General features: G+C 49.0%; 1 protein-coding gene across 3 annotated transcripts; it reads left to right on the top strand.

The window, feature by feature from the left end:
* The first annotated feature begins 23,893 nt into the window (after window positions 1-23,893).
* Window positions 23,894-68,060, top strand: PMEPA1 (prostate transmembrane protein, androgen induced 1). 3 transcript variants are annotated; one of them, XM_058036293.1, is made up of 5 exons: window positions 23,894-24,248; window positions 39,578-39,616; window positions 56,667-56,821; window positions 62,578-62,631; window positions 62,727-68,060. In XM_058036293.1, the coding sequence occupies exons 1-5, from the start codon at window positions 24,146-24,148 to the stop codon at window positions 63,285-63,287; spliced, it is 912 nt and encodes a 303-aa protein (XP_057892276.1). In that variant the 5' UTR covers window positions 23,894-24,145; the 3' UTR covers window positions 63,288-68,060. The 3 variants fall into 3 exon arrangements, with proteins under 3 accessions (XP_057892276.1, XP_057892275.1, XP_057892277.1); XM_058036292.1 differs by having other exon boundaries at window positions 62,724-68,060; XM_058036294.1 differs by lacking the exon at window positions 39,578-39,616 and having other exon boundaries at window positions 62,724-68,060.
* Window positions 68,061-70,115: the final 2,055 nt, after the last annotated feature.

Here is a 70,115-nt window from a genome sequence, read left to right as displayed (position 1 = left end):
TCAGTAATGAAACAAACTCCCGTTTCCAGGAGTGGGACTGCATTTCCATTGGCCCCTTCCTATTAATTCTGTAATACCATCTTTCATTTTTATATAACACAACCAGCCTCCTGCAAGAGTTTTCTTTCCTTTTAGAAGATGAAGCTTCAAGATTGTTACAGTTGCTAGAGGCAACTATTCTGCAAAATCTTTTTATAAAATGTATTTATCTAATTAAAAATCTTTTAACAGCACCATGCCTGTAGGATCAAAAATCTCATTTATAGTGCGCAGGACTGGAGCAAGTATTTGCTGCTTCTGTAGAGCCACAGATAAACAGGGACTGGAGGGGCATAAAATGACTGCTCCAAGCCAGCTAATCCTAATGCACTTTTTCCAATAAAAAAGTGGGCTCTACGACCTCTCTGGTTTATTATTGGAAGAAAAGTAATGGGGAGGGGGGAGGAGTAAGCTTATAATGGAGTCAATTCAATGTAGTTGGCAACAAGAGTAGAACAGCCTTACATCAGTGACATTTTCCAGTGAAACAAACCTGTTGTACAGAGAACAATTTTTAATTAACTCTATATCTCATGTGTCGAGGAACGTGAGCAAACTTCTTTATGACTTTACTTTTGGCTGCAAAGTATATCCCAGTTTTTATCCTCCAAGAATAGATCCATGAGGTGAGTGGCAGGGAAGAGAGGGTTTCTAAATATGCATGTGAGACGGTACAAAGCAACTTTGTAGGCACTTTATTGATTTTTATCTCCTTCTTTTCCATGAGGCAGAGCATTTATTAAGCACTAAATGGTACTCAGAGAGTCTTTAGGAGGACAAGGCTTGTTGAAGTTAGTAAGGAGTTTGGAGAAACCAAGGATTTGTTAGTCAGCCTTGATGAGAAGAGCCCAGGCTGCCCAAGTTGGTGGCCAGGGTGGCCCTGTCATTGTGGCAGTGCCACTGGCCTGCCATGGTGGCTCTTGTGGCTCCAGGAGTGTCCCAGGAGCTGCTGGTGGCTGCTGTCCCTGCCCACTGCAGAGCCCACTCTGCACTCTGACCTCATGAAGACACAAAAAGCTTTTTCCTTTTGTGGCATCACCTTGTCCATGTCCTGGCTCTTCTCTGGTGGGGCGAGAATGATCCCTGGTCAAATGGGACAAAGCTCAGTGAGGAACCACAGGAGGTGACTCTTTTCAGGTATTGGGATGGCCTGAGGGACTTCTCAGGAAATCAGGAAGAAACTGGAAGTGTCTGTGCCATGTCTGTGCTGTGCTGCAGCCACACTGAAGCTCAGAGTAATGGCTGGAGATGTTTCTCCAGAAACCAAAGCTGTCAAATCACAAAATGAAACACTTGCTTTGTGTATTTCTTTTAACCTATCCTAGTTCAAAATAACTTCTGCTCTTAATTAACTTTCCCAATCACCACCATCAGCCAGCCCCTGGCAGCTGTTTGGCTGTGTTTCTCTGTGCTGGTGCAGATGTGCTCAGAGCAGGGCTGGGACATGCACTGGCTGCAGTCTGAACTGGTGTGAGACAAGAAAACCACAAGAGAATGAGTGTAAAAAGCACATGAGCATCTCTTTGGCTGTGCCCATGTTTTGATTCCAGGAACTTTGTTCAAAATAGATTGCTCTCAGGGCCACCCAAAGGAGCTTGATGGTTTCCAGTCAAGCTGAAGAAATGAGTATTTGCTGGGGAGTTGAAAAGGAATTTAACAGAGCTACCTACAAAGCAATTGGTTTCACTTCTGGTCCCCAGGCTCACCAGAGCTCAGGAATTTCTCCCAGTGGGGGTCCCTGCTTGGGCTGTACCCCAGCACTGCTCCTTCCACTGATGTGCAGGGATCAGAGCCGTGCTGCAGACAGAGCAGTGGGGTGCTGAACAGCACGGATCATAGGGGAGCCGAATTTGTATGCTTTGGCACAAATTAGATTGCATTTCTAAAATCCTAATAAGCATAGAGATGGATCCAGTGGGATTGTTACAAACCAAAGCAGAATAATAAGCTCATCCAGAATTTAGCTAATGGACAAAAGGAGAGACAGTTTTCAAGTAATGGGCACATCAAATGAAGCAGAGAGCATCTCTCTGAGAAGAAATACAATCCTGTTCTGGGATGCTGGGGCCTGCAGTGGGACATGGAGGGACTTTGCAAATTGCAGCCGTGCTGGGGAGAGGTGCTGATGAGTGCTCACCCTTAAATATGAGGGTCAAGGAAGTACTTCAGGTATTGATGAAAAATTGCTTTTAGGAGACCAAGTCCTCCATTGAAACCAATGGAGAATTTGTCATTGGCTGCGGTGGGATCAGCACTAGACCTGTAACAAGAAAATAATAATGGTCTTGTCTGAGAAATAAATAAATAAATAAAAGCCAGCATTCAGAGCAGCCAAGAGCATTCTATGTGGCTCCAGGAACACTGTACTTGGTGAATCATTTCTCTGTTAGATAGAGCACTTGTTCGGCTCCTGATTTATCTCCAAGCAAATTTAGACTACTCAAAATCGATTTGCTCGTTATAATTTTTCAATGCCTATGGGCAAACTCTTGGCTGGTGTTGTTCACTATTGTTGTTCCTGCTGAGCATTGGTTGCCTGGCTCACGTGGGGCTGTGCCCCCTCCCTGCTGTGTGACGAAATGTTATAAATGTTATAAATAGGCTGGGGAAAATCACAGTGCCTGTGTTCCACAGGGTGGGATTCGTGGCTCTAAGGGCTCTGTTACACCACTCTTACATGGTTAGCCCCAAAACTCTGATTCCCTTTATTTTAGAGTCAGTTCAAAGCACCTGTTCTTTAAAAGAACAGGGTGCACATGTTAACAGGCAATAAAGAAAAGCAAAGCACATCAGGCAGCAGCTAAAGAGACCTTAAAAGGCTTCCCTGAGAGCCATTGAGCCAGAACCTGCAAATATCCATTAATGAAAGTTATTTTGCTGATGCAGGTTTCTCACAATAATTTGATTGGGTTGGATTGCTGTTTGGGAGGAGGGGACCTCAGGAACATCCCTGGACAGTATCCTGGGGAGCCTTTTAAGGCAGCACCAGCCCAGTGTCAGCACATTTCATGGACACTGCTGCAGCTCCTCTAGCTACTGGCTGGATGGGATTCAAGCAGTAGCCTGGAGGGGATTTTACAGACCTCTGGCCTTTTCTGTTGAAGCTGCTGCTTACCCAGGATCCTGTCCAAATTTTATTTAGATATTCCTATTTGGCCTCCCTGTTTAGAATTTTAATTACATTTGGCTGTTCCGCATGTGGTCAACCCAGTTTTGTGCCTCAGTGGGTGCTGCTCAGCACTGAGGATTCATTACCTGTGGGGGCACTGAAGGATCCTTCAGCCCTTAGCACTTGCACTTCCTCTGAAATTCTGGGGTTTGCAGCCCTGCCTGCCCCAGAAGAGCTTTCACAGGAGCAGATCTGCTGGTAAGAAGCTCTGATCTTGTGTGTAAGAAGCTCTGCTCAGCTGCAAGAGCAGCCCAGGCTGAGCTCAGCTCTGTTATCAGGAGATTCTGTGATCCTCTGCTGTTTCTAACTCCACAAGTGACACACAGGTTTGTCTCACGTCAGACTCAGCAGCTCCTTGGATGTTGGGTTTAGCACTGAGACATCATGCTTTCATTGGGATCCTTTGTTCTTGCAGTACCTTACACCAAACACATTTTTTGGAAATGCTAAGAATTTGCATGATATTAAAATGCATGTTCCACTGGGCTTTCCAGTTAATTCTTTCTCTTTTTTTTTCTTTTTTCTTTTTTTTTTTTTTTTTTTAACAAATAGGCTCAGTTTTACCATTGTTCAATTTTTTTTCTTTTATTTAAGCAAAATCTTCAGCCATTCAGCGCCTCTGTTGAGATTTTTTCTTTCATTACTTTATGGCAGATGAAAGTTAAGAGGTCCAATTACTAACATTTTATGATAGCACAGAATATTATTAAAGCACTTAAGAGGTTATTAACACCTTTTATGTACCTCATTATTTAAAAGCCTGCCATATTTAATCATTTTAGCACCATTAAATTGGCATTAACAACAACCCTATGACTTACACTCAGAAATGTCACCATTTGACAACACTAATGCAATAAAATATCTCACAGAAACCTGGAGGTACCAGGTGAATTATAAAAATAAAAAAATAAAAAAAATATTTTTTTTTTTCATGGGGGTTTTTCATGGGTTCCAAGCACAGAGATCTGCAAGGAGAGGCAGGGGGTGCCCACCTCACAGTGCCTGCTCCAGAGGGAGCCAGGGGAATGTGTTTGGCAGGGAAAGCTGGGGTTGCTGCAGGACCCTCTGCAGTGGCTGGGGGACACCAGGGACACTGAGATCAGCAGGAGCTGATCCTTGGCCAGTCCTCTCTGCAGTCCAAGTGCACCTGAAGGTCAGGGGTCTTGCCTGGGCACTGGCAGTCCTGGGAATCCTTTTGTGTCCCCAGGGATGCTGTGGCACCTTTGCTGTGTCCATGCCATGACCCTTAATTCAGTGAGTGTCACACTCTTTGCTGTGCCTGGGGATGGACGAGCACCTCTGACAGGTGCGGGAGCAGCAAAGCCCTTCTTCATTCCCTGCTCTTCTTCACAGCAGTTTCCCATGTGCTGCTCCCTCTTAAAGGGGTGTAATTATTGCTCCTGTGACTCTCCCCTTGGACCCCCTTCCTTTCTTCTCTCCCCTCTGTCTGTGCTGGGGGCTGACACACAGGCTGGTGGTTGGTGATTGCACACTCAGCATCTGCCTCTGCCCTCTGATTATCAAGGACAAAACCCAACAGCAGACTGGAACATCATGTTAATCAAGGCAGAAATATTATTTTTACAGCCTTCTGATTATTTCTAACAACCTGCTAAAAGCCAGTGGGACTGGGTGGGTCGGAAATGCTCCGGTGACATTGGGATTGTTCCAGACCCTGGAGTTTTTCCAGCTCCTGCAATTTTCAGCTCACCAGCTGAAGGTTCAATTCATGTGGGACTTTTCCACAGCAAAATATGGGAAGAATTGTGTTTTCTCTGTAAGGTTTACAAATAAATTCCTTTCTTATAATCATTATTTTCATAGACAAGTGTTACTAATATATTTTGGCATTTTAAAGCACATCCTTGAATTTACCCTGGCAACTGCTGTACAGCTGAACACACAATCAGGGAAATCTATTCCATGACTTTAGTAGTATTTGCATTCTTTGTGATGGTCTAACAAGGAAAAAAATGGAAAAAGTCCCCAAAGCCTCAAATCTAGAGCCATAAAAGGCCTCCTGAGTTATTTTTCAGGCGTTGGCACTCAGACAAGTGACTGTGTCAAAACCCCCAACAGGTCTATGTACAAAACCAGCTGCTGGAAGGGTGCCAGCAGCACTATCAGGATATTAGTTCAGCCTTTTGGGGAGGGTAAATGTCAGTGTTTGTACTGGGAAGGGCTGGGGTGATCGGTGTTAACGAGGCTGCCTGTCCACAGCCCAATCCCCCCTTCCAGTGATCTGGGGATCTCCCCTGTTCCCATTGCCCTTGAAGGGATGGATTAACATTCCAGCCCAGCCACGCTTGGGTTCGGTTTGCTGTTTGTAATACATCGATGTCTGCAGCAGTTAAATGCTGGTAGGTCCTCAGGTCTGTTAAACAAATTATGGGAGCCTTTAAACATCTCTGCACTGGGCTCCATCCCCCTCAGCCAGCATGCAGATCACTCAGGTGTGAGTGGGGAGGAGGGAATGGGGCTCCTGCCAATCCCCCCCTCCATTATCTGGGAAGGAGGGGAGTTAATTGGCATGTCCTGTGTAGGGTTTAAAAGCAGTGCCCTGGCCCTGAGCACAGAGCTGTGTCTGGTTTTCTCCCCCAGGTCTGGGTCTGTCTCTCCAGGTGTCTCTGGTATCTCTGAAGTTCCCTGGCCCTCCTCCCTCCATCTCCCCCACTCTTCCCAGGGTGTTTTTGTGCGTTTCTCTGCTGTAGCACCCTTTGCTGGAGCTGTGCCATGGTGATGGAGCTGGGCCATGGGGACAAGGGAGGCTGTGGCTGGCTGAGGTCTCTGCCCCAGCTGGGCTGCCTGGGACAGGAGTGGCTCTGCAGGGCCAGCAGCAGCTCCCCTTGCCATGGGCAGTGAGTGAGGGTCTCGCACTCCTGTGCCAGCAAAGGAGTGATCAAACTGGGCAAGGACTGGGCTCCAAGGGGAAGAGCTGCTGTACATTTATATATGATGCTATTCTGAAAATGGCAAAGCCCAGATCCTGCCTGTAGGAGCAAGTTTCATCTGTTACATCAATACAGCTGCAGCAACAGGTAACTATTGCATTCAGTGCTGTAAAATAGCTCCCATGTGGCTTTTCTTACCAAGCCTTCACTACCAAAAGAGGTGTGACTTTCATTTTTTTTTTCTTTATGGGCAGATAGCTAATAAGTGGTAACTATTTTCCTGTAAAATCTGGGGGTGATGAGACTCCAGACCCAAAGGCAGCATTGCGGGGTGAGAGTAGCCATGGGTCACTTGGTACTGGCCAAGGGAAATGGTTCAGTCCCTGAGGTTATTTCAGACTCACCATTGCTCTTTACTTGCTGAGTAACTTAAAATCCTGTCTCAGCACTTGTTCTGCTCATGCCTAGGAACTGCCCTGGAACATTCATCCCAGCCTGTGGCCAGCAGAAGTTTCTAGTTCAGCCTGCCCTTCCTTGTTTGAGGGGACCATCTCCTCAGCAGCAGAGCTGGACAATTTGGCTGTTTTGCAGAGCATCATCAGCCCAGGCTGGTGCAAACCCAGGGTCATTTATCATCGGGGGCTGTGATGGATGAGGTGATGTGAATTGGTGGCTTTGCTCCATTAGTGTTGGATCCAACCGATCTCCTTGCTGGCAGCTGCAGCTGGAAAGACTCTTGGTGCCCTGTGGCACCTTTCCTTTTTGGAGGAGGCCTCTGTCCTTCAGAGGGGCTGTGAGCAATCAGCACAGTGACCTCGGGGATTTTGCTGCCTCTGCTCCCTGGAGCTTTCCTGCTGTGCCAGGGCTCCGTGCAGGCTCCAATTCCTGCAGTGAGGCTGACTCGGCTCCCTGGGGACAGTGCCCAGGACCCCCGGGCAGGGCAGGCAGATCCCACAGCTGCTTTGCAGCCTGGCATTTGCGTGTCTGCAGAGCGGCTGCTTCGCAGCACCGAGTTATTTGCATTTGTGTGGGGTTTTTTCTGCCCCAGATCCCACAGAGGAGCTGCTGCCTCTCACGCAGCTCAGCCCAGGCTGGCTCACTCCTGCAGCTCACCTGGTGCTTGCCACAGATTCAAGTTAAAGTTAGCCCTGGCTTTTAAGGTCTATTCCAACCCATTTAACTCCTCGGCTTTGTGTGAAAAACAAATGGGAAATATAAAAGCTTACATCAGCTCCTGCAAGTCGCAAAGTGAATGGGGAAAGCTGCAATAAATTTACAGTCAGAAAAAGAACTGTGTGTAAACTCCCACTTTGTTCAAAGACAATTTATTATCAAAGGATAATTTTAGGTGACAGTTGTTGCTGGGGTATTTTGTGCTTTTTTAAAATTATTACTGCTTTTTAGTTATACAGCGTAATTCTTGAGCAGATACTCAAACAAGCGAGATTGGCTCATCATTCCTCTTTAATTCCACATCATGTCACTTTGGAAGGGAAATGGCTTGGTAAAAGCCAGAGAGTTCAGATACGATGCTGGCAGATCGTTATGAAATATTCACAAGACATTTAGTTTAACTTGGTGCTAATTGAACACTGACAGCACAAGTTACTCCTGCCTGCAGCAATAGTCTATCACGTTTAGGCAAGTGGCATTCCTTCCCCTTTGATGCTCTCCGAGACTGGAGGCTGTCAGGGAGCACAGTTAACAACCAGTAAACACTCGGGGAGCAGGGCTGGAGAGGATCCTGCACGGAGAATCCTCCAAAAAGTGGAGAGAGTTTATTAGAACAGTGACAAACCTTCCACTTTGTCTATGAAAATACTCAGTATCAGGTGAGAGGTGACTCGAAATTATGCAGATTTTTTTTTAATATCTTCCTGAGTGAAGACACTTCAAAGCAAGACTATTTGCAGACTACCTAATTTCTGAAGCCATGGCCCAAAAGGCCTCCTTGCCCTGAGATGAGAGATTTCCAGGGCAGTCATAGCTGTACGGGTGTAACTCTATTTTCTATGGAGACATGGCCTTTTTTACTTCTTTCCTCTTAATTTCTGTAGCTCAACATGCTGTTTGCAGATATTTGTGAATTTGTTTCTTATTTGTCAGATCACCTTTTCTGTGGACATTTAATAACAGGAATTTTCCTACATTTTTAATTGTCTCTTATTCCAGAGCCAAGCAGCGTTTGAAGCAGATACTAATACCATCATTTCAGTCATCAGACATGACGTGTGGTCTAAATAGCTTGGATTAAACTCAGTGCCCAGCTTTGCCTGAAGCCCTCTGCCCATCTGTGGCTGAGATGCAGTCATCTGCCTTGGGTGCCTCAGTTTCCCAGCTATGGAGAAAGGTTAAGTTGTTACTCAAGGACTTTTCTCATCTTCCCACCTGGAGGGGTTTGCTGCAGGCTCCTCCTGTGTGCCAGCACAGGGGGTACCCAGCAGGAATGTGCAGGAGCAGCTGCCTCAGCAGGGACCCTGCTCTGCAGCCCGTGCCAAGCACATTTTGTCACTCTCACACTGTGGCTGAAGGATTGAGTGACTTCCATGGGCAGCAAAATATTAGAGAAGTAACCCAGAATATTTTTAATCTACCAGGGGAAATGTCCCTGTCTGCCTAACTCACCTGTCCCAGGGAGTTAAACTGGAGAGGAGTCACATATGAGGTGTTAATGAAACTGTCACTGAGGACTGAGGTGACAGTGGCTGCGATTTCAGGAGTCCCTCTAGCAAATGAGGTGGTGACTGAGCTCTTGGTGGCTGCAGAAGGGCAGTCAGAGATGCCTTGTGAAGGCTGGACAGACTTAAAGAATGAAATAGGGATTTATTAAAAGGATCTCCTCCATGGGTCCACCTTGGGCAGCACCAGAGCCCAGCCAGGGCTGCACCCAAGATGAACCAAAATGGCCCCAAAATGCACGGCCGGGCACGGGCTCTGTCCCTGGGATCAGTTCTGCTCCATTTGCACCTTGCAGTTCATTGTCCCATTCCAGCTTTAGCCCCTGCAGTCCCACCCTGCTTGTTTTTCTCTCTCCAGCCCACGGTGTTTGTGCTCTGGGGCTGAGATTTGGGTCATTTGTCCTTGGTGCCCAGCTGGAGCAGGAATTGTTTTGTGTCCCTGCTCTGTGCACAGGGCTCAGCATCCCCTGATGTGAAGCTCAGACCCACACACTAAAGCAGCACAGAATGTGAAAATAGAAAAGCTAAACCTGAGGCATCACAGCAGTGCAGCCACCATGTCTGACCAAAGTAGCAGCAGTACAACTGGTAGTAACCATCTAAGAGCTCCAAATTCCCAAATTCAGTGCTTGTACAAATGCAGGGGAAATGGGCATCTCCTTCCCCGTAGCCCTGATGGGAAGCTACAAATGGGTGTAAACAGCCAAGGAATATGAGTTAAAATGTGAGGAATATTGCACAGGCAGCAGTCACAGCACACACTGGTGCTGAAGCTGTGTTTTTCCCTTTTAAACAGAAATTATTGGAAATGGGGAGTGCTAAGAAAGGATTTAAAGGTGGTATCTGTGATTTCTTTGAAGCTTGGGGAAGGGTGGAAGGTGAAGGATGGTTTCTGAGCTGGACAGACTGGAACCAGCAGCTGAGGATGCTGCTGGGGTGATCCCCACTCCCCTTGCCTCCAGTGGCAGTCATGGTGAATGAAATGGGGATCACCCCAGAAGAGCTTCTGAGGTGGGGGACACCCACTGGGATTGCAGAGAGGAGGGACCAGGGAAATTTAAGCAGCTAAGGAAAACATAATTTCATTAGCAGAAGGGTTTTTCATGCCAAGCAGATTCTGGATATAAGGTCTGGCTGAGCTGAAAGCCACAGAAAGGAGCTTTCCTGCCCTGGAGTTTTACACGAGTTGGTTGATGGCTGTAGGTAATGATCTGCTGGGAAAACACACCTTGCTTTCAACAAAAACACATTTTCAAAAGCCAAGGATGCAACACTGGACTAAAAGAGCTTCCAGGCTTCCTTTCCATAGACCCCCCACCCCTGGATTGTTGAAAATCACTCTCCCAGTGATGCTGTCCTTGGGAGGGCTGAATAAACCAACAGTCCCCCTCTGCAGAGAGGCAGCAGCAGAGGGAGAGACATGAAATATCCCATCTTCCCCAGAGTCCTGCTCCAACTGGCTTCCATAAGCACTGCTCCTCAGGAGGGAAAACAAATGAGGCTTTCAAAACTGTTTTACTTAATTCATTTCATTCTGGGCCAGAGCAAGGCAAATAGACAGTGGGAGGACTTCACTGATAAAGTTTTTTTGGTTTTTTTTCAAAAGCTGAGAATACCAGAAGATAACACAACAGCAAATTAATGCATATTTTAAACCCTTGTAGCTAAACATTCCCTTTTGGGGCTGCGCCAGGTATCTCGTGGTGCCAGTGAAATTGGGATACAGATGTTCACTTGTTTGGATGGAGACACTGCAATAATTCATGCCTGCTACAAATGATCAGCTGCCTCGTGCTCACAAAAAAAAACCTCTGATCTTTTTGTCAAGAATAAGGAAATATATCCCCTGTACCTATCTTAAGGAAAATAAGGACTGCAGGAACTGTGAAATGTGTTTTTCAGTTTTCAAAATGTAATTTCTGTTGTAGCAGCACAGGCTGTGCTGGTAAAAGTGCAACCAGCCCGATTCCAGTCCAAGGATGTCCTCATCCAAGGGGAATGAGTGTCTGGGACAGGTATCTGGACCATTAAAATACCTGATGTGAAATGTGTATTCACAGAGGAGCTTTGGGATGCTGTTCCTGACACCTTTTTCTTTGTTTCCTTTTTCACAACTTCAGCTTTAAATATTTGGGTCTTTTTGTAGGATGAATTTAGGTGGTTTTAACATGTTTTACCTCTGACTTTGAACTGGCTTGTGGTGAAAGCAACCTCAGTAAGAGTGCTCAGGAATGTGGTGTGTCTGTTTTAATGGCCACGCTGGAAAAGGGAGCTGCATCCCCCAAAAGCACCCAGGGATGTGAGGAGAAAGAGCTGAGCCCATCAGGCTGCAGCACAGCAGCAGGGCTGACACTCACCTTCTGCTTTTCCATGTACAGCAGAGCCCTGCAAAGCTGGCAGCTGCCAGAAGGATTTGTTCCATCCCTGAATACCTGCACCGCTGCTTCCCCCCGTGCTGCTGTCAGGAGAGGAACAAACAGGTTCACACCTGCTGCATAGCTGGCCGTGGAGGAATGCATGTGCAAATCTGGCAGGTAGGAATTGCTCCCTTCAAATCACTGCTTGAAATAGGAGCTCTCTGCTTTTCCTGCCTGCTGTTCTATTTTTCACTTTCTTCTTGCAGTGCCCATATTAAAATGAAGATTTTTATAACTTTTTATTTATTTAATCTTTTTAATTCATTTTCATGGTGGGGCTGTAACCAAATCCAAACTGGCACTTCTGGGAATCCAGCCCCAGTGGTATATGAGGGTTTTAAAGGTGTGCACAGTTTTTTCTCTCACTCCCCCAATTTATTTTTTTCTTGGTAATTTTTGTGATGTGGATTTGGACCTGACACAACTGGCATCATTTGTGATGTAATGACTTTTTCTCCTGGTTTATTTGGGAGTTGTTTAACCTTTTGCTTACCTTTCTCAAGTTGTAGGTTGATTTCTAATTGAAAAATCCCATTTAGAATCAAAACCCACTGAACATCTTTGGATTCAGTGCACTGAAATGCAATGCTTTATTTCCCTATTTTTTCAACTGTTTTTCTTGGCTTAAATGACTCACCAGATTTTTTTTTCCAATTTAATGAAAAGTTTTGGCATTCTGAAAGGGCATTTTTTGCAGGAATAACTGTTAACTGATTGTTTTTTCCTGTTACTGCTTACTACATTGTAGTTTTTCACATCAGTGCAGACCATGGACAACCCCAGCTGGGCATATATATGTGTGTATATATATATATATATATATATATTCAGACTATTCAAAACTTTCCAAGGGAATTGTGGATCCCTGGATAGAAAATTTCTCTCTCTAACAGCTGAATACCTTTTCTCATTCCTCTGTGGACTCCTCGAAGTCCCCAGCCCCCAGAAGTTCACAGAGCACAGGTAAAAACTGTTTTCAGGTTCATTCCCACTTGCTCACAGAATGTAGTAGCTCAGCCAAGACGTGCTGCCCCACTGCTGTTGCTTCACTGGAGCAAGTCACAGCCAGAAATAAAGGCAGGGGCTATTTTTTTCTTCTCTAAGTATGTTCAAAACATGAATTTCCATGAGTTTCCAACATAAGACCTATATCTGCATGGTAAGTAGAGTCACTTTCACTTGCAAATGAGGTTGGATCTGCTAAAAAATCTGCTAATTTGCAATAAAAATAGCATCCATCTTTGCTCTGCAAATATAGTCTCTTTGAAAACTGTCCCATTTTCAGAGCTGCAGCAGCTTGTAGGATGGGAGAAAGGGGAAGGAGGAAATACCTTGCATTTGAAGTCACTTTGTGTTTCTCCAGGACTATTTCACACACCTTTAGTCATTATGCTGCTGTTTTGTGTTGTCACATTAATTTTCACAGTAACAGACTGATAGAAACAGTGTGACTGCACTGCAGAAGCAAGGGAATCTGGATTGATTGGGAGGGAGAAGGATTTGTTCAGACATAAATATCTCCTGCCATATTGAGGGGAGTTTAAAAAAAAATGGCCAGCCAAGAAATTGCTTTTTTGTAGGAACGTTCTGTTTCTCTCTTTTTCCTATTTTTTCCCCCCTTTTAATACATGCTTTAATGTGAGAGACCAAGGGGAAAGCAAGTGGCTATTTAATGAGTCTGAGGTGGTGGATCCAAGAGCTCTTTCAGAGGGTGAGGAATGGGAGACAAGGAGGGTGAAGGGCTGTGTGGAAGTTGGCATTAAATAAGGAGGCCTGGTCATGTAAGGTCTTGTTGGGGAAACTGCTGACTTTTTGCAGGTTAAATGCTTGAAGGAATTGCAGAGTCAGGTCCTGGAAAATGAGGGCACACACCAAAAAATCAGCACCTCAGCACACGAGCAGGTGAGAAGATCAGGTGCAGAGAGGTAAGCCAGTGCAAAGCCTTTTATCCCAACCTTCCTGCAGCCCAGGAAGGATGCAGAGATTGCAGAGGGGAGCAGCATTGCTGTCCCTGCACAGCAGCACCTACCTGGCCACCAATTTATCCCCTGGGATGGGTTCCCTGTGCAGCTCTGCCCAGACTTTGAGAAAGCTGTTCCAGCACTCACATCTGCTGCCTTGGCAATGCTGCTTTTGCCCTGCCAGGGCCAGTGGGATGGCTTGCAGTGCAGGCTGGAAGCATTCCCTGGGCTCCCATGGCTTTTCCTTTAAGGGAGGAGCTGAGAGATGCCTCAGCTTTGGAGCCGAGTTCTCTGCTGGCATTTGTCACTCCTTGAGTATTCTGGGCTGGAGCTTGTGGTCTGGTGTAAGAAAATAAATCCGCCTCTGAGGAGGCTTGAAGAAAAGTCCCAGTATCTGATCAGAGGTTTTGCTGTTAAGGATGGGATCAGTTGCAGCTCTAGGAATGCCTTATTCCTCACACTTCTCCTGTGCTAAGGACAGCTGGGATGGGTCACACTGTCCCTTGTGCAGCATCTGAGCCCTGAATGAGGTTTCCACTTGATATGTCCAAGTTTCTACCAAAAGCCTTGGGTGGAAACTTGCTTGTGTATGGCTGGTTGGCAGCAGGCAAAACTCTTCAAGGAAGAACAGCTAATTGCATATTCATAATCGCACATACTTGAGAAAAGCCCTTAATTTCTGCTGTGGTGGATCTGGAAATCCACCCCTGTCCACATTCAGCAACATCTACCCTCAGCCTCTAAAGAATGTGGATCAAGCAGAGCTTTTTGGCCCTTTTCCTCTGAGAAAGAACCACTAATTTCTTCAGTTGGAGCACATTATTTTTTTAACAAAAGAGCATGATACAGCTCTGTACACCAGTTGGAAGCAATGTGATTTGTGTCATGAATACTAATATGCATTTGATGGTATCCTATAAATTCAACACGTTCAGAAGAGCGTTAACAAGACTTGTAGGAACCATACTTAAATTCTTCCCCTACTTTTTTTGTCAATTAAAGGAAAAGGAAGCTAGTGAGAGTCTGCATTTGTATCCAAAACAAATATGGCTTGGGTCACGACAGGACTTCTGCACGCCCTGCTAGACCTGGGTCTACAGCACATGCATTGATTTTTGTCTTCATGAATCACCCTAAAGCTATAAGCAACAAAAGCTGAAGCTATGTAGATGTGATTTCTAGTTCATTTGTTGTTCATTAGAAAGATTTTGTCTCTCTCATTTGCAGCACCCCTGCTGCTGCGTGTTCATTAGGAGAATGGAACGTATTCCAAATATTTCCTAGCTCTGGCAGGGCAGATGGTGGAAAGTAATTTTCCAAACTCTTCTGGAAAAGGATGGGACGGGGGGAGGTGGGGGGAACACACCCAAATAACCCCAAGTCACCCCCTGCATGCCAGAAGAATTTGGTATTTCTGAGTGCAGACGTGCCGTACACTCTCTGTCTCTCTGGTTGTACAGTGCAGCATGTCGGAGTGGTGGGAAGTGTGTATGAATGGGAATGTATCACATTACATGTGGGATGTTAGCAAGGCTGGGATTTTTTTTCACAGGAAACTGCATTTGCAAAGAGCACACAGCAACACGCAGTACCCTAAAAGATGTGTGTGAAGGAGTGAGCAGGATTCATTTCCCTAAATCTTCTGGGCAACCCAGTGCCTGAGGGAATCCCAGGGAGGGAGGACAGAGCCTGGGCCCCACTCCAGTTTCCCAGTCCAGCGCTGTGCAGAGGCGTGAGGCAAACTAGAAGCTCCTCAGACACCCCATCCCCAGTGCCTGGCCTGGCAGGAGGATGTCCCAGCGCTCAGACAATGGTGGAGGAAGCGGCTCTGGCTGCATTTCCCTCCTGCTCCCTGGGGAGCCGGGGCAGCACACACAGGGCAGGGCCACATTTAGCTCTTGGATCCACATGAAACACCCCTGAGCCGACTGCTGCCTTCCTCCCTCACGGGATGGAAGTGGCGCTCACGGGGGAACAGAGGGGCCGGGCCCGAGAGCAGCAGCAGGGCCGGGAGCACAATGAGGGGGAAACAAAGAGCGGGGCTGTGTTTGCTGCCTTCCCGGGGCCATTCACTTCTCCTCTTGGAGCCTGTTTCCTCTTTTCAGGAGCCTCTTGACCTGCAGCTCCCTCTCCTCAGCTCAGAGCCCAAAGCCCCGCAGCTGGATCCTAATGCCTCTTCAGATCAAACCCGGAGCACAGAGCCCGGGCTGTGTGTTTGCAGCCAGGCTTTAAGCTCCTTGGTGCTGGCACTGGGGGCTCCTGTTTGTTTTCCAACTCCTGGGGACAGCAATGGCGCTCTCAAAGTCAATACAAACAAACCAGCAGAGGCTTCAGGCAGTGCAGCAGAGCTTATCCAAGGGCTGCCATCCCTGGGACTGGGCTGTGCTGATGGAAGGTGCCTCCAGCACTGACCTGGGCTACCAGCTCAGGCCTGCAGGCCCCAAATCTCACACAAAGAAACCTGGCAGAACACAGAACTTCCTCAGAAGAAGGGGGCCAGTGACCCATCCATGCCAAGCCACCCAGCTCGGGAGGGAGGTGCTCTAAAGCCCTGTCAGATTTTCAAAGCTCGCTGTCAGTGATGGATTTCCAAGCCCCCTCTTTCTCCAGGTGCTCTCACAGTGCAGTGAGTGGGTGCAGGTGGAGGTGTTGAGGCTCCCACTGGATTCATTCCATAGAATCACAGAATGGTTTATATTGGAAAAGCCCTCTAAGGTCACCAAGTCCAACCATTCCCCCAGTGCTGCCAAGGCCACCACTAAACCCTGTCCCCAAACACCACATTCACACATCTTTTACAGGAGACCCCTCTGAGCCTGAAAAATCAGCAGAGCTTCCTGTCCCACCAGCCGAGATTCAGGGGTTTGTGCACACCACATCCAACACCTGAACCTGACTTTTAAACTCCTCTCCATCAGCTACAGCTGGCAGCCTTCAGAGATGAGCAGGGGCTGTAATTGATTCGTCAGGGCTCCTGTTAATTGGGCTTTGCTCAATTGTTTTGATATATTTCGTTCCCGATTATTACACTCTGGAGCCAAGGTTCCTTTAGGTAATTTACACTGTTGCCTACGTATGTGTAAAAAATTTATTGCACTCATGTTTTTAATTAAAATGCATGCGATAATACTAAAAGCAGAGAGGGAGAGGGAGGGAGGAGAACGCAGATTAAGTTTTTAATTGTTTTAATAGTGAGATTTGTTTCAGAGAGAACAGGGCATATTGGTTTCCTTGGAAACATTGGCGATGTATTAGCTGTATAAAATCTAGCATAAAAGATTTGAGAAAGTGAAGCCTTTAGGTTTTAACTGATGTTATAACTCTTTTCATTTGGAAAATCAGATTCACACATGCTCCCTGGAGCCCCAAAATGGTGTCTTTTTTGTGTTTTCTCTTAAAACTTAGAATATGTAATTTCATAGATTATCAGAATCATTAGAAATCCAAAACTGCAATAACAACAAGGAAAAAAAATCCCTTCAACAATTCAATATCCCTGATTCATACAATTTAATTAGATGTGCCTGTAACTTCTCTTTGTGCCAAACAGTACCAGGCTCAGGCAAGACTCCACGTGATTTGAGAAAAAAGTGCAAAAAATTTGGCTTTTTAAAATGTTCCAGTAAAGCTAGAGATTATTGGTAATTGAGAGGGGGTGATGTTTTATATACATCCTGTGTTCAGTTGTTTTCTTGTACATCACCTGGATGCACAATATAAACTGCACAGACAGCTTCAAGCTCAGGAAATCACTGAGGCTGATGATGGTGATGATCTGCCCTCACACAAAGTCTTCAAGGCCTCTATTTTTCCTGGCTTGTATTTTAGGAACAAGAGGACCCCCAGAGATTCTCATCCCCAGAAATGTCAGCATGTCAGGTTTGGGGCTGCAACACTCCAAGGCAGTACAGGAGGTCAAATGTACGTTTTAAGGGTCTTCTCATTTGAAATTAAAACACTTTCTCTTTATTCTCTTTGAAAAGCAGCTCTCAAATTATCAGTTTTGTCTCTTTGTGAGAGGCTTCAGCTCTCTGCAGCCGACTGGGACTGAAACAACCACTTTTAATATCTGTGATTCACCCCTGAGCCCAAACTGTGATGATACAGAGCATCTGGGGATCAAATACTGCAGAAACGCTCTCTTTGGAACAAAAAGGGGGAAAATAGACTGCAGATAAAGTACCAGATGTAGGATTTTGGACCATCGGAGAAGAGAATGGATGGCTTGGTTTTAGCATGTAAGACTAATCACTCAGTTGAAATCATTTCAGCAGCTGAGTAAATAGACTTATGGAAAAGACATTTATGGGAGCATTTGTGTTCCAGGATCCTCCCTCTTTCCTAGCCCTGCCGTTTGTTTGCTTTTCTGTCTCGCTGCTGCGGAAGGCTCCGCTCTCGCTCTCTCAGGTTTGGTGTGATGGTGTCAGCTGTGACCGGTGTGAGCAGAGGGGCTGGGGCTGCGCGTCCTGCTGGGGACAGGGCCCGAAGGGACAGGGCCTGAAGGGACAGAGCCAATGGGACAGGGCCCAAGAGGACAGGGCCGACGGGACTGGGGCGATGGGACAGGGCCTGAAGGGACAGGGCCCGAAGGGACAGGGCCCTGATGGGACAGGGACCCCGATGGGACAGGGCCCGAAGGGACAGGGCCTGATGGGACAGGGCCCTGATGGGACAGGGCCCCATGGGACAGGGACCCCGACGGGACAGAGCCCGAAGGGAGAGGGCCAGCCCGGCTCGGGGCCATCGCACCCAGCTCCGGTCACCGCCAGCAGCGCCCCCGGCTCGGGCAGCCCCGGCTGTGCCACCGGAGGGTGCGAAATGAGCGGAGCCTGAAGGGAAGCGGAGCTTAAGGGCACGGAGCAGGCAGGCTCGGCCTGCACAGGGAATGGGGGACTTCATGGTCCAGCCCTGTCTGTCTGTCCGTCTGTCCTGCCAGGACTGAGCCCTGCCTGTCTGTCCAGCCCGGCCGGTGCAGGCAGAGCCCTGGCTGTCTGTCCGTCCGTCCGGCTGGGCACGGCGCCTGTGCCCAGCTCGGGGCAGGGCACGGTCACCGCTCGACGCCCCGCAGAGGCGATGCCATCTGTCCCTGCCTGCTGCGCGTACGGGCGGCTGAGCCGGTTCATGACCGGGGCAGGAAGCGCTGGCAGCGCCGCGGGTGCCGCGGCACACCCAGGGCGCGCACAGCGGCAGCGCCGGGGGTCGGGCCGGCCCCGCCCGGCCGCGGTGGCTCGGGCGGCGCGGGGCCCGCGCTGTCCCTTTAAGGCGGCGGCGCGGGAAGCGCGCGCTGCGCCTTTGTCGCGGCCCCGGGTCACGGCGCGGTCACGGCCCCGCCCCACGTGGCGCCGCCGCCCGCATGGCCGCGCGCCACGCCCCCTGCGCTGATTGGCCGCCTCGCGCCCCGCGGCCGCCGCCGTCACTTCTGATTGGCTGAGCACGCGCGGCCTTTGCCGGCGGGGGCGGGGCAGCGCCTGCCCGTGACACCGGGGCCATCTGGGGCTGCCCCGCGGCCTCCGCGCCATTTAAAGGGGCCGCGTCCCGCCCCGCCGGGCCAGGCGAGTTCGGTTCTGCGGGCACGGTCCCGCTGGGTTTCCATGCGAGACCGAGGGCGCATTCCTGGGGATACCCTTATGGTACCCCGCGAGTGATGGCGATGGCGGGAAGAGGGCTTGGGGCCGCCCTGTGCTGCCGCTGAATGGCGACTCAAGGCAGGGGCATCTTCAGAGCCTCCTCCGCCTCCTCTTCCTCCCGCAGAGTTCCCGTGGCAGGCGCGGAGCGGCTCCCGGGATGGCTCCGGAGCGGGGCAGCGAGCGGGGCCTGCCCGGGCGGCAGCTCCAGCCCAGCCCGGTGTGTCCAGGCAGGAACGCGCAGAGCAGAGCCCGGCTCTGAGCTCGCCTTTGACGCGAGAAACGAAAGCAGCAAAGCAGCAAATGTGTTGTGACAAACACGAGCTGTGCGTGTGCAGTATTTGTGCACGGAGAGCACGGGGTGGGTGTACATGGGCATCAGACAAGGACAGTTCCAGCCAAGAGCTCTCGCAGCTGTTCCGTTCCAGAGCTGCCTTCAGCATCACTCGGATCATCCCGAAGTCTTCACCTGGCTGTGGCAGAGCTCAGGGTCACCTCGGTGTGCTTTCCAGAGCGCCATTCCCCTCTCCCATATCTCTGTTGTTCCCTTAAGAAGTCGGGGATGGTTTTATGTGTGTGCAGTTAGAACTCTTCCCTCGGTGCTGTTTTATTTTACCTGTGCCATCCTGGTTTCTCCAGCACAAGGAGATGAAGTGTGCTCAGGCAGGGAGCTGTGAATTCAGAGCGTGATGTATTTCCTACCACTGCATCAGTAAAATGTAAAGGTGGGGTGCAGTATTCCCAGTGATGTCAGCTGGAGTTATATCAGGCCCCAAATAAGACAGAATGGGTTGGAAGTACATTCTGGTAATTTCAGAAGAAAATTTTCATTACAAACAAATACTCAGTGACTTTGTATCCCTCCTGGTTGGGAACAAAACCTCCTCAGTGGGACCCTTAACTAAAGCTGCTGAGCATCCACATCCCCATGGCATTGTTCTCTATGGCAGCAGAGATCCTGTTCTAATTGTTGGGGAGAAAACCTGACTGTCTGGTACCAAGCAGTTAGAAAAATAAACTTAAATTGAGAGGTTAGTCACCAGAAAGTGGAAACCATGTCTGGAATTGTTAGAAATAAGGCTTGCTTGAAAATAAATATAGAATTATTCACCATGGTAACTATTGCCCTATTGCGTTAGTGCGTATCGATTTAACATTAATCCAAAGACTAATGCTGTGAAATATTTGGACTCTTTATTGGACAACTGTTTAGTTAACAAAGCTTTGGGGAGTTGTGGAGCTTTTTTTTGTTTTGTTTTTCCTTAGGTTGTCTTGAACACCATTTCACTCTTAAGGTTACTTATTTCTCAGATGGATCTTGCTTTTCCATTACATTTTATGAATTTATCCATAGCCCTGCACTGTAATGATCTAAGTGATGCTGAAGTGTTGCAGTGAGGAATAAAAGGAGAGATTTAAAATGACTGCACAGGCAAATGCCTGACTTCTGGTCTGGCACTGGGTGAAATTACGTTACAATCCCCAACTAGCCATGGCAGACTGATGTGCCCGTGTCCTTCAGCCTGTCCAAGGATCCCAGATGATCCCAGAGCTCCTGTGGGTCCCTTTCCATGGCTGCAGAGCCCGAGGCCCAGGGAGCAGCCTTGGATTTCCCTGAAATTTGATGGCAAACCCAGGAAGCGAAGGGAGATCTCGCAGTTCCAGACTCATCCTGGAGCTGTCTGAGGTGTCTCCAGGGAAAACATAAAAAGAAGTGGAAAAAAGCTGATCAGTGACAGAGCACAGGAGCCAAAATCAACAATAATATGTTCTGGAAATGTCCCACAGATGAGCAGCACCCACTGCTGGGACAGAAGCTCTGACAAATGCATTGGGCTGGAGGCTGGATGGTGTCATTACAAAGAACAGGGTGAAGCATTTAAGTTAGATGATGTACTTTTAATTTTTACAAGCCCATCTGGGATGACTTTAATTATTTGTTCTTAAATCATGGTGGAAAAATGCTGATTATTCTTAAAGCCACATGAGTCGTTCAGATGAAATGGGGAAGGTGGTAAACAGGATTTTTAAACCAGCATCGACTTGCAAACAGTTATTTTTTCTTTATTTTTAAAGAAGGTTGGGAAGATGTGTGAACTTGCAGCAGCCTGCACCTGAAACAGGAGCCTTTATCCACCAGAGCTTTGTGAGCTCGTAAAAACTCCCCCTAGAACGAGCTGATTCATGGGGTGAGGGCAGGAGCTGCCTCTGCCACAGCTCCAGGGCAGCCTGGGCACGGGGTGCTGGCAGTGCCATGGCTCAGGGCACCCCTCTCCTGTCCCTGTGCCCAGGGTGATGCCTTCGGGATGGCAAAGCCTTTTGGAAGGCAAGGCCGTGCAGACAAGGACCCTTCACTCAAGGAGCTGACCTGCCTCAGAAGAATAATCCATTGCTTGGAGCTGCATTCACTCTCTTGAGATTGTTTAAGGGTCTCCTGACTGTGTTAACATCCAAGAATTCTGAATCAAACGTGAACTGTGGCCACATCCACAAGGCTGAAGAGCTCATGGGCTTGGCAGTGGTGGCAGGGCTGGAGCTGCCAGCTGGGACCTCACATGACACAGGGACACGTGCAGTCCTCACCTTGACTTGTTTATGGCACTGCTGTGTGTTTTCAGTGCAAAGGATGTTAGTGGCAAGCTGGTAGGCTCAGATAAGCTGCCAGCCACCTTTCCTGGCCAGTCAAGGAAGGTCCTTTGGAAAGGTGTCGCTAATGTTCAACCACCAAGTGTTTTCAATATAATATAAAGATAGATTCCCAGATAATAAAAGTAGGTTGAGTGATAAAGCATATCTGAACTGGAATTTGTCTTCAGAATTTTGACCATGTGTGTGCCTGGCTTTTACTTGATGTCCTTTCTGGGGCTGGTGGGCCAAGTGTCTTTGTAACAGGGGTAATGTTTCTTCCTTCACATTTTCACGAAGCATTTCTAAAAATCTGACTGCCACAAAATAAATTAAGCCCAAGAAATAACCTGAAGGAATCAGGATTACCCCTCCTGCATTACTGATGAGGAAACTGAGGCAGGAAACAAAATATAAAATAGAATTGGAAATGCTTTATCTCCAGCTCTAGCACAGATTTTTTTCACATAATTGTCTCTAATCTCCCAGCACACCAATTCCCACCTCTGGTGCCACCCCAGCACCTCCCCTGCCTTTGGGAATGGCACTTGTTGGATAATTCACGTGTGCTCAGTACTGGGGAGCACAAACTTCTCACAGCCCGTTTCTATCCGAGCCACATGATCCCCTTCCCTGTTTCCTTTGGGTCAGTAATTGTTGGGAGTTACCATCTGTCGAGTGGCAAAGAGTAAAATATTAAACAACCTGGCAATTCCTTGTTCCTGCTCTCCAGGCATTTTCACAGGACTGGATGGGCTGCAGGAGTAAAGCACGGGTGGGTGTTTATTTAACATTAGTTTGTAGCAGTCATGTAGAAATAAATTCCTTTTCTGGGCAGGGAAATAAAGGTTAAACCTTACCAATGAGTGCCACTGAATCTGATCCGAATTTTGAGACCATCCATCTTCTGTGATTGCTTCAGCTTTGTAGGAATAGGGTTTCTGCTCGTTGTTTGCCTGTCCCCACCTCGGTGCATCTTCCCAACAGCATCTCTGGGGAATGCAGGCCCAGCTGGGGAGGCCTCAGATACTCCCAAATCCTAAATCAGAGCTATCAACAGTTGCAGGGAAATGTGCTTTCTCAGAAGATAACTGAAGCTGCCTTTATCTCCCAGTAACAGGATTCACCGAGATTTATAGCAGCTACTTCGCACCACTGTAGTTAAGCTTGTTTCAGCATTTTCATTATAAACCTTTGTTTTCACAGGTTTATTTCCCAGAAAAAATATAAAAATCTGTCTCGACTAAAGCTTGGCACAATGAGCCCTTAGGGAAGAGATGATGTTTTTTTTCTTTATACCTGTCTTGCAGTGAACAGGGTCACTCCATTTTACAGCGTGTGGTTTGAAACAAAAGTGAGAATGTGTCAGGAACAGTTCCTGAGCTCTGAGCAGCACCACTGGCACCACCATGGGAGCTAATGAGAATTTTCACTGAGCTCAGCCATGGTCAGACTGGGTTATCCCCTGCATCTCCTTTCCCATTTTTCTGTCTGAAATGCTGCGCTGGGGACTGGCTGTGTGAAGTGACTCAGTGCTGTGGGGCTGGGCCTGAAGGGGGATGTTGTAGGGTGAGCTTGAATTTTGGGTGCTTTTCCAGCAGGATACCCAAACCCGGGTGCTTTTGGAGCTGATCTGCAAAAGGTCCTGCAAAAGGATCATCTCTGCCAGGTCCTGCTGGAGGTGGCAGCTGAGGGTGCCACTGGACCCACCTGGGTGGGCTCAGTGCAGGTGATACTTTAAAGATCCACTGAGGGTGGGTGGGTGCAGTAACGAGTGGAGCATCTCTGATGAGGAAAGGCTGAGAGAGCAGGGCCTGCTCGCACTCAAGGGATGACTGAGAGGAGACCTCATCAATACATGTAAATATCTAAAGGAAGGGTGCCAAGAACATGGACCAGGCTCTGTTCCGTGGTGCTGAGCGGTAGGACAAGAGGATACAAACCAGATGGCCAGGAATTTCCACCAGAACACGAGGAAGAACTTTGTTTCTGTGCAGGTGAACGAACACTGAACAGATTGCCCGGAGAGGGTGTGGAGTCTCCCTCGCTGGAGATATTCCAGAAGCTTGGACACAATCCTGTGCTCCGGGATGTCCCTGCCTGAGCCGGGGGGTGGGACACGGGCTGACCCACGGCGGTCCCTTCCAGCCTGGCCCGCCCTGCGGTTCCGGGGGTCCCAGCCGGGCACTGCCCGCGGCCCCGCTCCCGGCGGCAGCGCGGGGAAGGGAAGGGAAGGGAAGGGAAGGGAAGGGAAGGGAAGGGAAGGGAAGGGCAGTCCCCGTCTGGCGCTGACGTCACGGTCCCGCCCGCGGCGGCGGCGGCGCGGCCGCGTCCCCGTGGCCGTGAATGAGCGCGGGGGGCGGGAGCGGAGCGGGAGCGGGCGGGCCGCGCTCCCACCGCGCTCCCACCGCGCCGCGCCCCACAAAAGTGCGGGGCTGCCGCGGCCGGGCCCAGCGCTGCCGCTTCCCGGGCCGGAGGGGCGCGGAGCAGCCGCGGGGCCGAGCGGAGCCGCTGCCGGGGGCGCTGCGCCGCGCTGGGTTTTTTATTTCCAATTTCTGATCGCAGCTGCATTTCCCTCCCTCCGCCCCCCCGCGCCGAGGAGGAGCCCCGGCTTTATGTGGTGCTGCCCGGGGAGCGCTCGGCGGCCGGGAAGTTCTTTGTGTCGCCGTCGCCTTCCTTTTTTTTTTTTTTTTTTTTTCCTTTTTTTTTTTTTTTTTTTTTTTTGTGTGTGTGTTTAAATGTATAACTTCATGGGGCTGAACAGCACGGCCGTAGCTATTCAGCCCAATGTGTCCTGCACATGCAACTGCAAAAGGTCTTTGTTCCAGAGCATGGAGATCAGTAAGTACCAGTCCTGCTGCTCCCGGGGAGGGTGCGGGAGGTGCCCGGCTGCGGGAGTGCCCGGCGGCCCCGCCGCGGGCGGGGAACTTCCCGCGGGGGCTCCCGGGACCCTTGGCTGCGATGCGCCTTCCCGGAGTGCTTTTCCTCCCCCGCCGTGCCAGCCCCGCTCGCTCTCTCTCTCTCTCTCTCTCATCTGTTGCCGCTGGGATGTCGGTGCGGGTGTGACACGGCGCGGGCCGGGCTGCCGGAGCTGCCCGGGATCGGCCGCTCCCCGCCGGCTCCGGGCTGAGATCCCCGCTCCTCCCCATCGCGGCTCCATCACCGCCGCCTCTCGCCCTTTGCCGGTGCCCCTGCCCCGCGCCTTGCCCGCCCGCGGGGGTGATGCTGGGGCGCTCCCCGGCCTCCCCCGGCGGTCTGCGCTGCCCCCGTGTAAATCCCGCTCGCCTCGGTACCGGGGGCACCGCGGGCCGGGCACCCGAGCAGGGTTTGTATTTGGGAACCTGTTCCCCCCGTCTCCAGCCCCTCGGGGCTTTTTGCTCCGAAGGGCCGTTTGGGTTTTTTCATTAATATTTTTCAACCCTCGCAGAGTAGCAGTGAGGGCAGTGCCTGACCTAAATATTCACCACTTCTCTGTGTGCTCTTTCCCTCTTGGAAATGAAGTGCACGAATGTGGGAGAGCAGGAATATTACTGCTGAGGGGAGAGGAATGAGTTGGGCTCTTTGGCAGTTTTAAGCAAATGGTATTTTCTGTAAAGGGAAGGTTTTCAAGGCATCCCAGAGCGGGAGGGTTGTCAGGATTGTACCCTGCTAAGCACCTCGTTCAGTGCCTTGAAATCCAAACCCTGCACAGCCTAATGCAAAATGGTCCAAAAGGAAAACTTGGGAAAGAGTCTGGATTTTGCATATATGCCTGGCACTGCGACGGGGCAGGCTGGCGCTCGGTGCGTGCAGGGAGAGCCAGCTGAGCCGTGCCTGTTTCTGCTAGCACAGGATCTGCCCCGTTACCTCCAGCGGGGCTGCAGAGCATCTGTCCCTTGCTATTTTGGATGGCTTTTGTCCAGCGTCGTCTGCCTTCTCCTTCCCCAGCTTCATCCTTGTTTAATTCAGGTGTCTGAGTCCCGGAGAAGGTCTGCAGGCATTTGTATACCGGGTACTAAAATGTGTTCATTCTGAATTTTAGCATAAACCATACCCTTTGTACTGTATGCACTTTTAATCTTGATTTAATCTCATTCGTGTTCAGACAAAACTAAGCTGGATTTGCCTGATTTTATTAACACTACCGGTACTGAATAGACCATTATTCTTCCCTGACTTTAACAGGCCGGGCTAGATGTGCATACCAATAGCAGTGTATAAATAATGAAGATACAGTTCTTTTTTGTGCCAGCCAGTTGCTGAACATAAACTGTGTCCCACAGAATCCCAAGGATGAGACTTTGTGTCTGAGCAAGGCTCATGGTTGTGATAGAAGTTGTGAATTAAAATGTGTAATGTCTTTTGAAGAAAAAGCTTCTATTCCAGTCTAACTCTTGGCATGAGGTTTTGTTGGAACAACTCAGGCTTTTAATTTCACTCTTTGACTTTTTAGAAATGGCAAAGTTTCTAATTTTCCCCCCCATTTTGTCAGCATGTGAAAGGCTTGGTAAGAGGCAGGTGCTGCTTATGGATGGGAGGTGCGAGAGACAGGGAAGAGTGAATGACACCGGGGGAGACCTCGGATTGGGATGGGTGTTATTATAAATTATAAGTGGGATCCTCATGCCTGATGCTCCTGAGGTCCTTCCCTGCCTTGTGCCATGTCCTCTGTCAGCTCTGGGGTCCTGACACTCAAGTACTGAGTTCCCGTGAGCTCCCTTATTGCTGCCCTTCCTTATTTCATGTTGGGGTAGGTTTCTTATCTCCAATGTTATTATTTATTTCCTGCTGATGGCGGGCAGCATTGCTCACCTCTGTGCTACAGGAGAGCTCTGCTGGTGTTACCTGATCGCCTCCTGCACCTGGCTCCAGTGGAAAGGGCAGAGCTGAGCCTCCCTGAGATAAATTCATTCTACAGCGTTTTTCCTCCTCCAGTCGCTTGATTTTCGTGTATCTTTCTGACACGACTTTCAGGGAACCTCAGAGCAGCTACCACCAGATGCTCTTTAATTTTCCAGCCAAAATTTTCAGTTACCAGGCAGGAACGCTTCGGGAAAGTGGCACGGGGAGGAGGAACACGCAAACTCCTCTGATTTACAACCCTCTAAATAGGTTAACTGTCCAAGCGATGCCCAGACCCCTTTTCCTCGCAGGATTCATTCCGTATGGCGGCTGCGGCGCTGCGGTGGAGGCAGCAGCTGCTTTCTGTGTGTGGCGCTCCCAGATTAGGATTAGAGCAGGGTTTTTTGGGGGCGGGAGTCTCGCCCGCCGCCGGGCTGCAGTGCCGATGCGCCGGGCGGTGCTGAGCAGCCAGACGGCCGCAGCGGCGGGCTCTGATCGCCTCGGCTGCCTCAGCGGGTCAGGGGTGAGCGGCGTGCCGGAGCAGGCTGTGAATAACCAGCAGGCTCCGTGCCTGCCTCCCCACCGGTACCGGTACCGCCCGGGTACCGAGCTGCCGCGGCGGCTCTCGGCACAGCCCGTGCGGACACTTTGATGGTGCAGGATGTGATCTGAGGCGTTTGGGATTTTTGGGAGGTGTCCTTGCATCTCCCAGCATCGATGCCGATCCCCCGTGAGAGCAAGTTCCTGACCAAGCCAACGCTTCTAGGTTTTCACATTCTTCGGTTGAATAACAAACCAAATGCATATGGCTCAACCAGGGATCACATCTTCTTTCTTTCCGCTTTCACACTGCTTTACTGACAAATGCATTTCTTTCCTGACACTCTGTCATCGGCAGTTATGGCTTGTTCCAGGGCACAGTGGATATCAGCCACGTGCTCCTTTATTCCCCCCAAAGTTTTCCTCGTGGAGGGAAGCCAGAGCTGCTCCCAGCATTTCAGCAAGCCCAAAAGTGCTTGCACAGAGCATGTTCAGTTTGTGGCATCTCGGTTTGACCTCAGCCAAACCGGGGAGTTCCCTGTGTCTGGCTCTGGTTGTGTGTCTGTGGTGAGCGCTGCTTTTTGCTGAGATCAGCATCCCAAGGTGTGATCCTGGCGGAGCAGAGCATGGCTGGCTTTATTTATGGTGGCCCAGGAGCTGTGTGTGTGTGCCCTTGGCCATGCCAGGGCACCCAGGCTCTCTGCAGTCCCACCTTTCATGGCCCAGGGAAGGCCTGATTCCCTGAGCCTGGAGAGCACAGGGGTCTTTATTGAAATTGCAGTTTATTTGTGCCCTCAGGTAGTGATTTTGGTCTTAGTGTTTTATAATTGATGTCGAATGGGAGAATGGAAAGACACAGAGGGGGAAATGCATGGGAAATAGTCAAACTTTGTTTTTTTCCTGTGAGTGAGCACCTGGATTGTGCTGTGCAGCACAGCGGGACCAGCACATGGCCCCAGAGGTGATCCTGTATAATTGGAGGTGATCATTTATAGTGCCAAGTGGAGGCAAGACGTGGTTCATTCTTCTTTTCAGTCAGTGTCAGGGTGTTTGCTGCAGCAAGTCCTGTTAGTTTCTGGTGTGGAGGCATCCTCCACCCCCTGAATGTTTGCCTCCCTAGTGTGTTTTCAGATCCTGGCTGTGAGAACACCAGAACCAAAGAGTGTGTGGGGAACAGCAACCGTATTCTTTTTCTTAAAGCCAGGAATTCCCAAGGTAGGATCTGGGATTGTCTCTAAATTTTTGGGATATTGAATTAGCTGCTACCACTGCTTCCTTTGTGAATGCAGAGAAGAGCACCAACAAACACATGTCCTTACTTTTATTTGCTGTTGCTCATCGAAAAAAGAATAATTTTATATTTTCCAGCTGAAAGTTGGTGGTTTGATAAATCCAGTTCTAGAATGAATTTATAAATGTAACTTATAAGTGAAGAGACATGAGGAGACCTTTCCAAGGAAAGTACCAAACTACATGGTGTCACTAATAAAGGGTAATTACAATCCAGCTCCTTTCCTGAGTAACTCAGTGTACAGTCATGTCTGTCGATGTTGTTTCATTCAGGTAGCAGCAGCTGTCAGAATTTGCTAAGCCTAATTAGTGAAAAAAAAAAGTTAATTTATTTGCAGTGGTGTCTCATGTGAAGACTTCCAACCAGTTTGCTTCCTGGAGGGAGATCCCGTCCTGGTGTGTGGTTTGCCTTATCAGATCCCTCCAGTTCTCTGACACACGGTGTGTCTGCTCCTGGCGGGTTCCATCAAAGGGACAGAGCTGGGCTGCAGAGCTGCTGGGGACGAGGTACAAGGGCCACTTCCCTGCAGTGAATGGAGCTTGGCTCACCCAATGAGCACACTCACAGACGGCCATAAAGCACAGGAATCATTGGTGTCCCTGGGATGTTTCCAGGCAGTGTTCTTCCTGTCTGTGTGGCTGAATTGCTGGGTGGATATTTGATAACTATTTTGGGTGGCAGGAGGTAGGTCACTCGGGCAGCTCCCAGGTGAGGAAATGCATCCCAGCCCTGCTCCGTCTGCGAGCGGCGCGGCCGGGCCTGAACAGCGAGGAGCAGGGAGGAGCTGTGTGGCAGCAGGATCTGACCCCTCACTTCCATCTTCCACAGCTGGTCAGTGGCTGCTGCATTGCTGCTTCCTGCTGCAGGGAATGCAGTGGTGCTCTGGGAGCTCCTCCAGGAGCCGTGGGTGAGTGAGGAGTGAAGGGGATCCTGGCGCTGAGCATGGGAGCAGCTCCCTGAGGGCCAGCACCTGGAACCTGGACACTGTGCTGGGGGCTGCAGAGACCCTGCACACACACACAGACCCCTTCTCAGAGCTGGAGAGACCCTGCACACACACACAGACCCCTCTGGGGGCTGGAGAGACCCTGCACACACAGAGAGACCCCTCTGGGGGCTGGAGAGACCCTGCACACACAGACAGACCCCTCTGGGGGCTGGAGAGACCCTGCACACACACACAGACCCCTCTGGGAGCTGGAGGGACCCTGCACACACAGACAGACCCCTCTGGGGGCTGGAGAGACCCTGCACACACACACAGACCCCTTCTCAGAGCTGGAGAGACCCTGCACTCACACACAGACCCCTCTGGGAGCTGCAGGGACCCTGCACTCACACAGACAGACCCCTCTGGGAGCTGCAGAGACCCTGCACTCACACAGACAGACCCCTCTGGGAGCTGCAGAGACCCTGCACTCACACACAGACCCCTTCTCAGAGCTGGAGAGACCCTGCACACACACAGACCCCTCTGGGGGCTGGAGAGACCCTGCACACACACACAGACACCTTCTCAGAGCTGGAGAGACCCTGCACACACACACAGACCCCTCTGGGATCTGCAGAGACCCTGCACTCACACACAGACCCCTCTGGGAGCTGCAGGGACCCTGCACACAGGCACCACCAAGGGCTGACAAGTTTTCAGCACTTGAAGAGGTCTCAGGGTACTCTCTGTCTGTGTGCATGCAGGCATAAACACGTCCATGAAACTTAATTTAGTAATACAGGAAAGTGGCTCCAGTGAACTGGTTAATGAAGAAGGTGGTAACCAGAGAAAGGAGTTGTGGGGTTTGGTCTTTTTTGATTTTTTTTGTTGTTGTTGTTTGTTTTTTTTAAGCAGATAAATTTCGGCTGTAAGAATTTATCGTTCAAATCAGAGGATTTGGGGAGCTGTTGAGAGTAAAGAGAGCTTTGATGATTTGGCAAGGAATACAGCTTCTAAGGCAGCACTTTGATCTGCATTTTAAATGCTTCTTTGTAATGACAGTTTCACAATTTCTTTTCTCATTTTGAGTCAGTTTTGCAGAGGTATGTTTTGAGAGAAAATAGTAACAGCACACATTATTCTTGTTGGCTTTGGAGCCAGCTAGAACTTGTAGTTCATCCCAGATCTTTTGGCTACCGTGGTAAATTTATGATTGCACCAAAAAGGAAATTAGTAAAGATGTTAAATATTATCAAAGCTTTGCGAATCTTTTGAAATCTCTCCGGTGTGAAAACTAAACTTGCATTAGCATTTCTGCTGTGGTGTGTTGAACAGTGTTTATCCAAGCATCCACCTAATGCTGCAGGTTCCTGATTTAGCTTTTTTTTTCCTTCTGAAGGACACGCTACTGTTTAGCACATGCATCCTTTCAGTCTTGCATTGCAGCTGAAATCTTGGCTTTAAGGACTCGAGCTTTCTGAAGACAACCCTGCTGGGAACCTTTTTCCTTCCCTTCTATCTACAGCACCTCCTCAGATAAACTCTTGTTGGAGGGAGAAGGTTGTTGGTGCCTACATGTTCTTATACAAGAGAGCTTGTGTTGCATTAATTTATGTAGTATGGAGAGGGGTAGGAATTGGGAATGTTTATAAGGTTTTAATACAAATTTTCCGTAGCATCTTGAATGCAGTTTGGGGAGAGGTTTATACCTCTCATTGGAAATCAGCAGCCTCAAGCATGAGGACAAACAAGCAGGTTTTCCCAAATTGGTTTAGAGCTCTGTGGCAGCTCTTCCTGTGCTGGTTTTGGCCTCTCCTGGCTCTGATGAGCTGTACCAGGCTGGCAGCTCTGTGCTTGTGGGGCAGGTGTGTAAAACAGGGCACAGATTTCATTTGCAAGGTAAATGTGCCCAGGAAGTTGGGTCTTCAGTAGATGCAAAGGGGACTGGTAGGCCTTAGACAAATAGAGCTGTGTGTACATTTGGCTGGCATCCCTCCCAGGCTGTCAGTGCTGTGCTCAGCGGGGCGTGATCCCTGGTTTGGATCTCTCTGGTGCAGGATGCTGCTTTGGAGCGTGTCGCCCCGAGACGCGTCAGTCACCATCCCACTCAGAGATGCACAACCAGGGCACTGTCTGTGTTCAGGCTCAGGCTGGCATCCACTCCACCTTCACTTTTAGAGTTTTTTTTAACTAAATGCTGCTTTTTCACTCTGTACAGGGAGGCAGCAGTGCTAGAGGCTGTAACCCATCAGTGTCCCCTTTTCTCTAGGTACTCAGATTTCCCCTTTCTGCCTGGTGCAGGAGTAGCTAATGCTCCATTTAGGAGGGTGTGTTTTTCACTGTGTGTGGTGTGTGTTAGCGTGTCCCAGACTGTGGTGTTACGTAAAGACACCTTGCACATCTTTGGAAACTCGCCTCACAAGTTGTCAGTGTTGGTGGATGTCCACAGTGCTTTCAAGTGGTTCACACATTTGTGCTTGGTGTGTTCAGTCTCGCACATCTCTTTAATAAAATGCCTCAGACTGGGTAATTTTTCACTTGAAGGATGCATTTGAAATTGTGCAGTTCACAAGGAAAGTGCTTTTGCACATGGCAGTTCTCTGGACCATTCCTGAGATGCTGCTGGAGCCTGCAGAGCCCAGGGATTGTGCCTGTGATGGTTTGTGCTCTTCAGCAGGTGCAACAGGATTTCCCACATTTGCAAACTTGGCCCAAGCAGCCCAGCAAAGCAGAATTTAGCCTTGGCGGATGAAAACTGATTAACCCCCAGGCTTGGAGCGTACCAAGGATGAAAAAAGTTACTGGCACAAAAATCAAGGCTACTTTTCAAAGAATATGTGCAAGACATGGCTTGGGGATTTTTTTCCATCTCTTCATTCTGTCCAAGATGTAAAGTAGCTGGTTTGTTACTCTAACCCCCTACAAATGATTGTCAGTAATAATTCTGTAAAACTGTGAATCAACTCTGCATGACTTTGTGCAAATAGACTGAGTAATTTCTTTGTTCTTTTCTTCTTACTTTGTAATTGGAGTCTGTAAAAGCCCAAAGGTTTGGTCTTGTGGAAAGCATGATTCATTTATTGGTGTCTGTGCCGACTAGTTATCTTTCAGTAATTCCAGAGTGCTGCTACAAGCCAAGAGTGATTCATACATGGCTAAGTGCACAAACAAATGGGGTCATGGCCATCTGCAGAAACTTTTCTAATCTATTTATGGTATCGGAGAAAGAAGTGGGTGTATTAAGGATGATGGAATAGGTGTCAATTACATTAGTGACTATAACTGGTTAAGTAACGCTCACCATTACTCAAAACCACATCTGCTCCTTGCTGAAGATCACAACAGCAGGTCCTGTTTAAATGTTAACGCAGCTCCGATAGCAGAGATGGATTGAGTGTCTATCCTGCCTCCTGAGGAGCTCCCCATCCTCACAGCTCTTCTGCCTTCATTGACATTCAGACAGGGATCAGGAACTTGCACTGGGAATATTTGTAGTGGCAAAGTCTGTCTCTGCTGTTGGAGACCTTGGTCGCTGTAGGCTTCACACACAGAACTTGGCCTTAGACTTCACTTGTGTCGATGGTCAGGTAGGGTTTGGCCTTGGCAGAACATCTCAGAGTACTGCTTTGGTGGTCAGTTTTCCTTCCAAATGCATTTTCAGTAGTTTAAAATCATGAGGGAAGATGACGAGCATCTTAAATGTGGCCTTTCTCTACTTCTGTCCCTTTTCATTAATTGTGAGAATTAATTCTCCCTTTGTAACTCCGATAACAGAGCATCCCTGGCTGCAGCTGTGTGAGAAGTGCTCTGGTCAGGTTTTAGGCTTTTGCTTTTAGGCTCCTGCCCTGCTCAGGGGTGCAGGAGCTGGGCCCAGGGCTGGAGTTGGTTGTGAGGAAGAGTTTGAGATCAGCAATAAGGAACAGGAGAACAAGGCTCCAGATGCCCGTGGTTGAGGGGCTCTGGTGGGCTCCCTCTAGATCTCTGGTTGCCAGAGCCTGCCTGCTCATCAGCTTTGCACACTGCAGCTGCTTTTGTATCTGAGACAGGAGGATACAACAGGATCTTGCTGTTGCAGAGCATGGAGTGGTCTCACGGTGTGTTAGAACCATCCCATGGATGGGTGTTACTCATGATGAGGTTTGGAGGTGGCCATGGCCTTGTCTTCCTGAGCCCTGGGAGAGCTGGATGGTCCCTGCTCAGTTTGATTTCAGAGGACTTGACTAGAACACAGAGCTCACAGATTCCAATTTCTGTAAACTGAATTTAGGCATCAGCACTGGCCAAAAATATGGGAGAATTTGGCAATGCATTGTTGTTGTCCTTTCACTGATGTTTTGAGCGCTGTGTTCTGCTGCGCCCTCCCTGCACGTGCTCCCATGAAGGGAGACAAGGCCTGGCTGACACCCTGAGTTCTCTGTGGAGGGGGAAGTGACCCAGACTTTTGCCCAAAGGACTGATGAGCCTCTCCTGATGTCTGAGCAGCTTTCTTCTCCTGCCCTTGCTTTACTTAAGTCAACAGATTGTGTAAGCCACATGCGAGATTTACCTGCAGGGCAAGTGGGAGAGGAGCAGTGCCATTTGGATGGGTTCCCAAGAGACATCTAACCACCACTGAGTGCTCAGACTCACATTTCTGAGCTGAGTCCCACAACAGTCCTGAGCCTGCTCGTCGCCTCTTCCACCCTTCCACCCGTGGCTTTGGCTGGATCCCGGTACCCAGGACAGTCCCAGGGATTTGCCGGCTGTGGCCGCTGGCTGGCAGCTCCCCTGCGGGCTGGGCTCTGTGCTGAGCAAGCTTGGAAATTCTCCCCCTTAGTGGTTTCTGTTTAATGTTATGATTGATGTCGTTATTTCTTACAAAAACAAGTGATCCCCCCAAAGCAGAGCGCCTCCCACACCTCCCGCGTTTCCCACGGCGCTGAGGGTACGCGGGGCTCACCTTGGAGCCCTGCACTCTCTTTATGGGGTGAAACCCACAGCTCAGCAGGTGAAACGGCCATGGCTGGGCCTGTCCTTGGTGCCTGTTCCAGGCCTGGAACCAGGCTGGATTGCCATGTGCTCCTCACAGGTATTTGTGCAATGAGAACTCGACAGTCAGTGGTTGTCGGTGTTCCCTGTGCTGGCTTGGCTGCAAGCGCTCACTGAGGGCTGATGTCTTTCCTGGAGGGGCAAGTCCTGCTCCTTCTGTGCTGTTTCATTATTTCCACCATGATTCCACTTTCCCAAGGATGGTCTCTTGGCTTCAGTAGCTCAGAGTAGCATATACAGATTAGGCTGTTCATCACTGAGCTCTGAAAGTGCCTTGTCCTGCTAGGTGCTCTCTTTAGGACACTGAAGGAACAACATGATTGATGGGCACTTGCTTCACACAATTCAGGGAAAATTTATCTTAAATTGCAATTATTTCCCACGTAATAAGCAGGAATCTCATTTTTGTTGTTACACTTACATTGCTGTAATGGGACTTTGCTTGAATGGGAAGATGTGTTTTCAAATTCAGTGTTTCCAACTGCTGAGACACTCAAGGTGTGTAACACTTAATGGTACTGATCACTGGTGTGTAATGCAATCAGGGTTTATGTTTCTCCAGTGTGACTTATTCATAGCAGTATATACTGCTGCACCTTCCTCAGCTTTTTCTGGGAATGCAGGTGCTGGCTGTCCTGTCAGCTGATGAGCCAGAGGTGGGCTCAGAAACGAGGAGAGGGGGCAGAGGACTCTGATGGGGATCCTGTGCCAGGTGCAGAACAAACTGCAGGGTTACAGACCCATTCTGTCCTGCTGATAGCTTTTAATCCTCATCGTTCTCATGGGTTTTCTTGATAAATACACTTTTCAACCTCCACTGAGTTGCCATCCAGGCCTGAATTGTAAGGAACAATAAACATAATGGAGAGACTCAATTTAATAGATTTCGCTACGAGCTTTTTATTAGTGCAGCTTTTTTAAAAAAAAGAAGGGAAAAGAGATGACTGCATTTATTTACTTGAAGTGCAGAAAGCAGCTCTTTGAAATCCAAGGGAAGCGTGCCTGAGTGGGCTCAGTTCATCTGGTGGCTGTGGGGTGAGGGAAGGATCCATCCTGCTGTGCTGGCCGGTCTGGAATGGGTTAACAGTGCGTGCAGATGTTCAGGAATTCCTCTTTTGACTTGACCATGGGGTTTTGCTGCTCTTGAGAGCACAAGTGCACTCCAGTCACAGCAGGTTCGTGGGTTTGGAGATGCCTTTCATCTCTCCTGTTCCTGCTGCATGCCTGGGAAGGGATCACGCCGTATCTTGCTGCCATGTGTCTTCCTTGGTTGTGTTTCTAGAGATTTGCAGACCCACATAAAGCATCCATTAAATTAAGCAGAATGGCCTTTAGAAAGCTACGTTTCGAGTGGAAGAAATGCTTTATGTAACGTAGGGGTATGTGAGGGGACCTAAATACAAGCTTAAATTGGCTGTTACGAAAATAGGTATAATTGGGTTTTTGCACAGTGATTTTACAGCTCCTGAGTTTAATGTCCTGGTGAAATCCTGCATCCAGTCCACGTGCAGCTGAGATGGGGGTTGAGCAGCCTGAGGAATGGGGCTTGTTCTAGGAACAGCCTTGCCCTCGATTGCAAAACTGGACATACCTGTCGCTGGCTGGGGCTCTGCTGTGTCTGAGAGGTGTCTGCAGTGAGGTGGTTCCTCTCACCTGTGTTTGCCCTCCGGCCTCTCCCCTCAGCTGCCCTTTGTCAGGGCGAGGGGCATCTCCCGCCGTGGCTGTAACTGCTTGCAGGTGAAAGATGCAGCTGTACCCTCCTAGCTGGGCACGTGCCAGGAGCTGCAGCTTTGTTTTCCAGCCAGATCAATGCAGTTCGTTGGAGTCGTTGGGTAATTTAGTAGCTGGAGGCGCTTCTGTGGGCTTGGCGTGGGAGCCACTGCCTGGCTTCCCCCTGGGGAGGGCTGGGAAGGGTTTCCCTCTGAACCCCGGCTCCCCCAGCTGCATCCGGGCACAGGGGATGCTCTGGGGTCGTGGTGCAGCCATTCTGGGGCCAGGAGCCTCAGGAAGTGGAGGATATCACATTTTGACCTTGCATCCTCATATTAATCCTGATGGCTTTTCCTGTTTTAATATTTAAAGCCTTTCCATTCTTCTGTCTGGGGAGACAGAGTATTGGCTCTCCTGGGTAAAGATTGACACATCCTCTTTTAGAAAGCTCATTCCAAAGCAGGTTTTCTTCATAGAAATCAAGGTGCCTTCAAATCCTGTGGCAGGAATTGGAAGAATATTTTTTTTATTTGGTCTATCTCAGTTAGGCCTGAGAGCTGGTTTCCTTTCTGGCTTACTAAGGTCTTGCAGGGATGAAAAAAATCTGTTGCTTTCCTTGGAGTCTCTTAGCCAAGGCATGGAGGAAAGCCTGGAACTGCGAGACAGGGCGGAAAAAGCTGAGATGGTATTTGCTGCTTCTTTGAAACTATCCCTTTTTAATTGTCTAAACAGCATTTCAAAGAAAATCTCTGCTCTTCTCTATGTTCTTCCAGCATTATAATTCTATATAATCACTTTTCTTTCTCTAAAAGAATAGCGCGTGATTTATTTTTTTTTTTCAGAAGGGAGAAGGGATAAATTCCAGATGTTGCTGGGATACACTTTTTGCCTCTGTTTAATGTCTAGTGGCTTTCAGTAAATATGCTGCAAGAGGTGGGGCTGGTGTTTTTATTCCAGGACAAATCATCTACAACAAATCCCATCTGCTGGTGGGGGGAGAGCATCTCCTGGGTGTGACGTGGTGGGGTTGGAGCTGATTCTGCCAGAGGCTGAGGCTGGCCCAGGTGCTCCTTTGGGGTCTTTGCCCTTGGTCACTCCTGGTCTTCAGGCTGCCCTTCCCACAGCACTGCCCAGCTCCTGCTCCGTGAGCACAGGGGTGGTGACCCTGGCATGGGAATGGGCACTTCTGCTCTAAACAGGCCCAGGGCATTTTGGGGAGCAGCTCTGCTCTGCAGGCAGCCCTGGCTGGGTGAGGGCTGTCACGTCCTCTGTGCTGTCCCATGTGGGATGCTTGGTTTAGCAGGACTCTCCTGGCACGCCAGGTGCTGGTGGTTCAGCGCAGCAAAGAACATCCAGCTCCTGGATCCAGAGCTCTGCAGTGTGCAGCCCTTTTCTCTCCTTCCCTGCCCTTTCAGTGCAGGCCATGCTCGTCCCTGCTCTGCAGCCTTGCAGGCTGAGGCAGCAGTGATTTTCCAGCATGTGTTGCTCAGAGGCGTTGTGGGACCAACACGGCTGCTCCGTTCCCTGTTTCATGTTTTCACCTGTTTAGGCAAAGCACATCCCTGCTTTGTTGGCAGGCTGTCGGGTTGCACAAACAGTGTAAGACAAAACCACGAGCAGGTGTTGGTCCAGCCAGGGTAATTACTGGTTCCATGGTAGGCAGAGAGGCTGAGCCACCCTTCCCATGGAGCTGTCTGGCAGCGCTGCGGCTGCACAAGGGCTCCAGGCACGGCCCAGCCACTCCCTGCCTCTCTTCCCTGCTGCCGATTGCATAAAAAAAGTTTATGCATATAAGGAGGGAGGGAGGAGAGGCTGAGGGTGGCTCTGGTCAGGTTTAAAGCACCGACTTTATGTGCCAATTCTCATTTGCATTTAAAAAGTTGGCAAATGCATGGCTGAACCTAAAGGGCAGATGTGAGGATGGGAGAGGCAGACGTGCTGAGAGAGAGAGAGGGGAGAAGCAACATCCCAAAATCTTGCCTGACTTCAGAGGGTTCAGGCTGGCTTCTCCCACACATCCCAGACCATGGCCAAACATCTTGGATGAGACGTGATGGGGAACACATGCCCACACGTGCACAGGGTGTCATGCTGCATCACCTGGGCTGTGGAACAGGGAGGGGAGAGGCATTGCTTTCTACCCTGTTGGAAATTTGGCCAGAGAAAAGCTGATCCTGATCCAGCCAGCTGTGTGCACAAGGTCTTTTTCTCAACCTCTAAATTTCCTTTGGACTCCCACCCTTTTGGGTCTCCCAAGCCATTTTGGTATCCACTTTTTCTCAGACTCTACATTTTACTTTTGGGACTCCCACCCTTTTTGGCCTGCAGTCTTCTTTTGGCCTTTCACTCCTTTCCAGCCTCCCACCCCTTTCCAGGCTTTGTGCAGTGAGCTGGCTGAGCAGGAGCAGGAGGAGGAGGTCCAAGCTTGTTGCCACACGTTGGTGTTTGGCTCGGCAGAATTCCTTTCTTTCCTTTCCTGTCACGCTCAGTGTCAGTGCCCATTCCAGAGGGGTGGTGGTGGTGCTGCTGCCCTTGGGCCTGGAGGCTCAAGGCTGCCCATGTGCATTCAGGTGACACCTCATGTGTGCAGGCCCGCTTTGGAACACCTGCATGTGAAGCATTTAAATCAGCCTGGCTTCCCATCAGTGAGCCCAGCCTGCGACCCGTCGTTATTTAGCTGCTGCAGTAATTTACAGCAACTGTCTGATCCTTAATCTTTTCCTGGGATTAAAAAGCTGGTTTTCTCTGTCCTCCCAGCTGCATGGAAAGTAACTTTGTAAAGCTTTATGTGAGAGCAGTGATGTGCTGATGTATCCCTCGAGCCTGGAGCCTGCTGTGTTGCTGCAGAGGCAGGCGCGGTGTGAGGAGCAGGCCGTGTGTCGGTGGGCCTGTGTGACTGCCTCCCTCCTCCCTTGCTCTCAGGTTAAAGGCCACTTTTATAGGCCAGTAGGGCTCCTTACGGTCAGACTGCACTAATTAGTACCGATTAACCATTATCAGTGACAGACAGTTCTTACAGGCTTCATAAAAGAACCCTGTATGTGTTTCTCTGGCGAACCTCCTGTGGGATGCAGAGCTCCCAGCCAGCCCAGAATGTCTCAGCTTGCCAGGCACTGGGGAGGATCCATGTCCTGTAATCCCCTCAGTGTTGCAGGCAGTCACACAGTGACGGGTGAGAGAGAAGTCATGAGTGGTCTTTTGTTGCAAACTTTTTGCTGCTTTGTTCTCCTCACTTGAAATTACATCTGCTGGGCTAGAAAATACAACTCCTGGGGTGTTGTGCAAGATTTTGCTGTGGCTCTTCCTCCTTAGCACTGCACAGCCACTGCCCCTGCTGTGGGCATGGGGTGTCAGGAGACCCTGAGCTTTCAGCAGGCTCAGCTGCATGTGGGGCTCAGCTCTGTGTGTTTGCAAGGAGATAGAATGTGATAAACAGTCCAGCAATGCCTTGAAATGCAGAGTGCTGCCCTAGGCCATGGACAGGCACTGTTGGATGTGGCAGAGAGGTCTCTGGGGTGGGCTGAGTGATCCCAGAAACTTCACAAACCTCTGTGAAGCTTTGGCAATGCCATCAGGCGAGTTCAGGAGAGCGTCCTGGGGGAAGCAGGGGAGAGAGGAACGGGACCTTGTGTGGCAGTGTCTGGTGTGGGAAAAGCACGTGGGGTCAGGATCCAGGAGCGGTGGCACCTCTGGCACTGCTGGCCTGTGGAGATGGTGGGAGCAGGTGATGCTGGCCAGGGGAGCTCTGCCAGGACGAGCCCCCAGAGGGGAGCTGGGGTGTGTGTGCAGCCGCTGTGGTGGCTCCCATCACTGACGGATCCTTTCTGTTTTTCTTTCAAATGTCTCCAGGCACTGAATGTTTAGGTCGCACCTTTCCAGGTAAACTGGGTAAGTGAAGTATTTCAAGAGTTGCCAAGATCTAATTATGAAGGCTGATTGCATGATTGCAGCTGCTGTACCGTAAACACCCCGGGTCCTGCTCCACGCCACGGGTGGGACATTGCTGGCCCCCAGAGCAGCAGGTACCTGCTCCTCTGCCCCACAGGGGGATGCAGTGGTGTCTGCAGAGGCTGACTGTGCAAACCTGCTGTTCTTTGGCTGTCCATACCTGGCTGCACTTGGGTAATCCTGGATGGGATTGTTTTTTTTTCTGCTGTTCAATGTAGAAATGTGTTCAAAAGCTGAGTGTCGTTTTAAGCACCAGCACTCTTTCGTTTGCTGCTACTCTGGCAAACTGATGAGCAGTGTTACATTGAGGAAAGAGACTTTCACTCGATTTTATGGAAGTAGTTGACATCCTGCAGCTTTTTAAGTCATGGGATGTGGGACTTTAGCTGAGTGTGGCCAGAGATGCTCAAAAGCACAGACAAAACCAGGTGTTGGAAGCCCTGTTAAACCAGGCTCCTGGATTTGAGCTGAACCTGTTTGCAAAAGAGCCTTTAAAAAGACACTGCTATAGTGTTTATGGGTCTGTCTCTCAATTTAGAATTGAGTTTATGACAGTACCTCAGGACTAAGGTGTCTTTGCTCAAATGTGGTGTACCAAGCCTTCTGGGGAAGAACCAGCTAAATAAATTGTTAACAAGTGGTGAATGAATGATTTTAATAAATGGCAAATCAATTGCTATAGAGCCTAGAAAGTCAATAGAGCTTATGACCTTGGTTTATAACCACACTTGGATCTTTAACATGCCTATAATGCCTACAAATCATTCATTATGCTTTTATCAAGCATCAATTAGTAAAAGTCATAATCTAAAATAAGAGGGAAAAAAAAAATTATTTCAGTTCCTTTATTTCAAGCCTGGTGGCACAATTTGGTTGCACAGCAGGATAGCCCTTGCTTATGCAAAAAAGCTGTGAGACACCACCGGTCCCCCAGCAGCGTTATCGTTATCGTGGTGCAGACATCAGGCAGGGGAACCACGGGAGCCTGAGGCTGGGATCAGCCCCGGAGCTGGGACACTCACACCAGCCCCAGGGAAACTGTCCTGCAGCACTCAGGGGTTGATTTACATTTATTTTATATTAATGCCGTAAGATCTCAGCAGATCGGGCGGGCAGGGGTAGCTGTGGTGTCCCAGTGCTCTGAGGGGCTGCTCGGGGCGTTTTTGTTCCAGTAAAAGGTGTTTGGCTGTTGCTCCGTGGTTGTGAAACTCACACCCGTTTTCTTGTGCTGTGATTTGGGAAAGTGTGTGAGCGGGGATGTGCTCGAGCTGTGCTGCTCTTCCTGCTCTCCCTGGTCTTCCCATTTTGTGTGTGTGTGCTTGTGCCTCGGGGAGGGAGGCAGAGATGCAAGTGAAAACATGTGGTTTTCTTAGAATATAAATAACAGAAAATTAAGTATAATTTTTGTTTGTTGTAGAGTCATTCCCTGCAGTCTCCAGTTGTTTGCTCCTTTGCTGCACTCCTGTACTCTTTGGTTTTTTTTCATCTTACCAGATGGATGCTGTTTGGAGTGTGCTGCAGGACACTCCAGTGATCTTGCTGCGGGGTTAATTGTGCGCCCAGCGAAGAGCTGTGCTTGCAGACATCAGTGCATGCCCAGGCTTCTGAGAGCCCAGCCTGCCAGACGGGGCTGCCTCTATCAGACGGCTTTTTGCCTCCCTTTGTTGTCTGGGTCCTTGTCTGCAGCTCCAGCCTGGGCCGGCATTCCCAGACATCGCCACCTCCACCACCCGCGTCCTCCCAGAGTCCTGGTGCTGCCTGCAGGGCCACAACCCAGGGGGAGATGCCCCTGCCCGTCCCAGAGATGCCCCTGCCCGTCCCTGTACCACCTGGGTAAAGCCCTGCACGTGGTGGGTCAGAATACCAAACCTGGGCAGGGAGCAGCACTGCCTCCCTCAAGGGAGGTTTGCTTTTCACTGGGCTTTTTTTCCTGGGTTTTTAAGGTGTTCCACCATCTCCTTGGTAACTCCTGGGTGTCTGTGGTGTGGATGTCAGGCTTTTGGATTCCTCTGAATGACTTGTGGGTGCCTCTTGTGCCTGCTGGGAGGGAACAGTTTGGCTGAGCTGCAGCCTCTGCTCAGATCTGTGCACTGGGGCATGGTCAGGCACCGCTGTGTCCCCTCCATGGGGAGCGAAAGAAGAGGTGCTGCAGTTTCTGGTGGATTTTGTGTTAGCCCTCCTGCTTCTCACAGAGGGTGGCTTGGAAGTGATTACAGAGGGGGAAGGACAGAATGTCCTCAACAAATGGCTATTCATCTTATTTAGGAGGAGATGCATTCCTTGAACTCTGTAAAATCAAAGGGCAGGGTGGAGGGTTTACACCAAGCAAAATTCACATAGCTGAACGTGTAAGTACATGAAAATATGTGATTTCTTAAAAGTTTGGGTGAATTCTGAGAGAAGCTGGGTCATGTTCTGCATTCACTGCAATGTGAAAATGCCAATGTGCACCATTCTTTATTGTATTGCTGTGGGTTTGGGTATTTTGTTATATTAGTCTTAAATGCATTTGTTTCCATAGCTGCACACTGCTGATAAAAATCCCAGTGTGGGATCTCTCAGTCTCCCTGTGCATGTGCACCAAAAATAAATCCCAGGCAGTTGTCAGGAGAGGAGCTGCTGCCATGGCAGGTGCCAGGCTGTGAGGAGGGTCTGGCTGGACCCTGCTGAGGCTGCAGGTGTGTGGCATCTTGCCGTAGTGTCCATCCACTGACCTGCCACAGCTCCTGGCTCTGTTGGTGCCTCAGTAGTCCCTGGAGCACCTGGGGAAGGAGTTGCCAGTGATGTTTTGGAGATAGGGCAGGAAGCAACAGATGCAGGGGGAGAAGAAAGTCCTCATCCCTCTCCTTTTTGTTGTGTGAGGTGTGGAAGTGGTGAGGTGTGCTGGTGACGGATTGGCATCTGGTGGCTACCAGGATACTGAAACTCCTCTCGTGCTCTGAATTCCCTGTATTCACCATCAGCTGTTTGTAAATCACCTCTCATCAGAAGGAGGTGGGGATTTAATAGCTGCTTAAACAGTCTCAGTTGCTGGGTCTGGTTTTGCTTGGTCTCAGGCTGTAACTCCAGAGCTCCAGCCTGGAGCTGGCAGGAGGTGGTGAGGGATCCCTGCAGTGCCTGAGGCGGCTGCTGGCTGTGCCCAGGGTTGCAGGGTCCATGTGGAGGGGTGCCATGGGCCAGTGAGTGTCACAGGGTGCTGGGCTGAAGCACATCTTCCAGGTATTTACCTTTCCTCCAAGAACAGTGAAACAAAAGGGTTTTGTTTAGCCCAGAGTTCTGATCTGTGGGTTCCCAGGTTTGCCTGCAGCCCCACTCTGTGCTGGGTGTGCTCGGGGCAGCTCCTGCTCCTGTTGCCTGTGCTGGCATGGCCAGGGTGTGGAATCACCCCAGATCACCCCTGGGGGCACATGGGGGTGATTCCCCTCACTGCTCTGCCAGGGGTGTCCTTAACCCCCCCGAATGCTCTCTCTCCTTTAATGCATCTTTTTAAGTACTGGGTAATAGTGTTTTCTTTCTGGCAGAGACAAACAAGGGCTTTTAATAGGTCTTTTATTTTCTCTTCGTGCAGTTCCCTGGCAGTAACCTGCCATTAACTCCAGCATTTATTTAGAGTATTAATATTTTTATATGTGGGGACCTCAACACTGGGAAGCCAAGGGGTTTGATCAGGGTCACCCAAGAAATACGTGTTAAAGCTGGGATTTTTTTCTGAACGCTGAGCTGACCTCTAGGCTTGGCAGAGAGGGAACATCTTGTTTGTCCCCTTTTAACTGAGCCAGACAGGGAAAGCAGAAAATCAAGGCTCTGTGGAAGGAAGCATATATTTAATTTGTGCTGTTTCCTGTGGGCAATCCGCGCAGGGCTGGGATGGCAGGATCTGCGTTCAGGAGCGTGAGGATGCTGCGTGCGGAACACACGGAGGCAAAGGAAATAAAGGAAATCTGACGGGCCGCTTCACCTCCGCGGGTTCCAGCGGCGCTGGGAGGTGGAAGCTGCCCTGCAGACCGTGTGCTGGGGAGGAAGGGCAGGGCAGGGTGTGCCGTGCCGTGCCGTGCCGGGCCGGGCTGGGCCGTGCGTGCCCCCTCCCCGGCAGCGGTGCGGGCGCTGCAGCTGGGGCTGCCCCGCAGCGCCTCTGTGCCCGCCTTGTGTGAGCAGCCCCAGTGTGCCGGAGCACAATGCTCCCTTCACTCCCCGGCAGACTGGAGGTCTAGACGCTCTCCCTGCCTTTTGTTGTCAGGGTCACAGGTTAGGGAGCGTTCCCAGCTCCTTTTTCCCTGCGCCGATCGGGGATCGCTGCCCGCACGGGGAGCTGCGCCGGGGCGCCCCTCCGGAGGCAGTCACCTCGCTACCCAAACACGCTCAGACTTCAAATTATTGTGGCAGCTCCCAGAGAGAAATGTGCTTTTGAAAGGCAGCCGGGATCACCCCCACTCCAGCTCTTGCCGGCACAGATGCTCAGCTGACACCAGCTAAATAGAAACCTTTTAGCTCTTGCCAGTAAGTCTGGAGCAAACTGCCAAAAAGCATCGAGGACCAAGACACAAAACCAAGTCAGGCCCCAGCAAAGTACTTGCAAAGGAAGGATGGAACTGATGTGTTCTGTCTCTTGATCTTTGGCACATGAGGTGCTTCAGTCTCGGGGTTGTTTTTTTTTTTCTAAATACAATGGTGGCATTTTAAAGGTTTTCAGATAAAAAGTAATTCCCCTAGCAACAAAGGGAAGGTTTTTCCCTTAGTGCAGGCTTTTTTAAGCATTTCTGAAATTTTCCTTCCCCGTTAAAGACAAGTTTGGCTGAAGGAGACATTTTTAGTGGCTTTTAGACATATTTAGAGATGGAACTTGAACCTGTGATGTTTCCCCTGCCCCAGCCCACCCCTGTCAGCCTTGCCCTGGCTGCAGCCCCTTGTCTGGAGAAGGGAGGTGCACAGGAGGAAATGGTTTGATAAAGAAGTTAGGAACAACTTTTTTCTTCTTCCTGGCAAGAAGACATAACAAAAAAATTGGTAGGTTCATGCTTTTTAATATTGAATTAAAATCTATTAAATAGTCACAGGGAGCCAAAACCTGAAATTGCTGTTAGGCACTGCTGTTGGTGAAGTGAAATGCTTCTGGATCTGGCTCACTTCTGCATTTTGTGTGTGTGTTTGTATCATGTGTGAAGAATGAGTCTGTGAAGCTCAGATAGAGGTTTTAAATAGCAATAATGCTGGCAGCTCTTTCTCCCTGAATCCAGGGCTATTATGTGTCTGGCTCTTGCCAACATGAATTGCAGAGGAAGTTCATGTGAACTCCCTGGCTGATGTGACAGCTGCACAGCCGTGGTGGGTTCAAAGCCCAGGCACTGTTGAGCAGAAGTGGTGACTTTTCTGGTGTTTCTTATTTTCAGAGGGTGAGGATGGACCATGGGAGCCTGTTTCCCACCCCAGTCCTGGCACAGACAGGGATGGGCACGTTGAGCAGCGATGGCCCAGCTTCTTCCCCAAAGCTTTATCCATGGTCCACATGCACTCTCAGGGGGATGTCACTGATTTGTGCTGCCTGGGGGACATGAGGGGGACACAGACCATCCCACCAGCAGTGGTGGAGACCACAGAGCCCCCAGACCTGCCCCTGTGGGAATCCTGATGCACCTGTGTGCAATGGGAGCAGTTTGGGGCTGATTCCTCTGCAAACCCGCAGTGCAGCGAATGGTGCTGCTCGAACGGGGCGTGGGGGGAAATAATGGTAAATTCAACTCTGTAAGGGAAGAAAAGCATCCAGCCCCATTCTTTACTGCTCATTTTGGTAATTTCTTCCAGATAACCTACACATCTGTGTCAGTGCAATTAAAGCAGAAATTCTGTCTAATGAACAGTTGTAGCCCTTGGGCTATTGCGGAATGAACAATGAAGTTGGAAACAGTCTTATTAAAATAATAATTAAGAAACAAGGGTTGGGAGACAGAGGGAGGTGCAGGTGAGGCGGTGGTGGGATGTCACAGGGTGAGGGGCAGAGAGGAGCTGGATTCAGGCTGGTTCTGGTCTGCCAGGGGTGGCTCCCACCGTGACCCTGCCCTGTGGAGGGGACTGGGCAGTGAATTGGAGCCAGGGCTGGGCACAGGGCCATGCCAGGGGCACTTGGCTGTGCCATGTCCCAGCACAGCAGGCTCAGGCCAGTCTTGCCCTGGGGTGGAAGTGTTGGCCTGCAGTGGCTGTGGCCTGGTCCTGTCACGGCAGCGTTTCCCCTCCTGTTCAGCAGATCAGTGATTTTGCCTGTGTATTTTATTTTGAGGTTTTTTGGTTCTTCAACAATTGATAAAGCTCAGAGAGGAAGGAGAGTGTTTCTTGTGTTAGACAGGATTATATTTTGTTTTGTTTTTTTCCAGAAAACCATCCTTTCTCTGTAAAAAACCCAACACTCTGAACACCCACATAGTTTGCTTTAACTTTCTTTACTTTTTTGCATTCCTGAGGACTTGGACTGAGCAGGCTCAGATGTGTCAGTGATAGGGACTGGCCAGTTTTTTTCATGTGGTACAGTTAATTCTTTTGTTTTTAAGTAAATAAAAACAAAAATTTCCTTTTCAGTGTTGTTAACCCTTGGGGTTATAATACTGTTTCTCCAGGAGTCATCATTTTATGCCAGTAAATCAGTTAAAACTTGGAGCTGGCTTTTTCAAACTTAATACACTCCTATTTAGAAATGCATGTGCTGCAGAAAGCCACTGACATCTCAGATTAATAAAATAAATTAAAAAAAAAAAAAGCAAATGCCATAAAAAAGAGGCCAGACAAATCCCACTGGAATGATACATTGGAATGATTTTAGTGGGATTTATATCTATGAGCTGTGGGGGTTTTGTGGTTTTTTTCCCTTTTGAAATGGTTGTGAACCAGAGTGATTACTTATCATTTTCATTTTAACTCCATCTGACAAATCGTTTTAGATGGAGAAAGCAATACTGCGTCTTTAAATGGCCACTCTGTCAGCGCATCTTGCAGGGCTTTAAATGCCCTTTGTTATCGCAGTCTAGACAGGACGCAGGCGGAATATTTGATATGTTATAAGGCAGAGATGTGACAAGGTTGAATTAATTTACTGGCTTATTTAAAGCTGAATTTCAAAACATTTTTCCTTACAAACTTGTTTTTTTTTTCTCTCTCTCTATCCTATATTTTTTTTTTCCAAGTTCGTGCAGTATGTTTCAACTGTTTAGACTGGGAGAGGAGACATTGGCTTACTGCAGCCTGCAGTACTTTAATTGCCCTTTTTATGACTGTCTAGACATCATGCAGATGCATGTTTGTGGTGAGAAGACATTTCCCCCTCTGGTTATACGATAGTCTGAAACCTTTACATTGCCTATCTCCTTACCCCCTCTGCCTCGGAATGCGCTTTGCTCCCTCCATCCCTGAAAATCACTTTTCCCCTCAGTTTTATTTTTTTGAAGGACGCTTCGGCCCCCGTTTTCCTGCTCTTTTCCCCATGCTGGTGTGCAGACGGAGGTGCAGGAGGGGATGGCTCTGGGTGTCCGGGGGTGTCCCCGCAGCCCTGTCCCCGCACAGCGACCACATCGGCGGGGCTTTCAATGGGTGCGGAGTTTTAGTTATGCAAATCGATGCATTAATTAACCCCGTTGCTATAGCTACCGCTTTATTGTTAAACGCAGTGAAAAGGGGACAGGCTGTGTCCGTGGATAATCCTCCCGTCGGTGCTGTGCCCTCTCCCGCCCCGGTGCGGGGCAGCTGCCGCCCGCAGCCCGCAGCCCGCCGGGCAGGTGGCGGGGCTGGCCGGGGCTCCGCCGCCTCCCCGAGCCCTTTGTGGGCGCTGTCCCGCGGCTCGGCTCCCCGCAGCCCCCCTGCCCCGTGGATCTGGGCATGGGACAGGGGAGCGGGACAATGGGGCGGCAGGAGGGATGCAGATGGGCCGGGATGGGGATGGGGGTGCTCGGGGATGACAGGGAACCCCGGGATGGGGATGGGGATGCTCGGGGATGGCAGAGATCCCCGGGATAGGGATGCTCAGGGAGGGCAGGGATCCCCGGGATGGGGATGGGAATGCTCAGGGATGGCAGAGCACCCCAGGATGGGGATGGGGATGCTCAGGAAGGGCAGGGATCCCCGGGATGGGGATGCTCAGGGAGGGCAGGGATCCCCGGGATGGGGATGCTCGGGGATGGCAGAGCACCCCAGGATGGGGATGGGGATGCTCAGGAAGGGCAGGGATCCCCGGGATGGGGATGCTCAGGGAAGAGGCAAAGCACCCCAGGATGGGGGTAGGGATGCTTGGGGAAAGGGGCAGAGCACCCCGGGATAGGGATGGGGATGCTTGGGGGAAGAGGCAGAGCACCCTGGGATGGGGATGCGTGGGAAGGACAGGGATCCCTGGGTTGGGGATGCTCGGGGATGCAGAGCACCCTGGGATGGGGATTTGGTTTCTTGGGGATTGCAGGGAACTCCAGGATGAGGATGTTCAGGAAGGGCCGGTGAGCCCAGCCCTGTTCTTGGCCCCAAACCCCATCTGTGCCTGGCCTTTGTCTTTGTGTGCGCCCTAAAACCTGCACATGCAGAACCCCCCAGTGAAACAGACTTCCCAGCAGATCTGCTGTGGGAGGTAAAACCTTTCTCAGGCTGTTGCTGCAGCTGAGGTGGAAGTAAATTTATTACCTTTAATTTTGTCAGATTTGGGGCGGTTGTACTCACCTCCCCCATTCACTCTGCTGTGTGTGTGTATATATATATATATATATATATATATATAAAAATACAATTTTTTTTCACATCTCTGTGAGAGTGTGCACATGCATTCGCTCCCGTCTGGTGGTAGCGACCAGTTCAGACCAGTTCAAGAACTGAACTTGAATCCTGCAGTGACCAGACACAGTGTGCCTTGTCTGGGCATTTGCATGCATTTTGCATATTTTCTCCCTGCAATGCATAATTTTGCCTGTAACTTAAGATTGTCCTTGTTCCCTGGGAGTAACTTGCCTTGTGAAAGGTCACTCCTGTGGCGAGCGGGAGCTGCAGAGTGGCACAGATGATAACTGGGTGCTTGGGAAGAGGCAGGGCAGGGAGTGTTTCCCGTTTTTTGGCCCTGGACCGTGCTGAGGAAATCCGGTCGCAGTTGCAGCCCTGTCGTGACCCGTGTGGCTTTGGCCAGCTTGCTCAATCTGGGTTTCAACACCCGTCTGCGAGCCAGGACAGCCCCTGTGGCACTGCTGCCCGGGGCTGCGTGTCCCGGAGCCCCTGGGGGAGCTGCAGCCTCGGGACAGGGGCACGGCAGGGTCCCAAAACCATTCCCAAATGTCAGAGGGCTCCTTGGGGACGTGCTGGTTGATCAGGGAGGTGCTGTGAGGGAGCTGTGCTGGCATGGAGTAGAAATGCTGGAGGAGCACAGGTTACCCAGCTGCAATTTGGGGTGTTTTGTGGCTTTTCTGCACCTCAGTTGTGTCCCTGAGCGGGGTGCTAGGTGTGAGTTGATGGGTGTCCTGCTTGTGGCGGCGAGGCACAGGCACCTGCTGCTGTCTCTGTCTCACTCGAGGTGCCCCTGCAGGAGCACTGGTCCCACAGGACTTGCTGGGCAGTGTGACAGGGGCTGGGTGGCACTGGGGCACCTGGAGCTGCTCTGGACTCTGACAGGGTCATGGCTGAGCACGCTGGGAATTGACCAGTGGATGGTTTCCACAAGAATAAGTGAAATGGAAACTTTATAGTGGACAGCAAGGGTGGAGATATGCCTGGTGAAACGTGGTGTCTCCAGCATTTGTTCAGCAGGCAGAGGCTGTGGTTGATGGTGATGGCATCCACAAACCCCCATCTGCACACCCCCGTGCCGTCCCCGCTGTGTCACACACAGAGCAGGACAGCCTGTGCCATCTCCCTGCCCTGCTGCTCCTTTCTGTGTGCACAGCAAGTGCAGCCTGCTGGCTCCTCGTGACCTGCAGCATTCAAGGCTCCCTGTTGTGCTGGTCTGGGTGACAAATGCATCCCCCATTCCTGGGTGTCCCCGTGGCAGCAGGAGGAGGGAGCAGCTCCGTGATGCAGCGCAGGGGATGCAGCTGAGGGAGGCTGCAGGTGCCCTGTCAGCACCAGGCATCCCTTGCAGAGGGAGACAGGGCTGGGAGGAAGCTGGAATCAGAAACCCAATCCCTGTAATTGCCATTTGCTTTCTGGAGAGGGGGCAAAGCCCTCCCTGCGTGGAGCACTTGCTCTCCTTGGAGCGTCCGCGTCTGGCAATTTGTCTGTCGAAACAGATGTGGGCAGCGACAAACATCTATTTCTATAACTAGAAACAAATTTGGTAATTGCCTCTTTCAACAGGACTTGCTCAAGCAGGAAATGAAATTCCTAAATGACAGTTAGCAAAAGTATTTATAGCTAAGTTCATAAATGAGATGTGCTTTCCTTTGTCATGAGTTTCTGCTGGGTGGAAGGAAAAAAAAACCTCTACAGTAGCAAGCCACATATTGATCAGGAGTGTTTCCAGGGTATACGAAAATACTTATTTATTAATGTGTTTATTTTTACTGGCTGTTAGAAATACCCCTGACAAACAAAACCTGCTTGGTCTTTCAGGGTCAGCTGGTGGGGTTTGATCCGGATATTGTGTGCTGTGTTTTTTCACTCATTATTTAGTAGATTTTTTTTTTTTTCTGATTCAGGCTATTTATGACCGCAGATGGTAAAATCTTGTTCTTGTGTCCCTCTCTCTTGGTGCTCTTTTTCAAAGGGATGGGTGATGTTGTGCCCTCCCCTCTGCCCAAACACCATCCAGGCCTGATGCTGTTGTGCTTCCTCTTGGGAAGCAGGAGGTGTTTTGGATCTGCTCAGCTTGGTGGGGGCCATGAGCCCTGCTCAACCTTTTCTAGTGAGCAAGCAAATTTACCTGCCTTTTAAGTGCAAAATCAAAATGACTTTATTCTTTTAATCCAGTTCAGCTGTTCTCACCCTGGGACTAACTTCAAAAGCCATGTACTGCTTGCAGTCATCTCGGTAGGCTGGGATCAGCCTGACTGTGTGTGAAATACCTCATCTAAAAATCCTGGAAAAGGGGAGGGTGAGAGAAGTAGGCAGAGAAAAGAGAGAAGGGGTTGGCATATGCAAGATTTCAGAGAGCTGGTGTGTCCCAAAGAACCTTGTTAGTTCTCACTGCTCTGAGGGAGCTGTTTCATGTCTCCAGGAGTTTCTCTAAACAAGTGTCCGGCTGACAGGTCTCTGCTCAGAGCCCAGAGCGTCCTGGCTGACAGAGCTGCTGACCCCAGCTCTCACATTTGCCATTTCCCTCTAAAAGCTGAGTTCTGCCATGCTGATCCTGCCTCTGTGGCCCTTGGATGTTTGTCCCACTCCCTGCAGCTGCCACCAAGCTGGGTGAGCTTGGCAAGGTCACCTTCTGAAAACAGGCCCAGTGGTGCAGCCAGGACAGTTGCTGTGGTTTTTAAGCACCAAAAAATGTTCTGAGGCCCAAGCAGTCTGATATTTGTGTGACTATTAAGCATGAAATAAGGCTGTTTCCTTTAAAACAAACAAAAATGGGGGTGGGAGGATAAGGCCACCATTTGCCAGTGACTCAGAGGATGTGATGCTTGATTACCTGGGTGACATCTGAAAAAAAGAACTATATTAAACACAGTTACAGCCCAAAGCTTGGCACTATGAACAGGACTTCTTGAGGCTCTATCTCCTTTTTTCCAGCAATGTTTTTATTTCAACTGGCTCCTTTTCTGAGTCTCCCTTGCTCCCTGCCCTCCTGCCCCATCTCAGCCTGTCCTCACAGGCTGGCAGGGCATCATTTCTGCTCACTGCATCAGGATTGACTGTGCTGAATCAATGAAGTTTATCTGTTAACTGTACTGATGATGCATGAAACAGGCCCAAAATTATCTATTCCCTGCTGTCCTGCCTGTTGTCACAGGCCTGATCCTGCTTCCTTTGCTGTTGCTGCAGCTTCAAGGTGCTGCCAGTCAGTGCCAGCAGCAGCACTGTCAATATTGAGATCATATTCTGGATCTTCCCCTGCTCCCTCGTAAACAAACACAATTGTTGACAATCTGATGGGCCCTTCTCTCTGGTTTTATGGGGGTATTAGAAGACAAATGTAGCAGATGCTAATACAAAAATAGTGCAGTAATGACTTTGCCTGCTCTGATAGTTTCTGAGATGACCCAGCAGATGAGAGAGGGTGAGTAATCTGCCATCTGAAGTTCTTTGTTCTTTCATCTCTGCTGTCCACAGCCTCTGAAAGGGAGAACACTCTTTAATGAGTGTATATGTGTCTGTGTAAAAATGTGTAAGAGTGTGTGAGAGAGTTTGTAAGAGAGAGTGTGTAAGAAAGTGAGTGTGTTAAGAGTGTGAGGTTTTTTTCAACTTTTTTCCTTAGGAGTTACGGCTAGTGCAGCTACATTTCTTCATCTTAGCTGTTATCTCCTGAGTAATTTCACTTTTTCTTGTCACTTCTTACACGATACACAATTCCAGTACCTACAGAAATTGTAATTGAAGCTCAGGGATGACTGGTTTGACCTGCAGATGTGTGTTATACCTGGCTGAAAGCACAGGTCATCTTGGCTGGGACCTTGCCTCTAAGCTGTTCTGTCCACCTGTAAATGATAGCTGGAGTGTCTGGAATGATTGCAGCCAAATACAGGTTTTGGGGTTTTTTTTCCTCCTTTATACTTGTGGTGGTTTGGAGAGTTTGTCTTCTGCAGAGATACTCTGTGTGGAAGGAAGGGCATTAATAAAGTTTATAGGAAGCATTTTATGAACTGAAATGTAGCTGTAAAAGGCAAGGCAATGCATTTAAAGTGTAACCCAACCTCACCTCCCCTGCGGCTGTAAGGGTGCTCCCAGCATCACCATTGACTCAAATCACTCTCTGTCCTTGTAAATATATTAATTAATTTGTACCTGTGGGTGCCAGTATTTTGTGGGTGCCAGTGTTCTGTTTGTAAGGACTCGGGGAAGCTCCCAGGTGCTCCTTCCTGCAGCATCTCCTGTGGAGCTGTGAGCAGGGTCTGCAGCATGCCAGCCCTCAGTGAGGGACCCACGCATAAATCCAGAAATCTGAGACACTCCAGAGCTTCATGGTCCTGGTGACTGGGCAGCAGGGTGGGCAGTGTGACCGTGTTCACAGGGCTGTGAGGATGAGGGAAGAGATGAGGATCTGACTCTATGTTTCAGAAGGCTTGATTTATTATTTTATTATATATATTATATTAAAACAATTAAAACAAGAATAGAAGAAAGGACTTCATCAGAAGGCTGGCTAAGAATAGAAAAAGAAAGAAAGAATGAATAAGAAAGGCTTGTGTCTCGGACACTGTGATTGGCCATTAATTAGGAACAACCGCATGAGACCAATCACAGATGCACCTGTTGCATTTCACAGCAGCAGATAACCATTGTTTGCATTTTGTTCCTGAGGCCTCTCAACTTCTCTCTTTTCCTAAGGAAAGGATTTTCCATAGAAGATGTCTGTGACAGGGCAGCAAGGGCATGAGCTTCCTATAAATACAGGGGAGTGGAGTGCAGAGGCTGTGGAAGCGCAGAGTGCCCATCACTCATTCATACATCTCCACAGCCCCCTTGTCCGAGGCCGTGCGTGGCTTGAAGTGGCAAGTGAGCAGTGAAGATGAGCAATGGGAGGTGACAAGTGCTCTCCTTGGTCACGAACAGCCCGTTTTGGGGTGCTGAGGGGAAGTGCTGACTTGCAGAAGGGGGGCACGCACGGCGCCCGGCTCCCGGAGCTGCCGCGTCTAGACGGAAAACACGGAAAAGCAGGTTGTGTCACTTCAATGTGATGTCTGAACCTGTTAGTTTGAAACGTATTCTGGAATAAAAATTATGCAAAATTAAATTAGTGTGACCTTGCTTTGCATTTGGAGGCGGAATATGCCCATCTTGTAAAGCCTAGTGCATTTATAACACTTCCCTTGGGGAAAATTACAGAGAGAAATGGAATGAGGTCTCTTCTAATTGAAAAGTGACAATGATTAGGAAGCCAAATACAAAATGTGTTGAGTATTTTTTTTCTTGTTTTGTTGTGTGTGTGTTTTTAAGAATACCAGTAGAATTATAAATTATGTGCTTTGCAGTTTGGCTTGTTTTTCATTCCCCAAAGGCTTTTTATTAGCATAGCAGCTGAATTGCACTTGTATAATAGCATATTAACTCAAACTTTGGGGTTTTAATGATCTTTCTTCATTAGTTTGACTGAGCTGCTTGGATAAAATTCTTACTGAGCATATCCAGCTTTCCAGTGTGTTGGGTTTGTTTTCCCTTCTGCAGAAAAGAAGCCCATGAAGACAAGTTAAAACAGAGGGAGAGCTGGCAGAAACTTTGGTGCCTCGAGTGGATATGAGTCTCTTGAAACATGAAAAGCACAAATTGAGTGTGTGTGTGTGTGTAGGGGGGGTGGTTTGTTTGGTTTGACTTTTATTTTATTTTTTCCAAAGGCCAGATTGGGCAACCTGAGTGTTCTTGGGATTAAAGCAGGATGGGTTTGCTCCTGGGCATGGAAAGGCTGGGCTGCTGCTCAGAGCCTGGGCTTGGGGTAGGGATGGGGCAGGAGGAGCATCCCAGCTGGAAGGCAGCATCCCCTTTGTTCTGGTGATCATCCTGTGGCACCTCTGCCTGTAATCCCCAGTTACAGCAGTCCCAGGGCACTGAGCGTGGATGAGACACTGGTGTTTTGTCCCAGATGCTGATGGAATTCCCATCCTTTCTTCTGCTTCAGGCTCTGCTGGTTCTGTGTCTGTGTGTGCAGGAATTCTGGTTTAGGTCATTTGTAGGTGGCACATCTTGTGTGTTCCTTCCTGGGAAGGAATTTCCTGGGCCAAAGCTTCACCTGTGTCACTGAAGCACCAGGAGCAATTTAGCAAGGTTTGGTTCATTTAAGGCATCTCTTGTCCTAGGATAGGAACTTTCCTTTATTACTACTTTGGCCTTGTTTTTCTTTAGAAATATAACCCCTTTTAACAGAAAAGGAAGTTTTCCATCTCCAGCTTCATTTATACTTTTTCTTGTGTTTTCTTACCATGGCCAAAGCACATGCTGCATTTTGAGGCTGAAGTGACTCATCTTCTTAAAAACATTTAGGGTTTTTTTTTGTTTTTTTTTTTTTTTTGCTTACTTTTGTCTTTTCCATAATGATTTGTGCACGAGATGGGCCCTGTTCCAGCCAGTTCCTCCAGCACAGGGGCAGCTTTTGGGTCCCACAGATGAGCTGTGCTGCTTTGGGGCTGGATCAAATTTATGGGAATGTGGTTTTCTTCCATGCTGTTCCTCTCACAGTGGCACTGGGCGACTTGTTGGGGTTGATGTGAAAGACCCAGAGCTTATCTAGCATTTCTAAGGCAAAACTCCTGTACAATGTTTGGCTTTTAATCCCTCTCTTCCCACCCTGTGTGCAACCTTCCAGAGGAGAGGCAGCTGCATTTTAGGGGTGCTGGAAGGATCTGGGCTCACAGTCCCTCATCCATCCAGCTCCAAGTGCCTGATAAGGCTCCTGCTTTCAAGGCATAATTCTGCTTTCTGCAGGCAGTGGGCAGAGCTGGTGGAGCATTTTGGGCAGTGGCAGAAATAACTGCTGTTTAGCAGAAAGAGCTCCAAGGTAACTGGCAGCACTCACCACCTGGACTGTTTTCTTGACATTTATTTGCTTTTACTGGCACTCAAATGCCACCTGTCAGGAGAAAACTTTCCATTAAAACAAAAAAAAAAACCAACAAAAAACCTAATAAATTTGCCTGACTCAGCAGAAGCCACCCCAGCTGGTATGAGTGAGTGGTGCCCTTTGAGGTCTGATGGGCCTTGCTGTGTGTCTGCAGATATATATGTGTGTGTCTGTATGGATTAAATATAGATGGCAGCATCCATGATAGCTTAGGGCATGGCTTTCCCAAACTGGATTTTATAGCTGTCGCTGCTGAGAAGCAAACAAGCTGTAAATCCCCAGAATGATTGAATTTTGCTGTCTGGCCCCTCCTTTGTGCTGGGCACTGGAGTTGCTGCTGCCCAGTCCTGGGCACTGCTGGCCTGAAGGGGAATGGGGGGAGTGACTGAGCAGTTTGGGAATGGCATGTACTCTCTGGGCACCAAATTCATGGAAATAATGACCCAGCACAATGTTTGCCTCCAGTGCTCAATTTTCCTAAGCCTCAGAGAGGTGTGAGGAATTATTTCCTTAGGAAATTTTAGGAGCGACTCCTCGCTGCCTCCTGCCAAGTGTCTGCAGAGTTAACAGGATAGTCTGTTTGCTTGTTGTGTTTGTTTGGAGGGGTTTTGGCAGTTTTCCTTTCTGCCAGTTGAAGCCACTCAAGCTGCCACTGTCAGCTGGCCGAGCCCTGAGCTGTCTGGAGCTGTGGGATGTGGCCCCGTGGCAGAGCATGGCACCCATCTGGCGTCTCACCCCAAGGCAGGAGCTCTACCCCCCTGCTTCTGCTTCCCTTGGTGGGTGGGCAGCCTGGGAAATGGGGGCTGCCACTGCCTGCTGTGCTGGGCTGTCCCCTGGGCCACCCCTGTCTGACCCTGGGACAGAGGGCATGTGTGATGTGCAGGGATGGGCCAAGGAGGGCTCAGTCCTGTCCTCCCCAGAGGAAGGAGTAGTGGTGATGGGAAGAGAACTGCAGAAATTTAGCTTGCATTTAGCTGAACTGTGTCATTAGGATGAATTCTGTTGGTTCATGGCTCTGCAGCCCCAAGAGAGGCACGTGAGGCACTGGGATGCTCCTGGCTTTGTGACACCCAGGAGATCTTTGGGAGCTCCAGTCTGTGCTGCAGCCAGGACACTCTGCCGTGTAGATTGTCTGCAAAGATCTCTCCTGGAGACTCTTCTGTGACACTGAAAAAGCGAATGGATGAGGTTTTTGTGGGCTCAGGGCACGCAGAGCCCACGTGTGAAGCTGTGGCAGGAAGGGTGCAGCGCTGTCAGTGTTGTCTCAGCCACTTCAGTTGTTGTTGTGCTCATTGCCTGCTGCTGTTCCCGATGGCTCAAATCTGTCTGTCTCTCTTGCAGCGGAGCTGGAGTTTGTACAGATAATCATAATCGTGGTGGTGATGATGGTGATGGTGGTGGTGATCACGTGCCTGCTGAACCACTACAAGCTCTCTGCGCGCTCCTTCATCAGCCGGCACAGCCAGGGCAGGCGGCGCGACGAGAACCTCTCCTCAGTAAGTCACACCCTGCTCTCCAGCCACACGGGCCAGGTTGTGTTTGCCCTTGGCATCATCTGTCTCTGTTTTGGGGGTGAAGGGGCATTTTTGGGGTGCCTCTGGCTCTTTAGGGTGCTGTGTGTATGGACAGCCGTAGCCTCTGCCTTTGCCTTGAGCTTTGCAATTTGGATTTTACATTAGTGAAGTGACTGCACACTGTTCTTGGCATGTCCTGCTCCTGAAACCACCACCCCCAGCTGGTTCATCTGCCTTGGTTTAGCAGTCCCAAACTACCCAGTCCTTTGGCTCCAGTTAGTCTCAAGTGTCTGTATAAAAACTTCCTGCCTGCTCTGCAGAGAGCAGGAAATCCTGAGTATCATTAATTTGCTCCAGTTTTCACCCGTGCTGCTGGCATCACTGTGGTGGAAGGGGCAGAAATCATTTGTCAGCCAGACCAGCAGAGATCTCTCCAAGGGGATGTGCAAGAGGCTCTCTTAACCCAGGCTCCCAGCTCCATAAAAGCCTGAGGAGAAATGTGTGAATTGTACCTCTGACAGGGATTTGAGGGGAAGCCTCAGCAGCCTCAAGGCAGATGTTGGTTCATGCAGTTTCCTCAAATGTAGTGGCTCAGAGAGACTTAGAAGGATGTATAGAGAAAAGACATCACATTTTTGTGGAGGGGAGCATGTACTGTTCACTGCTGCTTCCATGGCTTTGTCTTCAGTGCAGGGATGTCTTGTACAGATATTCTCTTTCTTAGCATTCACCCTGAAGGGTCTTAGAACCCTTTAAATGGGGCTCCCTCAAGGTCGCTGCTGCCTGCCCCCTCCTCTGCAGGCTGGACACACCACTGGTGCTGTGTGCTGCTCTGTGTGGGGCTGTGCTCCCCTAATCAAATCCATACTTGCTGCAGGAAAAAGATCAAATACAGAGATTACTCGGGGGTTTTTTCTTCTATTTTTCCATTTTCTTTCCTCTATTATTTTTTTGAGAGGGGTATCTAAGATGTTTCACTAAGCCATCCTTCAGTGCAGTTGCAGGCTCCCCAGGGCTGTCCCTCGTAGCTGCTGTTTTGTCACACACCACACACAGCAGACAGGTCCCTTCTTGGTCCCTTCTTGGCTGCTTTTTGAGGGGGATGCCCCGTGGGAAGGAGAGCTGTGCCAACCCCAGCCCCATTAACCCCTTGTTGTGTGGGCTGTGAGCACTGGGCTGTGATCCCAGCTCAGGATCTGCCCCTGCTGCAGTAGGATGGAGTGCTGGGAATGCCTGATCCCACGGGATGCTGATCCCACGTTAAAGCAGCTGGTGTGAGGGTGGAGATGGCTCAGGCACCTCCTGCTTTGGGGCTCAGAGCCCAGCTCCCCACACACATCCCAGCTCCACCCGGAAATCTTGTGTTCCTCTTGCGGTCCCGTGCACCCACTGCCAGCAGCAGCAGGGTGTGGGCATCCGAGCACATGAGTTATTAAAAATAGCAGAAACATTGTTTGCCCATTTTCAGATTGCTTCATTGTATTATCATCATGTCCAGAATGTTTTACCTGCACCATGCCAAATGTGTAGTTTTACATTTTCAAAGTTCAGCTCAAGCCCTCTGTATTTTAATACAGTCATTTCTGTGTTCTTTAGTGGCCTGCAGTTTTATTTTCTTTAAAAAGAGTTCAGAAGGCTAACACAGAAAGAAAAGAGAAAATCACCAAAAATTTCAGATTGAATGAAAAGTCGACTCTTTAAAAAACAATTCCTTTTCCCCCTTTATTGTCTTTTTCTTTTAAATTTTACCAAGCCAAAATTGCCAGGCATTTTTTTGGCTCAACTCTGTTACTTATTCAGCCTTCAGACACATCAGTGATTAAATGGCTTTCCAGCAGTGTTTGACCTCTGTGCATCTGCTCAACCCCAGTGAGGATGTGAAGTCTTCCAAACCTTTTTTGGAGCTAAGGAGAGAAATAGGAATATATAATTTTGGGGTTATTTTACATTTTTCCCATCTTTGTGGTTGTTCCCCATCTCCTGCCCTGTCCATGCTGTGTGTGCAGCACTGGTGGAGTGGGAAGCTCGTTACAGGGGATCCAGCATAATAAACACCTGAAAGGCAGCACCTTTCAGTGTCTGTCAGTGGAAAACAGTCTGAAGGAGGGCTGGAGCCTGGCAGGCAGAGGCCACGCTGGGCTGGATGCTGCTTGATGCAATCCATTAAACTTGCACTGAACTTTTTAAATCCCAAACTTCATTTTGGTGTCGTGACCGCAGACGGGCACCGGAGCTGCATTCGCGCTTTTCATCTGCTGAAATATTAAAGCAGTTCATCCCATGGTCAGGGTGCTGCTGGGGCTGCTGGAGTTGTCCTTTTTTGTAGCTGCAGCTCAAAAATTACAGCTGAAGGAGAAATTAATTTCCCTAAAGGGTTTTTTAATGCGGCTCTCACTGGCAAGCAGTTTTTGTATTGCTTCATGCGTTTCTCCATCACCATTCTTGCTGTACTTAAACTCTTGTCTCCTCATGACAAGCACCTTTGATTTTCCCAAACTAAGAATATATAAGAAATGTTTCTAATAACTTTTTTCCTTTTAGAATGGCACTTTGTCTGCACCTTTGTGACAGTGGTATCCCACTCCCCCAAGAAACAGTACCTTTGTGTCCCCCAAAATAGAAAATGAGTCTTCCTGATGGCTCAGAGACTTAATCTGCACCATGCAGCTTTACAGAGAAAATTCTCTGACATCACTAAAACAAGTAGTTCTAAAAAAAGTTGAAGATTGATGTCTAAAAAGACATTTTAAAGTAATTTTAGGTTCTGCAGCAAGTCCTGCAATTCTTGTGGAGGCTTTTACAGCTGTTTTGCTCCCAAGACAGCAGAATCTCACCTTTCATTTCAGAAACCTGTGGCTTTCTAGGCTGTTCATTGTTGAGATGGATTCAAGTCCTAAATATTCTGAAAATCAGAGGTGGGTGAGGAGAGGCTGAGGATCTGCTCCTGCAGTTTTGCTTGGCTCAGTGGGGCTGTGGAGCCATCCCAGGCCAAAGTAAAGGCTGAAAGCAGGGATGTATCCTGTCCTGAAGCTTTGCCCTCCTCTGACTACTGATTTCCAGCACTTTTAATCTTGCTATGGAGTTTTTAGGGGAGCTGAGCTGCTCCCCAGATGGGTTCATGGTAGTGTGTGAGGCAGGGGTTGGTTTTGGGGAGCACTGGGTGCCTGTGGTGGATCACCCATGGGCACAGGAGTCCTGGGAGAGGTGGTTAATAATGGCTACAGAACATGGGTCTCCTGTCTGCCCCTCCTCTCTCTGCTCATCCCATTTAATGCTCTTTCTGCTACTCTTGCATCCACGTGTTGCCCAGGGCATCATTCCTGGACCTCATCTGTACAAACAGATGACTGTGTGTGAGCCAGAGCTTTGATTCCAGACACATGGGCAGGATCTTGGTGAGGCTGTGGCTGCCTGGGCACCCGGGGCAGGGCATGTTTGGGGTGGAGCAGCCCTGCCCATCCCCTGCCCCAGCTGAGCCTGGCAGGGCTGGGAAGCACCAGGAATCTCAGCAGCCACCCTCGTGGGAGCTGGCTGACATCACTCCCGGGAAAGGGGGGAGCAGATGGGATATTGCCATGGCGCTGCCCACTGCCAAGTTAAATATAAAACATCTAGCAGAAGGCAGCGGGGTACTCGCTGCTCAGGAAGTCTGCCACGGGGGCACGGCAAAGTAAACACAATTTTGGGAGTGCTTCCCGCTCCTGCCCACTGCTATGGTGTCCTTTGGGATGAGGTGACAGGCTGGCAGCGCCTGTGGTGGCTCTGGAAATCCTCCCCGGGCCCTTTGGTGTCAGTTGGAGGTGAGGATTTGTCCTGTGGCACATGCAGTTCCTCTTGGATCATTTGGCTGCTGGGGGAGATGGACTGCAGACTCTCCCTGCAGGCAAGAAATCCGTGTAAAATGGACCAGACTAAACAGCCCATGCCTGTGTAAACAATTGCATGGTGGAGTGCCGAGGTCTGCAGTGAAACAGGGTTGTCCTGCTCGGGAAGGGCCACGGGGCTGCAGCTCAGCCAGCACACTGCCCAGCTGTGGCCAGGGAGCTGCTGGCATTGTGACATTCACCTCTGCTCCTGAAGGTGCTCCTCAAAACCCCTTGGAGAAGGGGGAAGGCTCTGGGCAGACTCATTTCCATTTAAATCACTGTTTTCCTTGCACTGGCACCAGCCCTGCCTCGAGGTTTGTGTGCAGAGCTCAGCTTCAAAACCCAGAACCTGATGGATTCTCTCTGTACCTGATACCACGTCCTATGCCAAAGGAGAAAATACATTCCAGCATTGGGGAAAAATGAGAAAACGGGAGGGTGGGGGATATAATGGGTGATTTCTCTGGAGATTTTAATGTGGTGCTGGTGCTGTGTTTGGGGCAGGTGGAGAAATAGGAGCTCTCATAGGAGGAAGGTGTGTGGTTTCCTCAGACCAGCCTCTCAGTGCAACACTTAAAGGGAAAAATGGGGTTTCTTTTTCCCTTGGCATTTTTTTTTCCACTGGTGCTAAATACTTCTGCCTGTGCCTGGCTTACTAGTGCCAGAACTGGAGATTCACCTGCAAGGAGCTGGGAAGTTCCAAGTTATAATTACAAGCCTTCTGGCTGTTTTCCTCCAGCTCTGCCTGCCAGAGGGATGTTGCTATATGTGAATATTAGCAATATTTAAATATTGCAGTTCCTAAGGCAAAAAAGTCTGGGGTGAACTGTGCGTGCTCAGAGTATCACCAGCAGATGGGAGGAACCTTTGTTTGTTTGTTTTGATCATGAATTGTAAACTAGTCTCAGAGTTTGGGGGAAATTGTGGCTTCACCCTGCCTGGGGTTATTGGCACTGAGGTTTGGATCTCAGGATCAGGGCGATGCTTGCAGTGTAAGAAAGCCTCTGCACTGCATTCCCTCAGTCTATTTAAGTCAAGGACCACTTACTCTTTGGGAAAAAATACTCTGAAACTATCCTGTTGCTACAGAGTTTTTTTCTTTTTGTTTTTTTTTAGCCAAATCAAAATTAGTCTTAACATTTGGTTATTCACTTATTATCTTTATTTTCCCATGATGTCCGTGGTTGTGAGCATCAGAATGTGGGTGTGAGGGTTTTTTTTTTGGTTTGGTTTTTTTCCTTTTTTTTTTTTTTTTTTTAATCTTGTCATTATTTCATGGAGCATTTTTTGATGTCTTGTGAATCACCCACGGCTCATGGATCACAAATTGAAAAATACTCCTCTGGCATGTTTGAACCAGGGAAAGAACCGTGCTGGGGGTGTGGGGGTGGCAGGGGGGAAGTCTGCACATGGGAGAGGGCTGTTTGGTAGTGCTGTTCTCATCATTCATTCTGCAAACCATCCATTAAATGGAGATGGAGATGCAAGGGGAGGGAAGTTTTGCTCGGAAGAGGTGTTTTCAGTGGCCATGTGGTGACACTGGAGCAGGTACCCACACGATGCTCAGCACACACAATCGTAGTTGGAGATGCTGGTTGGAGTTTGTGAGGCAGGGCAGGCACACGCTGGTGGCAGTGTCTTCTCCAGGTGACTCCTGTTTGCAGCAGGAGCTCACACCCCTGGCATCACTCACCCACACGATGCCCAGCACACACGATGGCAGTTGGAGATGCTGGTTGGGGTTGGTGCAGGAGGGCAGGAACACGTTGGTGGCAGTGTTTTCTCCAGGCGACACCTGGAACGGGCTGTTGGCAGCAGGATCTTACACCCCTGGCATCACTCACCCTGGCCTCTCTCTCCTTTCCCACGCAGGAGGGAAGCCTGTGGCCTTCGGAAAGCACCGTGTCGGGGACCGGCATAAGCGAGGTGAGAGCGCTGCCCGTCCCGCTGTCCCGCTGTGCCCCAGCACCTCCCGCCTCTCACCCCTCTCCTCTCCCCTCCTGTCCTGTCCCTTCCAGCAGCAGATCTACACCCCGCGGCCCAGCGAGCGCCTGGCAGTGCCCTCCTTCCTGCAGAGGGACCGCTTCAACCGGTTCCAGCCCACGTACCCGTACCTGCAGCACGAGATCGACCTGCCGCCCACCATCTCGCTGTCGGACGGCGAGGAGCCGCCGCCCTACCAGGGACCCTGCACGCTGCAGCTGCGCGACCCCGAGCAGCAGATGGAGCTCAACAGGGAGTCCGTGCGCGCGCCCCCAAACAGAACCATCTTCGACAGTGACTTGATAGATAACTCCGTGTTCGGGGGGCCGTGCCCCCCCAGCAGTAACTCTGGCATCAGCGCCACCTGCTACGGCAGCAGCGGCAGGATGGAGGGGCCGCCGCCGACCTACAGCGAGGTGATCGGCCACTACCCCGGCTCCACCTTCTACCAGCACCAGCAGAACAACAGCGGCGTGCCCCCCATCTTGGAGGGCAGCAGACTCCATCCCTCACAGATCAATGGCCTTGAGAGCACAACGACGACGACGACGACGGCGTGGAACAAAGAGAAAGAGAAACAAAAAGGGCACCCCTTTTAAAAAAAAAAAAAAAAAGGAAAAAAAAGGAAAAGTGAAAAAAAAAAGGCAAGAAAGTAAATGAAACACTCTGCACTTCTCGTTAAAAGAAAAAGGAGAGAGAGAGAGTTGAGGAAGATGAGCAAAGAAAAAAAAAAGAAGCCCTTCCCCATCTCTCCGTGTATAAATATTTACTTGTTATGTCTGGTCTGAATGCACAAGCCTACCAAGCTTGCAAAAACATTTCTTTATTGAGCTGTGTCTAGACGTTTAAAAAGGAAAAAAAAATTCAACTGTAGTCTTTTTTTTTTTGTTTGTTTCTAGTTGGGCTGTGTGTGAATGCTTTTTTTTTTTGTTTGATTATTTCACTTATCTTTAAAAACAAAATATTTGCACAAAAACCATTTTGTTTAAAGATCTGCAATATAAATATATAAATATATATTAAAAATAAGAGAAAGTGTATGTGTAAGGAGCAGGAGTATTTTTGTATTAGAAGAGGCCTATTCAAAAAAAAAGTTGTTTTCTGAACTAGAAGAAAAATGGCAATTTTTTGAGTGCCAACTCAAAAAGCATGTATTACATTGTAAAAAAACAAAAAACAAAAAAAAAAATCAAAAGCAGGGGTTTAGAGTTATTTATATAAATGTTGAAATTTTGCACTATTTTTTAATATAAATATGTCAGTGCTTGTGTTGGTCAAAGCCTCTATCATGTCTACCATGAACCTGTTAAGGGATCTATGTGGAAGTGAAGAACAAAGTAGCTGGAAGGGGAGGAGGATCGCTGGAGTGGAGATGCCAGCCCTGGGAGGAGCGGTGAGCGAGACTGCAGCTTATGCAAATCCTTAATTTCCAGAGTCCCTGCGCGTGGCCGCCGACAGCCACGGCTTTTATACATTCCCTACAAAGCAAGAGGAGTTGGTGTGTGTCTGTCTGTCATCCGGTAGGATTATTGGAGTAACAAGGTAAAATGAAAACTCCCTGCTTCTCGCAGTCAGGAATGAGTGAAGCAGGCAAAAATTACTTGATTTTTTTTCTTTTTTTCTTTTTCTTTTTTTTTTTTTTTTTTTTTTTTTGGACAACCTCTAACTTTTTGGAGGGGAGGGTGGTGGGGTTGAGAATAAACTTCTGTGTCTGAAGGAACAAAAGTGTTTTTTGGTTTATTTCTTTCCATGTTCAACTGAAGGGCCCTGCTGGAGCCGAAGCAGTGGTTGTGGAAGTCGATGTGAGGAACTGGTAACGCACCCACTGGCTGCCCTTCAGCTGGGTTTAAATGTCTCGTTGAAAGGACGAGGTGGAAAGTGTGGTGGTGGTGGTGGTGAACATCATTTTCATTTTGTTTCAACCTCCCAAACCTCAGTTTGGGATGAACGGGCGCAGCCGTGTCCCACGGCGCCGCCGTCCCTGGTTGTCGCTATTTTTGACGTTTGTTATCCAGCTAAAGAGGCACCAGGTACAGTAGATGGAAATGAATCTGCTCCTGTGTTGTATTAATTAAAGGCTACAAAAATAACGCTTAAGGCTTTAGAAGCAACCCCCCCTTACCTCTTTTGGGACATCCTTCCCCCCAGGTCCCGCTGCCCTCCCGCCGCCGGGCACTGCGCGCGGTTAATTTCTCTCGGTTTGGAAGCGCTTTGTCTTGCTCTGCTCTTGTTTACATTTTCTGTCACCTCGGTGTCTGGTAGGGGCCTCACCTCGTGGTGAATTGGTAGGTGACTGAGTGAGTGAGTGGGGAAACTGAGAGAGCGAGGGGAGAAGGCAAAAGGGAAAGATCCCGTTGGGGTCCCGTCTCTGAGCGCGAGGAAGGGTCGGAAGGGAGCCACAGAGAGCGAGAATTTTACAAGGGGGTGTGATTTGATTTCCTGCAGGATGCTATCTAGTAGAGTGACATAAATGAAAGATATAAAGGCAATAACTATTGTTTTTAAGCAACTTTTTTATTACTTGAAAAAGAAAAAAAACCATAACCATGAGAACGGTTTTGAAGTTCTGACCATTTGAACAATATTTATATATATTTTAAAGAAGATGTTGAATAGCTGAACTTGAAGTTTGATCTTTTTTTTTTTGCTTTTTGCTTTTTTTTTTATTTCTGCCTAGAAATAGTCCTGTACCTTCTCAATACTTCAAACTGCTTTTCCACAGCTCTTGAAATCTTCATAGTTTTACAGTCACTTAACCTAAATTTTGATGACCTAAAAAAAAAAAAAGGAAAAAAAAAAGAAAAAAAAGCCACAAAAAATAAAGTAATGCAAAGGAATAAATCTAGTGTGTCATGAAAGGTACAAAACTGGTGAATTTGTACGAGTTTTTAAAATGTATCTTTCCTTTATGTAACATGTCTATTTAGTGCCTTATTAAACAAACAGTAACCCTCCCTTATTAGAGAGGGGGACACAGAATCATCGTTAGCAGTACAAGTAACCAGCGTCTGGTCTCTTGCTCCTTTGGACCTTGCATTCACTTTTGCAGTCCCTTTTTCCCGGAGCAGCTCCCTGTGCCTGGCCACGCCTGCTGCTCCCTTGGCCGCTGCTCTGCTCCGACTGTTCTTAGGGAACTTGAACACGTTTTATGCACATTATCCTACCCGGGGAGGTAGGAATCTGTGGTGGATATTGTAACTGAGATACCAACCAAAAGAGAAAGCGAAATATAATATCTACTGCCCTCTTGAGCCAAAATGCGTGAATAGTGTTGTTGGGGTTGGGTGTGTTTGTTTTTTTGTTTTGTTTTTTTCTGGGGAGGGAGGGGAGTGTTGTTCAGTGACCTGAACTAGTTTTGTTTGCTATTAAAAAAATACGGTTACCTCAGCAGATTTTGGGTGGAATATGCATCACATGTTTAAAACTGAGCAGTGAGTAAAGAGGTCGTGTGGGGACCAGAGGTTGTTAAGAAATGAGATTGTCTTGTCACAGGGTGTCACCTGGCCACCGAACCCCGTGGGAAAGTCAGGGAAGTGGGCAGGGGCTGGATAGGCACAGAGGGGTAGTGGGAGAGGGTCTGAAGATGCAGTGCAATTGAACCCAGCTCTCATGCTTGAAAGTCCTCAAAATTTCAACCAATTCTCTTTTCCTCCTTTTTTTTCCCCTCCCTCCCCAATCCTCTTCCAGTGTGAGCTTTTATTTGTCTAGTGTCACCCCAAGCTCTGTGCTTGAGTGGTCAGTTTGTTGAGTTCCTGGGTCCAGTTTCATTTACCTCTTTCTCTAGTTTGGGGAGCTTAATGAGTGTGAAATGGGGTGGCTCATCAACACCAAATTTCTGTTGCAAATGATGCCTTTCAGCCCATCCATGCACAAACCCCAAGCTGCCACCTTTCCCTGTCTGCTGCAGCTCCAGTGGGGAGAGCCCCAGGTCCAGGCAGTGGGTGCAGCTCCTCAGCAGAGCTCAGCTGTTATCTTTTGTCTTTCTTCTGTCCATCCCTCTCTTAGCAGTCCTGAGAATTGTGTATTTCAAGTGCAGATACCAGATCTGGGGCCCAGATCGACTCCAAGTTCTGAATGGGTGTTTAGAAATAATGGTCTGTTCTGTTTTTTTATTATTATTATTGTTGTTGTTATTGTTGTTATTATTATTATTACTACTATTTAATGTTACTTTTTGCCTCGGGGTCCATTTCTTCCCCATTCCCATGTCCTGAATTGCCACCAAGGCAGGGAATTTGCTTTGCACACCCTTGCTGATGTTCCTCTGGCCTTGGTGCAGCTCAGTGGAGAGCGGTGCTAGAGTGTCCTGCAGCTGCCAGCACAGAGATTCAGGCCCCTTAAAAGTGATTTATTTTTAAAGAAATACAGAAGAATCAAAGCATTGCTAATGCTTAGCAACCTCATGTCCTAGCCTGCCTTTTTGCTCGGAGTTTTAAGTCGCGTTAGCTTTAAAAGGGGTTGTTGATCTTACAGAGTTTCTTAGCTTACAGTACAGCAAACAGCATCCCTAAAGTGCCCCCAAACCTCACTGGCCTGGAGTGGGAACGTGGCTTTGTGGATTCTGGTGGGGTGGAAGGATGGGTTTCACTTGGGGCTGACTCTGGTCAAACACGAGTTCCCTTCACAACCCTTGGTTACACCGGTTTGAAGACTCAGCTTTACTAATCCAGCGTGTTGTTTCCATAAGTGTTACAAAATTCATTCTGTCTTAAGTGGGGTCTAAGGAAATCCAATTGCTTTCTGGAGAATCACCCTTTTGTATATGTATTGAATTATAAAATTGCACTAACTGCTATATTAAAAAAAAATAAAGAAATCAAAGCCCAATGTTTTTCCTAAGGATTGGGAAAAGACTGAATCAGATGTGTAGCATTAACAGTGCTAGACCAGAACAGAATGAATTTTAATCTCTTCTGTCTCTGAACTGCTCAGAGATATTCTGTGTACAACAAAAGCTACAAATAAAAACAAAACAAAAACAAGTTTTCCAGAAACTGCGCTTCAGATTTTTGCTGTACTATAGAAGCTCATGAAGGACAACATTAAAGTCCTAATTTGCCTGCCTTATAGACACATTTCATTGTATTAATATTTTCTTAAACTTCCAGTTGCATTGTGTTGGCTTTGGAGTTTGTTATAGGCAGTCCTGTATCCCGAGTTCTGTTCAATTTAAACTTATGTAAACTATTGACAGCACATGCAATGCAGTACTTATCTATATTTTGCTGTTTTAGTATGAATATGTACTCTGATGCCAATTTACAAAAATCTGTTGTAAACGCTTCTTGTGTACCAGTAACCAATAGTGGCAATTATATGTCATTCTAAAAGCTGCAATACTTATACAATAAATTTTACAATACTTTGGAAAATTTGCCTTCACCTTTTGCTTTGTTACCCCAAAAAAAAAAAAAAAAAGAAAAAAAAAAGAAAGAAAAAATCAGGGCTTGTCAACACAATGTAATTTCAGTTTTCCTATTTTCTTCTGGAATGTTGGAAAATGAATGTGCTCAGTTTTGGATATTTGTGTGGGTTCCCCTGGTTCTGAAGCACGGCCCCAGCTCTGCATTGCCACCCCTGGAGCTGGAGCTGGTTGCTGGTGCATCTGCATGCTCCCTGTGTGTGTGTGCACGTACAGCTCTTCCCTCTGGAGCAGAGCAGGTGCATGGAAAGCTGTTTCCCTTGGAGCAGGGCAGGTGGCACAGCTCCAAGCCCAGAAGAAGCATTCCTGCTTTGCACACTCTGTCCAACCCTCCTGGTCCTGCCTTCCAGCCGAGAGCGTCACTGATGGTCAGAAGGTTTTAACTTGAGTAACGTCAGTCAACGAGAGCTGCACAGATTGACTCAAATCCTAAGCACAGAGAATTTGTGTGACTTCTTTTTTTTTTTTTTTTCCTTTCTGAAACTGTGGTCAAATTGCAGTGATCACATTAAAGCGATTGAAAACTTGACTGTTTGCAGGGGGTTTTCTTTTGTGTGTCTGAAGGATGGATGGATGTCCTGTAGATTCACCCAGACCTCGGGTTTCCCCCTGGGGCTAAGGGATGTGTAGTTATTAATCCCTGGGGTTTGCTGCCAGCTCTGCCCAAGCCCTTGGTCTCCCCATCCCTCCTCTCTGGCTGGTCACAAACCTTTATTTCAGGTGGCAGCACTGTTAAAATGTTAAAAAAGTTAAAAGTGGCCCCTGGCTTTGACAAGCAGCTCCTCCAGCTGCTTTGGATGGGCAAGGGGTGAACACTTGGCTTTGCTTTGGGCACGAGGAGCTCCTGTGGGTTTCAGCAGGATGCTGGGATGCTCTGCCTGTCCAGTTATCTGCAACACAGCCCGAGGCTGATGGTCAGCTGGGAGAATGTCTCTGGTAAGGAATGAAAGCAGCTTGATTGCAGCCCAGGGAGGAGAACCCCAAACCCACCCCTGTGGCTCCAGTTCTGGAACCGAGCCGCTCACCTCCTGGTTGGGGTTTGTTTGTGGGATCCCTGTGTCCCCTGTGCATTGCTGCTGGAAGGGCAGCCCGGGCTGACACAGCGCTGGAAAGCAGCTGGCCTTGGCTGGAGCACTTTCCCTGTGGTGGAAGTCAGAGATTGTGAGGCTGTGCCAATGCTGTGACCCCAGCGCTGGCTTGAGCAGCTCCAAACCCTCCTTCCCACCTCATGCCCAAAGAAACACCAAAACACAAAATTTCTGAGAGCAGGCAATGCCCCTGCCCCAAACCCAGGATCACAAATATCCAAGTGGAATACAGCCACCTTGCCCCAGGCATGGTGAGGCAGGGACAGGGCAGGGTTTGGTTTGAATTGCTGTTTCGAAATTACATTTTTGGAATCACAGCTGAAACCAACATCTTCCCACAGAAAAAGAGAGCTCAGCTGAAACCACATTTTCCAAAAGGGAATTTTTTTAAATGACAAAAAAATCAAGTTCAACCAGTGCAGTGCGTGGGAATGGGCAGAGGTAGCTGTTACTTAGCTACCTTTCCATGTCTGCTGAGGAGATCTGGGGACACTGCAGCACCACTGATTGGCAAAAGAGTATTTTTAAATTTTTGGGTTTTGGTCAGGTTTTTTTTTTCAGCTCAATGGAAGAAACAATTTTGTGACTTTTGGAAACCGCAGGTGGCAAACCTTTGATTTTAAACAGATTTCTGTGCTGCAAGTGGAATGGGAGTTAAGAAGTCGGGTTCAGATTTTCCCTGTGCTTCCAGCTCTTGTGGAAGCCCTTCTTGCAGCTCTCGTGGGCTCTGTGGTGCACTGGCTGGAAGGTGCAAATTCCACCTGCAGAGAATTTAAATCTCATAGAAGCTCTTTTTATTATTTTTTTTTTTTTTTGCTCTTTTGTCTCTATATTTCCCTGTTTGTCCTGATCCAGCCCTGCCTCTCTGCCATCCTCGGGAGTCCTGTCCATCCTGCTCCTGCTCTCCTGGCAGATGA

Source organism: Melospiza georgiana, chromosome 17 (genome assembly GCF_028018845.1).
Source record: "Melospiza georgiana isolate bMelGeo1 chromosome 17, bMelGeo1.pri, whole genome shotgun sequence".
Lineage (NCBI taxonomy): Eukaryota > Metazoa > Chordata > Aves > Passeriformes > Passerellidae > Melospiza > Melospiza georgiana.
The sequence above is the reverse complement of the archived record's forward strand: the minus strand, read 5'-3'. Positions and strand labels throughout refer to the sequence as shown.

Coding starts and splice junctions, on each gene's coding strand:
- PMEPA1 (XM_058036292.1), top strand. CDS start 24,146: ATGTATAACTTCATGGGGCTGAACAGCACGGCCGTAGCTATTCAGCCC. Junction 24,249..39,577: donor GTTCCAGAGCATGGAGATCA/GTAAGTACCAGT, acceptor AAATGTCTCCAG/GCACTGAATGTTTAGGTCGC. Junction 62,632..62,723: donor CGGGGACCGGCATAAGCGAG/GTGAGAGCGCTG, acceptor TGTCCCTTCCAG/CAGCAGATCTACACCCCGCG.